General features: G+C 54.2%; 2 protein-coding genes across 3 annotated transcripts in view; one reads left to right on the top strand and one right to left on the bottom strand.

Moving 5' to 3' along the window:
• Positions 1-8,771, bottom strand: part of OAZ2 (ornithine decarboxylase antizyme 2) — a 12,744-nt gene extending 3,973 nt beyond the window's left edge. The window contains 4 exon segments of the mRNA XM_084213675.1: positions 419-594; positions 5,227-5,307; positions 5,309-5,381; positions 8,597-8,771. Of these exon segments, the coding sequence (XP_084069801.1) occupies positions 419-594; positions 5,227-5,307; positions 5,309-5,381; positions 8,597-8,616 (350 nt within the window). The 5' untranslated portion in view covers positions 8,617-8,771.
• A 25,370-nt stretch (positions 8,772-34,141) lies between these two features.
• Positions 34,142-59,107, top strand: RBPMS2 (RNA binding protein, mRNA processing factor 2). 2 transcript variants are annotated; one of them, XM_084213361.1, is made up of 9 exons: positions 34,142-34,559; positions 46,104-46,181; positions 46,798-46,836; positions 47,332-47,394; positions 48,200-48,350; positions 48,965-49,113; positions 51,757-51,919; positions 57,531-57,600; positions 57,831-59,107. In XM_084213361.1, the coding sequence occupies exons 1-7, from the start codon at positions 34,500-34,502 to the stop codon at positions 51,757-51,759; spliced, it is 543 nt and encodes a 180-aa protein (XP_084069487.1). In that variant the 5' UTR covers positions 34,142-34,499; the 3' UTR covers positions 51,760-51,919; positions 57,531-57,600; positions 57,831-59,107. The 2 variants fall into 2 exon arrangements, with proteins under 2 accessions (XP_084069487.1, XP_084069486.1); XM_084213360.1 differs by lacking the exon at positions 51,757-51,919 and having other exon boundaries at positions 34,146-34,559.
• The last annotated feature ends 10,154 nt before the right edge of the window (positions 59,108-69,261 follow it).

Consider the following 69,261-nt stretch of genomic DNA (forward strand, 5'->3'; position numbering starts at 1 on the left):
CTTTCTATACCAAAGTCTACAAAGATTCACTCTGCTCATTTATTGGTTGTTTTTCATTACTGATGGGACTCAGAAAACAGTAACTCATCTGGAATATCCCTGGGGGAAAATATTCCTATGGAGGACTCCACAGACAATGGAGCAGAATGTGCACAAACCACAATCAGAGCTGCTATTGCACAGCCCATCTTCCCCACGCACAGCATGGAATCCCAGGATGGTTTGGTTTGGAAGGGACCTTAAAACATCTCATTCCAACTCCTGCCATGGGCAGGGGCACTTTCCACTATCCCAGGTTGCTCCCATTCAGCCTGGCCTGGAACACTTCCAGGAATGGGTGTCCATCCACAAATCACTTATGTAAGCAAAGTCCTGCCCTCCAGGAGCCATGGCTGCACCTTTGGGATCCAGAACTCACCCTTCTTTGCTTCCATCAGCTAATAATCCATCAGGGATTTCCACAAAGAGGCTCTGGTTTGAGAGCACTGCATCCCAGGAGGAGGTCTTCACCTCTGTGACCTTGTACTGGAAGTGGACAATGTGAGGCTTCCCTTCATGCACTGGGACATCTTGGCTAACAGTGATCTTCTCATCCTGGGAAAATGAAAAATGTAAAGTCCTGAACAGCCAGAAAACGACTGGAGAAAGCAAATGCAAAGGAATGGTCTTAGGGTCTACTGAGAAGAGGATCATGCTTTTCCCTTCTCCTTTTGCTGGCTCAGGGACACATCACACACTTCTCAGCCCTCACAGTGATTTCTAGCCATGTTTTCCTGTTAAGGAATGTAGTTTTACATATTGACATGCTATTAAATTTCTGAGTAGAAGACTCCACTCCCTCACTGCAGGCTCCAGCCACATCTGGTGGTGCTTCATGAACTGCCCTTCCAAGAACACAACTGGACCCAACACAGAGCTCCTGCTACCACAGCCCAGCCAGGTTTGGTGCCTCCCCCACCCCCAACACAGCCTTTCTGTTCCAGGAGTGACCACAAATTGCTTTCCCAGATTTTATGGTTTGCCTCCTGGTGTAAGGGAGGAAAACACAGAGCATAGGGAAATTCCAGAGCAGATCTGAAGCCTGTGAGGAGGTGTTCTCCAGAGACCACAAATGCACATGTCCTTCCCCAGTCCTGCCCCATGAGGATGCCAAGCATGCAGATTACTTGGGATCAGCTCAGCAGTTCCTAGAAAACAATTCAGTGGTTAAAGCCCCATTCCTTCAGACAAATCCTGCAGGCACTTGGCTTGCCCAGTAATGATTTCCATGTTTCAGTGCAAAGAGCCTCAGTGAAAGAAGCAGAGCCCCGAGTTAACGCTGTTACTGCAGTGGAGCTGAACTGTCCCCTGTGCTTGGTGACAGCTCGTGTGTCCCTGTCCCTCACATTCACAGGCACCTGGGCAGCTTTGAAGGGCAGAAGCAAAGCAGATACCCAAAGTCATGGGAGCACCTGGACAGCCATGTGTCCCTCCCTCCTCAGCAGGTGGGTGGGCAGTGGTTCACTCCTCTGGGTCATTGGGTGAGTGCTGTCCAGCCTCCAGATATTTTATTTTAACAGGGTGATTAATTCAGCAGCTCCTTACAAGCCCTTACAGGCTCCTCAACCCACTGTCCCAGTGCTTTAATTCCTATTATCTCCTATCTTAAAACAGATGCCCCTTGGTTTGACTACTGTATGACAGAGAAGTCTCTGAGGACATTCACACTGGTGACAAAGTAATGCCATGGGCAAATTGGGAGCTGCTTGGCCTCTGAAAGCCAAGCAGAGGAAGTTGCCTTTCATTGAAAGCTCACAAAGCTGAGCTGAAAAACAAGTTTACACTTCACCAGAATAAATATCCTGTAGGAAACAAGTTTATTCATTGAGCATGAAGGAAGTCTGAGTGGCTGAGTGCACCTAGAAACACACTGAGAGCTGTTCCAGTGAGGTCAATCTGTGGCTGTGATGGAGCCAGCAGAGAGAAGCAGGGCTGAATACAGAGGTTCTTAAAGAAATCCAAGGGGCTTATGTGCATATCCTCCAGCAGTGACTTTACAGGATGCTTTACAGTTGTTGTTTCAGTGCAGAAAGTGTTTATATTCCAGAAAACATCCTTCTCTCCAGAAAAGCTCACAGATCATGCTTTTCCCATGCTCACAAAACTAAAACTGGGTGAAGAAGGTAAGGAAAGCAGGCTGGTATTGACACATGGGAGGTGTGCCTTTGAGTGGGAAGACTGGCACTGCCATAGGAAAGCAAAAGCATTCTGAGACATTTGGTTCAGAACTTCCTTGTCACCAGAAGTGGTGTCCAGTGCTCTAAACCCAGTGAGATTGTTCCACTGAACCCCCCTGTGACAGCCCAGGAGCCAAAAGCAGCCACGACCACAGGGATTAGCAGAACCAGTTTCCCCAGTTCAGTGGGAATTACATTTACACAGCCCGGCTGAGGCAGCTGACACTTTATTTCTAGGCATCCAAACAGAGATGCCAGGGAAGAGAAAGGCTCTGTGGGCTGCTCCTGTGAAGCAGCAACAGCAGCCCAAAATTCTTTGGAAGCTGCTCAAAGCAAATTCCTGTTTACACAACAAGCACTCGGTTTTAGTTCACCCTGGAAAAATCCCCTCACAAAATCCCCCTGCCATATTCCTGTGGACAAAACCCCCTGCCACCAGACTGGATTTTACCCAGCTGCCCAAACACTGGCTCCCCAGCCCTGCAGGTCCATTTCAGCAATGCAAAGCTGCAAGGGCCACTTCCACTTTGTTCCAATTCACGGAGCACAAGACTTCCCAGCCGTGCTCTGCTCCTCAGATGTCCCAGGAAGGATGGGGGGAGGCCCTGGTGTGTTGGCAGGCTCAGAAGGAAGGATGTTACAATCCACCCTGGCCAAGTGGCTGGAGAAAGCTGTGGAAGCACCCACTGCTGCCATGTGCTACACCTGCAGCCTCCTGCCAGCCAGGGCACATCTCAGCTGTGCAGCACCCACACCGGTCACTATGGCATTCCCAGCTCCAGCAAAGCTTCCTGGATGGAGGGCTGAACTTGAAGTATCTTAACACAAAAATTCCAACACTTAAAGGGATCCCCAGTTTATGGCAGTGGTGTATCTGAGTGCTGCATGCCCTGGCAGAGGCAGATGTGTTCAGAAAGATCATCCCTTGGACTGGAACAGCTGATACAGCTGGAAAAAAGACTTAAACTTTCAGATCCAGATGCCTTTGCAGGTCATGCTGGTGGCTGCTGGCTGAAAAGCTCAGCTGCTGTAACTACAGCACTGCCAGACTGAGCAGGTGACCCGAGAGGACAGACAGAACCCAGTGACCACTCCAAGGTCTGACACACCTCAAATCCTGCGGTCAGTTCTGGGCCCTTCATTCCAGGACAGACATTGAGGGGCTGGAGCGTGTCCAGAGAAGGGAACAGAGTTGGGAAGGGGCTGGAGCACAAATCTGATGAGGAGCAGCTGGGGGGCTCAGCCTGGAGAAAAGAAGGTTCATGGGGGTCCTTCTTGCTCTCTATAGCTCCTTGACAGGACAGTGCAGCCAGGTGGGAGTCGTGCTCTGCTCCCAGGGAACAAGGGATGGGATGAGAGGAAATTGGCTCAACCATTTCCAGGCCAGAGCAGGCTGGATATTAGGGAAAATGTCTTCACTGAAAGGACTGTCCAGCCCTGGCAGAGGCTGCTCAGAGAAACAGAATCACCATCACTGGAGGGGTTTAAAAGCCCTGTGGATTTGGCACCTGGGGACATGGATTAGTGGAACATGGGCAGTGCTGATGGAACAGTTGGACTCAATGACCTTAGGGGGTTTTTCCAACCCAAACTATTCTGTGATTCTTTGTTACAGAAGGGGCTGATTTCCTGACAGATTCTGCTGGTTTTGTCAAGCAATAAATCCAGGAGAAATTCCATCCATATTTCTGGGATGCAACTATCTGTATGACATCCCCCCTGCCTACACACCACTGCCAAAATCTGTGCAAGTTTGGGGCTGTACTGGAATCGAACACTCCCAAGTCTCCAAATCATGATTCCTTCCACCTTCCTCCTCCATGCTGAGCCCATTTTCTGCCTCTGGGCCTTGCCTGGTGCACACACAAGGCTTGGCAAAGCCGGCTGGCAGGAGTTCAGGCTGCAGGGTCCCATTTCCCACCCAGAGAGGATTCATTACTTGTCCTGAGCCCTCTTGAAGCTATTTTTCTATCTTTCTTCTGTGACAGGAAGCCCATTGTGCTGCTTCTCTGGAGTTTGTACCCCCCAAACATCTGTGACAATTCACCTCGAGCATTAAACTGATGGGATCTTATCACTGGAGGCTCAGAGGTTGACATTTTGCAAGGGAAACAGGTGAGGAAAGTGCTGAAAACTCACCAAAGGAAACTCTGAAAGCAACCACAAGGTCTGTGATTCTCTCAGGAACTCCAGGAGGAGTCTTTGGGAGCTGGGGCCCAAAAGGGTCTGTATCTTTTCATCAGGTGACGTCTGTGTGCCGCCCACGGGTTAATTAAAAATCAGGTCTAACACCTATGACAACACCCCTGGCTCAACAGCCAAATTTGCAAGGTCAGCATAAATTCAGTCTGCCTCATCTAAAAAGCAAAGCAGCTCTTGTCCCAGAAAGGAGACAGATGTGAGCCAAGTCACACAAATCACTCGACAGGAAGCAGCAGCCAGGTCTCCTCATTCGAAAGGAGAGGTCCCATGGAATGAAGAGGAACACAAAATGAGACAGCTGCAAGCCTGCAGACACAAACCCTTGCTGATCTTGCCCTGCCTGTGCTCATGTTCTACAAACAGCCCTGTCTGGGAGCTGCCTCTCCCATCTGCACCTTGGTTCAGGCAGCTCCCAGACCCTGAGAGCTTCACCTTGTGGACCAGGGTGCAGGAAGGAGCTTATCAACCCCTCCCTTGCTACATTTCACCTTTCTGCTTCTTGCTTCCTTTCTCTGCCAGGCATTTCAGAAGCCCTTTCATGTTTTGATAATGCAGGCTCCACGTACAATAGCAGCAGCAGGCCCCTGGGGACAGGCTAGTGAATGATCTGCTGCACAATGGTCTCTCATTTCTTAATAAACAGGTGATATTTAAGCGGCGGGTCTGCAGCTCAGTCCCTGAAAAATTACTTGTTCTCCCACTTATTATCTCAGAGTTCCTTGCATTTATTCCCACCAGACTGTGAAAGGAACTGAACAGAGCTGTAACAGAGGTACAGGTCAGGGTATGGATGTTAAATGTTTCTCACCTTATATATCAGAGCTGAAAGAGAAGGATCCCTGCCACCCCCTCGCCCACCGGGGATCTTCGACAGTGGGTGAGGGGCATCAGGAGCACCACAGAGGCCCTGGAACGATGTGCCTGCAGCACTGCAGCTGGGGACAGTTACTCAAAGGTAAAATACTACTGCAAGAAAAAGAGAGAGAACACCGTGTTACATTAGCAGGGATCATGTTTTGGAGGCTCCAGCTTCTCAAACCCCCACATCATTTGTATCCTTGCTTCTCCACAACAGCCAGAGGTCAACACAGAAACCACCCACTGCCCCAGTGGCACCAGAACCCAGCGTGTTTTGTTGGGAATGGAGGAGGGGCTAGAGCCAGGAACCCAGAGAGTGCTGAGCAACCTCATGCTAATAAGGGAGGCCTGGAAGGCTGCCAGGAGCAGATGGCTGGGAACACATGACCAGATGAGCACACATTTTCTAGAGGCAAATATCTACAAATAGATCAACAGGGCCCAGGAGGAGAAGGTTTAAGTTTCACATTTTCAAACCCAGGAGATGAGAAAGGGTTGGTTCTTCAGTACACTCCACAACATCCATGGCAATATCTTCACACACACATGAAGCACCATGCAAGCATCCTCCACCCCGACCCTAAAAATTACTAGTTCACCCCACAGAGCTACTATGAGCAGCAAGAAAACACATATCCCTTGCAGTTTCCAAGTTTGTTTGGAAGACCTACACATGGTCCTCCAGAATCGCTTTGGACACAGGCTCTGGTTTTTAGGAAGCTCATCAAAGCAAATTATTTTACTTCTGGAGCCTTGGTGCCTCTCTCAGCACCACAAAAGCTCTGTGCTGAGGCCCAGCAATGTTCCTCTAGCACAGCCTGCAAAGGCCATGCAGAGAAAACAGTTCTTCTCTGTGCTCCCATTCTGAAACACACCAGCACAAAGCTATGGAAGCACCACCAAAACAATGCTGTGAGGGAGGGTTTTCATGAGCAAGAGCCAGGAATGAGCCTGAGGTGGATAAATTCTGCAGCTGTTCTGACAGCCACTGTCTGCCCTGAAACTTCTCCCTTGAAGCGCTTCCCAATGCAGTGTTTTTCCACTCTAATCCCTGTCCACGAGGCAGACAGGCTTAAGTATCCAAACAGCAAGTACAGAGCTGCACTGTCAGAACCAGCTCAGATGCCTAGAAACAGGGAATCAGACTGGTTTGGGCTGGGAGGGACCTTAAAGCCCATCCAGTTCCACCCCCTGCCATAGGCAGGGACACCTTCCACTAGGCCAGGTTGCTCCAAGCCCCATCCAACCTGGCCTCATGACTTGCCCGTGCCAGATGCAAACAAACTACTACAAATTGTTATTTCTGAGTGCCAAAAACAACTCACAAATGCACAAGGCAAAATTCACCACAGATCTCTGCTTGCCACCTACCACCAAAACCATCTTTGTACAGGAAACACTAATATTCTTCCTCCACATATTGCCTCCCCCAGGTTTGCTAGACGGGGCACTGGGGCAGCATTCCCATGTGCTAGAGTAGGCACCTCTTGGAGAAAAGGCAGTTTCAATACACCAGGGGATGTCTGGGGGCAAAGCAGGGTGTTCTGTGCTCCCTGGTGTGCCTGGGGCTATCAATGGGCCAGTGTGTGTTCAGTAGTAGAGGATGTCGAGAGGATGACAAAGCACTTTGTGCCGTCCCCACCCCCGAAAGCTGTTGGCAGCTTTGTTATTCCATTCCCTCCTCCCTCTACCCTCCAGCCAACAATGTACTATTGATAGCTCCTTCCAACTTGCGGCCAAGGCATCAAGAAACTGGATAATGAAGTGGAGTTGTGGGAAAAAAAAAAAAATTAAAACAGAGAGGCAGCCAAAGACACTTCCCGGTTTCACTTCCTCTGGCACATGCAGAAGTCAAAACACCAGCCCCCTTCAGCTGCTGCCTGCACATCCCTGGCCCAAATCTGCACACCTCCACTGTCCTCTCTCCAAAATCAGGGTCCCTGCACACCACCACTACCACCCCCCCCGCAAGGATTGGGGTTCTGAAAGGAGCACCCTCAGGGAAGAGAGTGCGTGTGGGGCACAGATTAAAAGGGCTTTTGCTTTCTCCAGCTGTGCTTCAGCTCACTGGGAAGAAATTCATGCAAACACCCAACACCATCTGATCCCTTCATCCATCCTTGCACAAACGGCAACTCTCCCTGAGGTCTGTTTGTAGCTTAAAAGTTAGGTTTGTGCTTCCTTCTGACGTCTGCCCTCCTTGGAGAAGCTGCTTTCCTGCAGCACGGTTGAAATTAAGATGCATTTAGATCACCAAGGCCTTTCCGTGGAGGAGCTCCTCAGTGGAGCTGCTCGTCGGTGCCCTGCCCGAAAGGGGAGCTGGGAGTCGATGTTAAGCTCTCATCCCGCGGGTGTAATTTTAACTCGCTAAGCTCCCAGCGATCCCAACCCCGTGCCCTGTCCCTGGGAAGTGCAAAGGGCAGCTCAGCAACTTCAGAACCCCATCATCGCTGCTCCTTGGCAGCCCTGGCACACAGAGCCAGGCTGAGAGCACCACCAGCAACATCAGGGGCTGAAATCGACACATTTCCTTGTGTTTTGGGGGTTTTATTTGTTTTGAACACTTAGACCAGATTGGAAGGATCCAAAGAGCTCTCCTGACGTTGAAGAAATGACTGTTTTGTTTGTTTTCCCCTCTGCCCCTTCCCAAAACAGGCTCTGGAGATGCAGCTGCACCTGAATAATAATACTAAAAACAACAATAATAGTAAAATTTATTATTACTATTATTATTGCTGGACACATATCCAAGAGCCCGATTTGAGGAATAAATTGTAAATAAGCATCTGATGAACACAGCACAGCTCAAGCATCTCCCACACAGGCAAGGGGAAAGAACCGAGGCTGCTCCATTCGCATCCTCTGGGCTCTTATCGGCGACAGAGGCGCAGGAAATGACACACTGGGGACTCCAAACAAGGAACACACACACAAGATAAATCGGTCAGCTGAGAAAAATACACAGATCCTGCAAGTTCGTGCCTGCTGACACCCAACCTGCCTGGAAAAGCACCTTCCTCCAGGCAGAGAGAGGCGCGGGGGGCGCGGGGAGGGAGAGCTCGACCCCGCCGCGGCCAGGGCTGCTCAGCGAGAGGTGCTCAGGCCCTGGCGAGCCCAGACCCACCCCCGGGGGTATTCCTCCAGGGGGAAGCAACGCCTCGATGGGGATTTTAAACGGTGAAAGGCGGAGCGGCCTCCCCACGTCCCACGGCCTCCCCACGTCCCGCGGCCTCCCCGCCGCCTCAGCGCCCGCCCGCGCCCCAGGCCCGACCGCCGCCGGAGCACTGAGGAGCGAGTGGGGCGGGGAGCGCGCTGCACACCTGTCCTGGGTGTTTATCATCGTGCGCTCGCTCCGGTGCGGCTGCGGTGACTGTCGGCGCTGCTGGCGCTGGTGCCCGGCTATGCCCCGGCTGTCCCCTCCTCCTCCTCCGCTCCGCTCCGCTCCGCTCGGCGCCGCGCTCCGACTGACCCCGCGGGCCCGCGCGCGGACACGCCCCCCGCGCCGCGCGCCCCCGGCCCCGCCCCTGGCCCCGCCCCGCGGCGCGCGGGCAGCCTGGGAACCTGCCTCCCCAAACAAAGGCGCGCGCCCGGCCGCGCCCCCGCCGCGTACCGCCCCGCGCCCGTGACGTCACCGAGCCACGCGGGGGCGCGCGCATGCTGAGTCCCTGAAGGGTCTGAGGGGGAGCGCGCGCGAGAGCCCCGGCTCTGCCCTCCTCCTGGTCAGCCAGGTCCAGGCTCCTCCTGGTCAGCCACACTCCCGGCTCTGCCCGGGCTCCCCCTGGTCAGCCACACTCCCGGCTCTGCCCGGGCTCCCCCTGGTCAGCCACACTCCCGGCTCTGCCCGGGCTCCTCCTGGTCAGCCACACTCCTGGTCTCCCCTCAGGCTCCTCCTGGTCAGCCGCACGGTCCCGGCTCTCCCCTCAGACTCCTCCTGGTCAGCCGCACGGTCCCGGCTCTCCCCTCAGACTCCTCGATCTCCTCATGGTCTGGTTCTCCCCAGGGTCCCGGTTTCCCCCTCAGGCTCCCCGCTCTCCTCGGGCCCCCGTTTATCTCCTGGGTCGCGGTTCTCCCCACGGTTTCCTGGTCCTCCCCTCAGGCTCCCCGTTCTTCTCGGGCTCCCGGTTCTCCCCCAACACGCCTGTGGGGCTGGTCTCGGGTAGTGACAAGGCCCAGGCAGGAACGGGGCAGAGGTGTGGGACGAGAGGCTGGGGAACAGGGCAGAGGAATGGGTAGCGCAGCCACATAGAAGAAGCCACTGGTGCAGAGGTAAGATATTGGGAAGAGATCACTCCCTGTGAGGGTGGGGAGGCCCTGGCACACAGGTTACCCAGAGAAGCTGTGGCTACCCCATCTGTTGAAGTGTTCAGGGCCAGGTTGGACAGGGCTTAGAGCAACCTGGGCTAGTGGAACGTGTCCCAGCCCATGGCAGAGGGGTTGTAACTAGATGGGATTTAAGGTCCCTTCCAACCCAACCCATCTCCTGACATGATGATTCTATATCCTGCCTAAAGTATGTTGCTGGTGCATAAAATGTGGCCTGGAATACCACAGGTCATAAAGATTGAACACGTGGATAACAGAATGTGGAGCTCCCCATGACAGGGCTCTGCAGGGGCTTTTGGTGAGCAATTGTATCCATGAGAGAAAAGAAGTCACACAGCCAAAGATGAGACTCCTGGAGAACCAGGCAGATGGAAGAACTTGTGGGCTTCAGTCCTGCAAGAGAGCTTGGTGGGTGCTGAGCCTTCACATGGGGTCAGGGACTGAGCAGTCCTCTGGAAGAGAAGCTCTGGAGTGCCTGTGGATGCCAGCCCAGCCCCCAGGGTTGGAGTCCTGCAGAATCTCCCACTGACCCAGCAGGTCTCACACATGGCAGAGGCAGCTCCTGAGTGACACATGCAGCAGCCTGAGGTGCCATGCCTCAGTAGGCTCAGGGGCCCTGGGTTCTGACAAGCATCCCTGGGCTGGCACTTCCCGCTTCCCAGTGCAGCGGCGCTGCCCCTTGCTCGGCAGGAAAGGACCAGATGTTCTGCAGAAAGCTGGACATCAGCCAGGGCCCAAGTTCAAACAGAGCCCATTAAATGGCCTTTTCCCCCTTCATTCGCATTTCCAGCCCTGCTTGAAGCCCTGATTCTATTTATAATGCCCAGGAAAAGGGAACTGAGACTTTCCCACAGTGCCGGCTTCTCAGGCGATTGTTGTTTGGGAAGCTGGAATGTACATAGTATTATTTTTGCATCTCCCTGGGAAGGGTTTTTATTTTTTATTGCGTGTCACTCCATGTCCCCATCTGTGCTGAGGAGGAGAGTGTGTGAAGCACAAGGTGTCTGGTGCTGCTCACAGCTCTCCAATGCTTTGCCACTGCTGGCTGAGGGGTCTGTGCCCAGGACTCCACCCAGGGAGGGTGGTGGGTGCACTGAGAGGTGTCCTGACAAGCCATGAAGATAGAGGCCAAAGAGGGGCATTGCCCTCAAGAAATCTCCCCTGTCTCAGTGCCAAACCCTGGGGGCACCCATCATGTTGCTGGCTCTGTGCCTTAGTGTCCCCTGAGTGCGGAGGAGAGAACACCAAGATTCCTGCTGGGAGCAATGGGCTTATTCCTGCTCTGCCTGGGGTTTGGCATTGAGACATGCCCTTGTGCCCCAGTTTTGGGGTGGCAGAGCTGCCACATGAGGCTGGGCCTGACAGCCAGGCTGCGGGGTCACTGTTTGTGCAGTGCTGGTGCCAGCATAGGCCAGCAGGTTCTTTATTTGCCATTCTTGGCCATGTGAAGCTGTTCCCTGCACAGAGCTGCTGTGGGATGTTCTGGGCTGCCCCTGAGCTCCCATGCCCCCAGGCAGGCAGGTATTTCACAGAGCAAAAACCACCTTGCTTGGTCTCAGGTCCTGCCTGTCCTGTCCCTTGTCACTGTCACCTGGCCACACTGCCTGCAGTGCTCCTGGCTCTCTCTTTCCCTACTCTGCAAGGTCCTGCACCACTCCATTCCCTCTGTGCCTCGGGGCCTTCCTGCTCCCCTGGGTTTATCGCCCTGCCCAAGATTTTTGCAGTGAGAAAAGCTGTTGCACTGTATTTTTGACAGTTTCTTTTTGCCACAGCCAGTCTGATGAAGGACAGACACCTCCAAATAGCTTTACTGTGTCACACTGGCTTCTGGGGTTGACTGTCCCAAACTCTAGGTGCAAAACAGACGTAATCTGCAGCCTCTCTGTTTTAGAAGCTTGCAAACACTAATTGAGCATCTCCTTAATTATTGTGCTTAAATGTGGACCGTGTAGCTCCTAAAATTACTTCCCATGAGGACAAACTATGGAGAGAAGTGATCCACTTTTCCCCAGCTAGGAGAATGGAGACTCAGAGCCCCTCTGTGCCTGGAGCTGGTGACACTGGGGGCTGGGCGGGTGGCTGTAGCCTCAGAGCTGCTGCCACCGGGACAGAAGCTCCTAGATGGCAGAGAGGCGAGGCCAAGGCGAAATGGATCACTCAGTCACAGCCTTGAGCACAGGGCTGACAGCAGAGACACTGCCCACATGTTCGGGGCCATGGAGGCGAGTGGGGCTCCTGCAGGACAGGCTGTGCCTCTGACATTTGCTCCAGGTTCTTCCTTGGCCTCAGCCCTGATGCTGCCTGTGTGTGAGAAAGTGCCAGTTCACCAGCTCAGTGGCCATGCAGTCCCAGTGGTTCTTGTGGCCATCCAGATAAGGGAGAGAGCACTGCTGCAGAGGGGATTGCACCAGGGAAGCGCTGGGATCTTTGCAGCCTTTCCCCGTGCGTGTTCCCCAGGCAGTACTGCATGTGTGCCTCCCTGCAGCAGAGCACAGGCAGCGCTGGGGTGTGTAACGGGCATCACATCACACAGACAGTTCCTTGGTACCTGCAGGAGTGCTGCACAGCTGGCTCTGCTTAAAAGTGTTGCCTAATGGAAAACACTTCCACAGGTTTCCAGACAAAGAGGGAAAAGGGTTGGTAGATTTAGTGTAATTAATACCCTGTAGTTATTTAAAAACATTGTTAGAAATGTGTCATTCAGAACTTTCTAGGGCTGGACATGTATCTGGGGATGTAATTAAGTTTTCAACAGTGCCTTTTCATCCCCCTTCTATGACTGATCCTCCTTTTAATATGAGGATCTTGTTTTCCTAAGGAAAAAACAAAAATGAACCCTGCCAGAGAATTTTGTTTTCATACCTCAGTCCCAGCCCTTCTGCCAGCTCGGCCTTCCTGTGCTGACATGTCTGTGTCTGTTACAACCAAAACAGCACCAGGAGCATTCCTGGGATTTTGGTTCCCTGTGTTTTGAGGTGAGCTGTGCATAAATTCCCTAAAGCTGGCCCATCAGTGTGTCTGAAATGGTTTTCAGAGCCATGTGTAAATCTGTAAGGTGGGTTTTAATTGTTTGAACAGTCAAATTGGTTGGTGTCACTCACCTGTGTCTTCGATCTGCTTCACATCTGTAACAACAAATGAGGTTCCTTCCAAACCGTGCTGATCGTTTTCTGCTCTCCCTTTTTATTTCCAGCAGGATGACTTGATTTCCTGGCAGACCTGCCTGGAGCTGAGGGTCAGATTTAAGGCATGTTGCTGACATCAGTGGCTTTCTTTTTTAATGAGCTTTGTCAGAATTCGTTCTTTAGCCATTAAGTGGTGCCAGCGTGGAGTTCATGCATGAGCTGAGCTGAAACCTGCTCGGTGTGAATTAGTGATGAGGGAAAAGGAGGTCAGGGAACGACTTGTTTCAGGGAATGGCGATGACTGATGTGTCCAAGGCTTGGAACCAGGGAATGGGCAGAAGAAAACTTACAAATCATGACAAGGGATGAATTCCCACTGCTGTGCCCTGAGGAGGCCTTGTCCCTCCTCATGCCAGTGGGATGTGCATCAGCACCAAGCAAATGTGTTCCTGTGCAGCCTGAATTTGGGTCTGTCACAAACTTGTGTCATTGATGAGCCCTGTGCTCCAGAAGGATGCTGTGGGCCAGTGTCAATGCCTTTGGAAAGGGCTCTGCTAGTATGATGGGATGGCCATGGGGAAGACATGCCAGAGCAAGTCCCTGACTGTCCCTCCAAGCAGTGAGTGTTGTAATGTGTTGCCCTGAAGAGGCAGAGGGGTTTCACTGGCAAACACTGAAAAACAAGACAGTTCCTCCACCTGTGGTGATCTGGCGCAACAGAACCTGGGAGTGGGGTGTGATGGAGAAAGTGCAGAGCCCCCAGCGAGCCAGGAACGTGTGCATGGGAGGTTCAGGCACGCAGCTCCTGGCTCTGAGCTGGCAGTGAGGAATATCTGTGGGAGCTGGGGTTTGCTCTGGAGGTCACTTCTTCTTTGGCCAAAATAAATACTTGATTCCCAGTCCCTCTTTCCACTGCCTGTAGCTTTTCTGCATCATCCCTGCTGCTCTGTGCCTGAAACTCTTTTCCTTGGCTGCTGGTGGAGTACGACATACTCCAGGATACTCAGTGCAAGGTCTGGTAGGTGGCACAAAGAGACAAAAAAGGGATAAAATCAAGGACAAATTGATAAAAAGGAGTATACAAGAAAGGCCTTGGGTGGTGGGGAGGTGCCTTGCTGCTGGTATTTGCACATCTGAATCCAGGGCTTTGTATTGATTCCTTTAAAAGCTCATTCAATTATTTTTACAATGAGCTCATCTTTCCTGGCACATCCTTGCTCCCTGTGCATTCCATACTGGCATGGCAGGTGTTGTTCACCTCTCTTTAGTCATCCACATATAAGCTGGGAACAGCAGCTCTGCTGCTTGTCCCTGGAGAAGAAGAGGACTTGTCTTGGCTGCTTGTAGGCACTGTGTGAAGGTGAGATGGATGGAGCTGGAGGTGTTTCTGATGGAGCTGCCTGAACTTAGCCTAAACAGGGCCTGTGCGCTGCCTCTGAGCAGTGGGACTTGCACAAAAGCTGGTTTTTTGTGGTCAATACTTTAGGAAAAGTTCCCATGAACAGAGGTAGAGTTGTGGAACAGACTGGGTGGTGTGTTGGTACATGGTGATGAGCCACTGCTACTCCGGCCAAAAATCCAAAAGGCCTCTTGGAGTTGTGTTTTTAAGGCCACAAGCTGACTGCACACTGCAAGGACAATGAAAAAAATTAGTCTTGTGTCTGCCCATGGCATTCACAGTACCTGAATGAGGCTTCTTAGAAATTTCACTGTCAAGAAGTCAGAACTGTGTCTTGGGGGAGCTTCTTTTGTATTATTCCTCTTAACCTATGGCTGTATCATAAAATAAGAAATCTTGGGAACTCCAAATCTGGAAATCTGGAGTCCCTGCAGATCCGAAATCCCTTAAGTGCTGCCTCAAAGCTCCCTGAGCAGAGGGTGCTCCCTGGTGAGGTGACACCAGCAGCACCCAAAGCCTCACTCTCCCTTCATGTTTAAGGAGTCAACCAAGGAGTGGGGCCCATGGATCCAACACAGGAGCTTGGTTCCATCCTCCGGAGAGGGACTTGTGTCAAGTCTTGGGGATGCTGCAAGCCAGCACCAGTGGTTCAGGGCTGAGGATTCACCCCTGGCTGCAGAGCTCCTGTCTGCTGACACCTCCTGTGCTGGTGCTGAAGCCGTTGGAAACAAAGAGCCAAGAAGCTCAAGGACCTGTCCAGGCAAAACACCTCCTTTTGCTTTAATAATTTTGTTTTTCTCAATTCTACACCCCCATAATAATGTGTTCAGGCCTGTTTCACTGTACTGCTTCACTCAGAGGATTCCTTCTGAGATCCAGATATTTCTAGAACATGATCATGCCTCTGTCCCATGTTGTTTCTCTCTTTCCATGTCACACATGCAAATGTGGATTTTGCCAGCTGGGTTTGGGGATGCACTCTCTGCAGAACACCCAAATCTGTTTGGATTCTTCCTTTCCGTGCCTCAGTGTGTGTGAGATGTCTGCTGGCACATTTCTGTTCCAGTGCAGTTGGATTCATAAAGCTCCTGTTTTTGCAGCCCCACAGGAATTTGCAGGCTCAGTGAAATTGCTGGGGGCTCCCTGCAGAGGCTGGCTGGGTGGTAGCCCTCTACATCATTTGCAAGCAGAGGCAAAGGGCTGATGGAAGAAAATTTTTCTGCAAAGCTGCATTCCCTGCTCCAGCTTCTGGCTCCTGTCAGCAGCTGCAGTGTGTTAACCACAAGCCAACCTGCTCCTCAGGTTGCTCATTTTATGGAAATGAGCTCCTTTATAATACCCAAATACTGTTAATATTGTCCTCTGGATAGTTTTATTATGAATGTCTGTGTATGTAGGTGCTTGTCTCCTTGCATTTTGTGCTTTTTGGTCTAATGGATATTTTTCCAAGTAATGCAGCTCGCTTATTTATTCACAATATACTAAATCTCTTAATCTAATATAAACTATAAAATATAAAATCTAGGATCCTTTTGTGTTCCAAACCCACCAAATATGCCTTTCCCTGTGATTCAAAGTTACTGTGGTTTTGGATTTTTTAGGATTCAATTAATTTACTCTTGTAAAATTACATTCTTTGTTTGAATCTCTCCAAGAAACCGCTGCTTGGGCACGCAGAGGGAGAGAAAAAGCTTGGATTCTGAAGGAACTGAAAGTTTAATTTAGGAGGGGCAGTTTGGGAAAAGAATGAGCAAAATGCCATGAGCTCTTTTACAGACAAAGGTCTACACTACCATCATAGAAGACTCAAAAGCTCAAAACTCCCATCACCTGGAACTCTGGGGGCAAACTAACACAAAGAAAGTAAAATCTGGGTTCCTCATGCAGTTTCCTGTTACAATAGAGGATGAATGGCTTGGTTTTTACCTTGCAAAGATGACTGCAAATCTTTTAGGGGTTGTTGGCACATATCCACAACAAGCTGAGAGAATGTGTGTGTGTTTGCCTGGGAGCAGGGAACACAGCTGGGAGGGTTCTGTGCCTCCATGAAGTAGGAGAGGAGGATCTTTCATTCTCAGAGCTCCTGTGAGTGTTTGTGGGTGCCTGCAGCGATATTCTGTGCTCCTCTGCCCGTTGGGCCTGGGGCTTGTGGCAGGGGTGTGTTCTGAGTGCAGCTTTCCAGTATTGTTGTAACTGCCCTGGGAGACAGGGTGAGGGTTTGTCAGCTCAGAAGGTGGCCAGATGCCAAACCTTTTCATCCCAATTACCTTGCAGTTCTCCTTGTCCCACGGAAGTGTTATTCCAACACAGCTTTGCTCAAAGAATTGAGAGGAAAGAAACAAGAGAGAGACAGGAAAAGGGCCTCCCAGGCTCTGCATGGCTTTGCCTGTGATTTGGGACAGGAATATCTTTGAGTTGCAGGTGACTCCAGCTGGATTCATCCTGGTGAGTTGACCATCAGGAGGAGTCCCTGAGAAATCAAATGTTTGTCTTCAAGAGCCCACAGCTAAACAGATTTCCAGAGACCTCCCTCCTTCAGGAGAGCCAAACAAGGTGCAGACTCAGCTGTAATTGTTGTCACCACATGCAGGGGCAGCCTGCTGTCCTGGAGCTCCAGTTCTAACCTCCAAGTGATCCTAAGCTCCAGAAAATCCTAATGTTTTGCAAGAAAAAACTTGAGAACATGCCCATCAAACAGCTGAGTCAGGGATTCATCAGCGGCCATCTGTAGTGCTCTGGAACACTGATAAAAAGCTTCCCAAGACACGTACATGGAGGGCATTCCCAAATTCAGTTTCTGGATAGCTTTGCCCTGCCATTTGTGTGATGGGTCGGTGTGGAACGTACCTAAGATAGATTCCTCTATGAGCTCTGGTGCCCAATCTGAGCAGGGAAGCACTGCTCTTCCCTGCACATTTGCCTTCTCCTGCATATCTCTCAGAGAAGGGATGGGAACCACTGCAAGGCTGGGAGCACCTGCCTCTTGGAGTGCCCCCTTTCAGCCGGCCCGTCTGGTGCAAGGGGAAGTGGTTTTGGGCTGGAGCATTTTACAAACGCATGTAATGGCTCTGCTTGGGTCATTGTCCACAGCCTTGTGGACAAGGAGCAGAAATCACTCGGGACCAAGTTTCCCAAGACCCGCTCTCCCAGGGCATCCACTAACCTGCTGGAGGCAAGCAGAGCGGCTCCTGGCCGGCAGCGGATCCCACCCCGGGTGTCACGGCCGTGGGGAACATCACATGGAGGCCGTTCCCAGGCTGTTCCCGGCTCTCGGCCTCTCCTTCCACCCAAATCGCAGGGCTTCCGCCACCACGTCCCAGAGCCGTGCAGCAGCCGCCAGCCGCAGGAAGTGCAGCAGGTCGTGGGAACTGGCCGGGGGAGCAGCGGCTGAGCCGCCGCGGGAGCCAGGAGCAGCGCCCGGCGCACTGCCTCCATCCCCGGGCGAGGAGTCGTGCAGCGCCGTGGGGGGCTGGGGTGAATGGGGTACACACACCTCCAGCTCGGGCACACGGCCTCTCACTGCCCATCCTCGTGTTCCCGTCATCGTACCCCGTGTGCTCCTCGCCAGAGTGGGAGTGCCCAGCACACCCCGTTCCCTCCTCAGCCATCACTACCCCACCATACCCCTGTCTGAGCGGGCACCGGGTGCTGTGTGAAGCTGGGCAGGTTGTTATGGACCAGCTGAAATGCCTCACATGTCTTTTAGTGTTTTCCTTCTTTTTATTAAGAGAGGAGCTGCCTCTGAACATTAAAACTTCTGAGTGCTGGCTTAATGCATCACTTTTAACCCTGACAGCATATTTGTCATAGTATTTTTAAAATGATAAAATGATTTGCCAAGTTTTCCTTTCAATTGCTGAAAAAGGGCTGTGTTTTGGAGGTCCTTGTCCTCCAGATCTCTCCCAGGACTTGCTGGGGCCATTATCCTGCAGGAAAAGCCCCAGAAACATGAGTGCAGCTGTGCCCTGTCCCAAGGTCAGGCTTGCCAGGCCTGCTTCCACCAACGGCCCCGTGGGGCTTTTATGGGACATTCAGCTCAGCCACCATCTTCCAGCTATTTTCTCCATACATTTCCAGGTCATTCTCTTGCAGCAGAGCTGGATGCACGAGAAGTTGTTGCTTTATTTGGGACAGGAATGTGGAATTGCTTGTAAGCCAAAGCGAACAACAGAGCAGGGAAGCAGTGGCAAGATGCAGAGCTTTTCCTGTAGAATTTTCTATTTGTGGCAGTGAAAAAATTCCAGCCCAAAGCTGTAGTTGCCCTCTTCATTGGTTCTTGGGACACAGGACATTCATCACAGCCTCTGGGAGGTGTGGGATGGATTTTCAGGTAGCTGGTGAGTTATATTCTGCAGCATTCCCAGGCTAGTCCATATTTCCCTGGCTTGTGTCAGTTGCTGAGGGTGTCCCAGGCTGTGATGGAGTGATTCCAGGTGTGAGAGTGATGCTGAGGGGGCTGTTCCCCATTCTCCCCTGCAGCCAGAGGGGAGCACTGTGGGGTGAGGGGTCCTTGGGACCAAACCCAGGCTTCATCTTCACCCCGCAGCCACCCTGTTCTTACTGCACCACATCTCCAGGCAGCCCCTGTCAGTGTCACTTGTCACCTCATCCATTACTGGTCTTTTGTCCCTCCCTTGGTCCTTGTCCCCTACATTCCCACTAGTGACTGTATTTTCCTTTTTCATGTCAACTCCCGTGGCTCTGTAAGGGCACGGGTGGCTGGTGTGGGCCAGGAGGGTTCTCGGTCCCAGGAGGTGACACCAGGAACAGTGCTGTGTCTCAGTGTTGCTGGCAGTGAAAATGGAGAGCTCAGTGCATTCAAATCCCAGCTGAATTTTTGGGACTCAAATATATTTCTCCATGTTTTAATGCCAAACCATCCTGCTTTACTGTCCCTGCAGCTGGAGAAGGACAGGGAGCCAGTCCCCTGTGAGACTCTGTAATTTCTGCTCCTGTCTTGCATCTCCCCGTGGTGGTTTCACGCTTTGCCCCAGAGATTTCATCTCTCTCTGGCGTCACACAGCTGAGCAGCAGCCGAAGTTCCCAGCTGAGCTTTCCAGCAGCGGTTTCCTTCCATCACGACAGCTGGGGTCACTCTTTCACAACAAGCGTTTTCCTCCCGAGCTCCGGTCGCGCTTTCCAATAGGACGAGCTCTGAGCATTGCATCCTGGGCTGGCTGGAATTTCAAGCTCCCATGACTCTTCACTGGACAAACACGGAGTCAGCAATATCTTTGATTTTAATACTGCAGCCATATAGAAATGTGGTTTTTCTGTTGGCTTGGAAGCTCGATAAATTAGTGTTCAAGCTCCCTGGGCTCCTCGGGGCGTGGATCCAGCAAGGGAGCTGGAGTCTGCTCTTTGGCCATTCCTGGCTGTCATCAGTGGGGAGGGAGTGATGTGGCTTAAGCTCACGGTGTCATCCCCAGGTCTGGTATGTGAACACGTGCCACGGCTTTCATTGCAGCCTCTTAAGCACCCCAAACCCTCCATGGTTCCGTGAGGGGGAGTGTGAGGTGATGTCAGGACTCTGCTGGGCTTCCTGTGAGGAGGTCTTATCCCATGTTTGCTTTTCCCCTCTTCTCGGTGTGAGCAGGGCACTGACCCACAGAAGCCATGCCTGGTCTGCCAGCACACACCCTGCAGCCCCCTGCCCAGCCAGGGAGAGGAGCTGATGCCATGGTGGTGCTTGGGGCTGGGTTGTGGGGGGCACAGCAAAATCCCCTCTGGTGCCTGTCCCGTGTGAATGTGGCTGCTCCCAGCCCAGCCACGTGGGAACGTCCAGCGCTGGGGGAGGCGGTGGGGGGAACTGCGGGGGTGGGAGTGAAGCATCACTCGGTGATGGGAACTGATTGTACCATGGAGGGGGTCTTCAGGGATAAATTCAGTGGTGGTGAAAGAGCCCAGCTGGCTCTGCCTGATCTGTGATGAGCCAAGTGTGCCAGGAGTGTCTGTGGTTCCTGCTGTCACTGGGTGGCAAAGTCCTGGACACCCGATGGGGACAGGAAGATGGGGTGGGAAGGGGGTGGCAGTGACCCAAAGCACAACTCCAGACAGCTGCTTTGCTGATCCTCCTTGGTGGCTTCACTGTCACTTAAGGAAGAGGAGCTTGGAGAAGACATGCCAGGGCTGATTTGAGAAGCGCAGGGTACTTTGCAATTCCAGGATAGTGGCTTTGTGGTGTCACACCAGGGCCTGGCCACGCTGATCCTTGAAGGATGTACCCAGTGCTGGGAGCCAGCCCCAGCCTGGCACACCAAGGGGGCTGAGGAGATCATTTGCTGTGTTAACAGTGAGGGTGGGGGTCCCTTTTGCTAAGAATAGAGACCTGCCAGTCCTGGTGACACCCTGCTGCCACCTCACAGGGGACATGTGACAGCAATGTCCCAGGCCCAACTGAGTGGCCAATTTGTCATGTGGCAGGGAGGTGTAAAGGGCCGTATTTGGATGGGCAAAAATATTTCCTTCTCTGGGCTTGATCCAAGGTCAGGCTGGAAGGAGTTTAGAGTGACCTAGTGTAATGTAAAGTGTCCCAGCCAATGGCAGGGGGTGGAACAAGAGGGTCTTGAAGGTCCCTTCAAAGCCAAACTGTGATTCTATGGTCCTGATAAACAGGACCAGCCCTGCATGGTGCTCCCTTGGGAAATGGTGCTGGCAGGGAGCCTTTCTAGCTGCTTTTATGTTTCCCTGTGCTCCCTCTTGTGTCAATCCTGGAAATCCCATCCCCTGGCTTTTCCTTTGGCACTTACCTCCCTGGCCCACATTAGGTGATGTCTCACATGCTGTTGCAGTGTTTATTCCATCTTCTTTCCTGTCATCCTGTCCTTACATCTTGCTTCTTTTGAAGATGTTCACAAGGACACCCAAATATCTTCCAGAGAGGCAGCCAGGCTCAGATGTCAAGCCATGCCACCCTCTCACACCCATCCCTGTAAGTGTTCAAGGCCAGGTTGGACAGGGATCTGAGCAACCTGTCAAGTGGAAGGTGTCCCTGCCTGTGGCAGGGCATTGAAAGGAGGTGGGCTTTAAGGTCCCTCCCAACCCAAACCAGTCTATGATTCTCCTTGCATCCAGCATGTTGGATTGGCTGTGGCAAATCAGCCTCTTCCAACAGAGCTGGACATCTCTCCTTCCCACTACCTGGGGTTTCCACAGGTGACTTTCCACCAGCCCCTTTGTACAAAGCAGAATTATTTTGTGCTTCTTTCCTGTGTCAGGCCACAGTTGCCATGTTATTAATTAACCCAGTTACTCACATAACCATAGTGCTGGACTCACTGTTGTTTAAACCAGTGAACCTGAGCCTCAATTCGCTCCTTCCCTCTGCTCCGAGGTACTGCAGCTCCAAGGAGGGGGAAGTTTGCACTGTCAGCTGCCCTGGGGAGAGCTGAAATAGAGGGCAGAGAGGCATTTGCAGGAGGGGAGGGAACCCTTTGCCTGGTGCAACCCAGGGCTGCAGGGCTCTGGGTGTTGCCAGAGCCTGGGTTTGGTTTGGGTCTGCACGTGGTTGGCTGTGGGGCCGTGCCTTTGCCGCTGCATGTGCCAGCAGTGCCACTGTTCCTTCCACCTCACTAAACAGCAGCCAGCCCAAGCAGGGCCTGTTTAATTCAGCAAGTCATAAATTCATAATGCTTATTTACCACACAGCACCATCAATATTTGATAGCGGCCACTGGCCTGCTGCAGCGTGGCCTGCAGTGGAAGGGGATGGGGCTGGTACGAGGCTGTGGGGGGGCTGGCATGCAGTGGGGCTGCCCAGGTCAGTGTGGTGGTGCTGAGATGGGGCTGGAGAGATGTGGGCTCCTCCTCCACCCCTGCAAACCTGCCAGTAGTGGGATGTGGCTGCAAAGGCTCTGCAGAGGGATGTGTGGGGGCCAGGCCGGCAGCTGGAGGCTGTCAGGTTGAGGGAGGAATGAAGCAGGGAGCTGGGTGCAGGGGGGGACCCAGAGCTGGTGGTTAGGAGGGCAATTTGCAGACCTCGGGACACACACACTCAATTTGGTTGTACCCAGAGTGTCCCAGGACAACCATGGGGACTGCCCTGCACGTGCCACTCGGTGCTGGCGTCGCTCGGCAGCGGTTCAAAGAGAGGCGCCATGAACTCGGGAAGCCCCTTGACCCCCGACCCCAGCGCACTAATTGACTGTGAGGAGGAGCCCTGCCCTTCGAGGAGGGTGAGCAGGAAGGAACCTTCTCCCCGAGAGCTGCTGAGGCCTCAAGGAGAAGGCACAAGCGGGGGAGTTTAGCCGTGCAAAGACAATATTTTGCAGTTCACTCCAAAAGAGCCTCTTCCTGCTTATGGATTTTGAGTGTTTTGCTCGTCGTAAGCAAAAGTTGCTGCAGCTGGTGGCTTCTCCCCCAGCTCCTGCTGGATATGCTCTGCACTGGGAGAGCTGAGGGTCTCATTTCTTACTCCTTTGGAGGGGGCTGCTCTCTCCTGCCTTCTCTTTGTCTGAGCTCCCTCTCCCTTGTGTGCATGGGGTATGGCTGTATCCCTGGAAACCCTGGGCTCACCCAGGAGCCATCCCAACTTCCCACTGAAGGGCTGCAGTGGCACGGGGATGGTGTGTGGAGCAGGTGGCCAGTGGAGCTGGATGGGATGTGATGGTTCCAGCTGGGCATAAGGCTCAGGTTGCTGTCACAGAGGGGGCAGAGCTGAGGCTGCTCAGAGGTGCCTGCTGAATTGGTGCCTTCCCTGGCACCACTCAGCAATCCCTGAGCACCGGCTGTGACATGCAGCTGATAAGGTGGCCCTCAGCCCCTGGAGCTGTGGTGGCACCCGCTTGCTGAGTGGTGCTCCACTCTCCCCGCTGTGCTGAGACAAGCCAGGCCAGCCTGAGTGACAGCTCTCCCCTTTTATGGCTGCTTTTATCTCTCCCCGGGGAATGTGGCCCCAGTGCTGGTTGAGTCTGTGGTAGCAGTGCAGACAGCCATGCTGCCTTGCCTCCTACTACCCCAAAGTTTCCCATCAGCCAGTCACATCCGTGCTCTGCTGGCTCCTGGACCTGCTGCTGCCATTCCTGGGGGATGTAGCAGGAGTTAAAATCCCTTCCCAGTACGCTGGAGTCCTGTCCTGCACTGACTCTGTGAGAGCAAAGAGGGCATGTGTCCATTGGTGCCTTACAGTTCTGTGCCAGGTAGGGACAGCGAGGTGCCAGCACATCCTTTGGCAGTGCATTCCAAATCCCACAGCCTTTACTCTACCCCAGAAGCTCTTCTGGCTTGGACCTGAACTTTTCACCCAGGACGTGACTCCCCACACTCCCCTGGTCATTGCAAAACCGGCGCCGGTGGGGCTGCGATCGGGGCTGTGGCTTAGGGGATTTGGGAGAGTGGCAGATATGGGCAGGTCTGCTTTAATTTACAGTGACAAGTGTTTATGGGCCTTATGTACAGCCCACACTTCACTGTCCATGTAGTCAGATCCCTCCTTGTACAGCCTGGAAAGGACCAGACTGAGTGGACTGGGGTGAGGAGAGGGATTAGCCATGATGGGATGAATGTCACCTTCCCCCAGCAGTGATCCCAGCATGTGGGGTGACAGTGTGGGAGCACAGTGACCACACTGCTTGCAGGGGATGAGTGAGATGGGGGGAGCTGGGAGGAGCTGGGAAGAGGGGGTCTGCCTTGGTGCTTGCCAGGAAGCCCCTCTGCAGTGACTGGGATACCTAATGGATGGATGTGTGCCTGGGAACAAACCCTCACTGCTGTAGCATCCCTGGGAGCAGAGCAGGAAGACATGGTACACCTCCAGAAGAAGTGTCCTCCTTGGCCAATGCTCCAGTAGGCAGCGCTGATCCCCAGCAGGATCCCTGCCAGACCACACCATGGCCACTGTGGTGAGCAGGTGGCTGTTTGCTGCAAAGCTCAGTTGGATCCTAGCCCTCTTCAGGGTGCCCATTCCTCTGAAATATTCATCCTTTCTCCATGGGAGACACTGAATTGCTTTAACCTCTCTGAATATTTCATCCCCCACCCTGCAAATGGTTTTGCTGGGGTTGGTGATGTCCTGGCCTCAGTTCTGTCTGAGACAAGTTCCAAGTTCCCACAAGCCTGCCTGTTAACTGGGGCCATGACACCAGCCTGCCCCACCATGTAGCTCCTTGTCCTCCTCATCACCATCTCCGTAACACCTCCCAAACACAATGTTTTTCACCCATGCTGGTCCCACAAGCCGCTGTTGGTGTTCAGGGATCTGGAAGGTGGATCCAATGGGTAAGCTGGGAGCAGACATCATGGCTCCTTGGGGTGCAGGGATCAGAGAGGTTCAGGGATGGGCAAGGTTGCCAGGGTTAGGGATTAGCAGATGATGCATGTGCTAATAGTGGGTGCAGAACTTCAGGGTGCAGGATGGGCGGGAGGATCAGGAATTGTGTGGGATACAGGCATTAGCAATGATGCAGGGAAAGGCTTAGCAAGGGGTGCCAGCCTTGGTACAGCAGTTCAGCCTTTGAGGAGTCGATCCTTGCTGCTAAGTGCGTTGAGGCACCCGAGTTACTCATTATTCTGATTAATCCCTCAGCAGTTTTGACCAAATAAGTCAAGAAAGTTGAAAAATATCTGAAGAGCTTCTTGCCCCTTGCTGTCCTGCCTGAGGTGGGGCTGGGAGCTCTCTCTGTGGTGCCAGTGTGGTTCCTGGCCCCTCAGCTGGTTTTACTGGTCTTGAGGATGGAGGGAAACTGAGGTGACTCACCCTGGGGACACAGTGAAACATGTCTGGCCCCATCCCACTGCCTCACCCCACTCCTTGTGGGGCTCTTTCTCCACCTCCCTGCTCTAGGAGTTAAAACCCTCCCTCCGGCCTGGCGTTGCTCATGGAAAGTTTATATATAGCCTTTTGTTTTTGCCAGCGTCCCCCTTGAGTTTAAATAGCTCTTCCCCGTCCCTGGTGTTGACCCCGGATGTATTTATAGAGAGCAATCAGATCTGTGCTCAGCACCGAGCAAACCAGGCTCAAGTGGGTCCCCCAAGGGAGGCCCTTCCAGCAGTGTGGCCTCCCCCTGAGCCTTGCCCTGAGGAGGAGGAGGAGGAGGCCTGGAGGGCTGGCAGGGGCTGCCCAGCGGGCTCAGAGCTTGTGCCAGTCTGTGCATGGCCTCCTTTGGGATGACTGTGCCAATTCTGGCTGTGGAACAGCTTTTTGGATTGCCATCACTAGGGTTCAGAGTGTTGTGAGACCAGTGCTGTTTCTCCTCTGAAGCTATTTCATGAGGTGACCCGTGTAGCCAGTGCCACAGGCCACTCAAAGCCGGGGTGGTGAGGATGGTTTGACTCCCTGGGGTTAAAAGTGAGGCTCCTGCCACCTCTCCCGCAGCCAGCCAGCTCCCCCCGCGGGTGCCAGCTCCGCTCCCATCCCGGAGGTCCATGCTGCTGGGCGGCTTCCCCTCCAACCTCAGCTCTTGACTATTTAAGGCAAATCTCCTTGCTGGACTTTTAAACAAAACCCGGGCTCCTCTCACTCTCCTCGTTTTAAATAACTCGCCTGGCGTAAACAGAACGAAGCATAACACTATAAATCAGGCATTCCCGGGATCTGCCTGGCAGGCTGCATGCAGGGGCTCACCAGGCCCCTGAGCTTCCCTGCAAGCTCTTTTTGAGGCCTGGGGGGAGTGATAAGAGGGCAAGAGGGGCTCTGGTGGGGCAGGCTTTCTCAAGGAGACTAATGTGATTACAGGCTGCCAGCCTTTGGGGTAAAATAATTAAGGTTGCAAAATAGTTTCCATCACAGCCCCTTGCTTGTTGCTCCCCACTGAGGCTGGAATTTTCCAAGCTGTATTCCTTGCATGAAAATGAATTTTTCCAGGGAAGTTTGCACTGGTGATGGTCAGTAATGCAATGGGTGTTTCATAGGGATTTTGGGGGGAAATGCCTAGATGCAGATGGGAACTCAGCATGTTCCTTGCAGGGACACGAGGACTTTGCACCACAGTTTGTCCCATCAGCCAAAGGGATCAGCTCTGGAAAATCGGCCCTTGTGCCGTCAGTCCTCGGTGTTTATGCACTGTGGTCGAAGCAGGACAGAAATAATTACAGCTCATCTCAGGGATCAGTGCTTCCCATGATAAAATTCTTTGTTTTCCCTGGTTTTAGGGCTTTGCCAAATGTTCATCATGAGCTGAGCCTTTCAGGCTGGGTGTCCAACATACACCAAGTCATCTAAACAACACACTTTAAACAAGTCTGACCTTGTTGGGATCCAAAACTGGGAAGATATGTTGGTTTGCTGCCAAGGCTGGAAACTCCAAGGGGTGAGACTTGGGGTGCCCTGGGGATGGAGACGGGCCACTACCTGTGCCTGTGGGTAGCTCTGGGCTGTGGCCAAGCTGTGAAAACCCCGCAGGTGGTGCAGGGGCCTTGGCTGCGGTGCATCCCCCATGTGGGAACAGCACTGGGAAGAGTGTTGCTGTGGCACATTGTCTTTCAGCATACCCCCAGCTCCAGGAAGAACAGTGGAGCCCTGCTGCCATCCCTGGCCTGCCCCAATGCTGCCCTCCACCTTCCCTTCTCTTCCCAAAGACAAGCAGGATGGATGGAGCAGCCCCTTGCAAGGCGATGCTTCATTTAGCTCTCATCCTCCCAACTCGTGAATACCTCTCCTTATTCACATGACTGAGGAACAGCCCTCAGAGTTCTGGCAGCAGCTTTTACACAGCAGGTTGCACCCTTGGATGGGCAGTGTCATCTCCAGGAGGGGAGCATGGGTCCTGCTTGGCCAGAGGAGATGGGAAGCTGGAGCCAGCAGGAAGTCTCCCCCGTGCCACACTCATGCTGGGATCTCCCCCGTGCTGGGCAGTATCACACAGGGTGCCTAACAATGGAGATGTCCCTGACTGTCCTCCACAGTGCTCAGCACCAGGAGAACAGCAGAGGAGGAAGTCACAAGGAGATTTCTTTCCTACCCTTGAGGGCACCCATGGACACATCCCCAGGGTGGATGTGCAGAGGGCTGCCTGAGGGGCACCCATGGGAGCTGCGAGTGTCCTGGGGAAGGACATGATAAGTGAGCCGATAAAGAGCTTTTCCAAGCTTGCAGCTGCCACAGAGAAAGTGCCACATCCAGGCTGGAGTGATGTTCATCCCACACGTCCCCTCTTGCTCTCTGGCATGCTCCAGCAGGCTCTGGGACTCGTGGTGCATCCCAGGCTGGCGCCAGTGGCTGGGGAGCTGAGCCATGCCACGTGTGGCGGGAGCGCTCACTTGGGTTTTTGACAATCTGTTTTCCAAGTCGGGAGGTCATGTGTATGTTGGTCGTGTTGCCAAGGATTCCTCCACAACAAGTCTTTTTGTTTTGTTTGACAAGGTCTCCAGTGTGCAGAGGGGCTGGACATTAATAACCTTGGTGAAAATGGGACTCCTTCCTCTCGGGGAGTTCGGGTTGGTGTCTTCTGCTGTGACCAGGGAACATTGGCCCTCTTTGGCTGCCCAGATACTTAATGGAAAACTCTGGGAGTAGTTCTCCCTTCCATATGATCCATAATGTTAATTAGTGTTGAAGATGATGTAGCAGAGGATGAGGCCTGCAGAGTCCTGTTGATGGTCAGAGGTGGCTCTGGAGAGCATGGGACATGGTACTCTACTGGGTGGCACCTGGATGAGAAATCCAAAGCTGGATCTCCTGACACCCTGAGGGGCCTGGGCCAGGTCCTGGGGGTAGGACCGCACATGAGGCTCAGAACACCAATAACACTGATTGTCTCAATGCTCTGGGTTGAGCCACGTCCCATCCCTCTGCTCTGCATCCCTGCTGGCACTGAAGCTGAGTTCTCACTGAGCACCTGGTCAAACCCTCACTCAAACAACTGCAGAGCAGGGAAGGGGCAGGATCTGACCCAGCAGGACTTGCCAGAGGTGCTGTGCCTCCTCCCTGCTGCTGTGACAGATCTGGTGACCATTGGTGCCACTTTGTTAATGCAGAATGCCAGGCTCTGGAGTAGAGCTGTGTCTGCTGACAGGGGCAGTGATAGGGGGGCTGGGGAGCCTTGAGCCAGTCCCTCTGCCAGTGGGGCAGCTCCTGCCACAGCTCCAGTGAGGAAGGACAGATTCAACTGCAAAAATCCCTCCAATACATCTGACACACGACCACAGCAACCTGGGCAGCTCCCAGCTCCTCTGTGGATGAGGCGATGGAATGATCCTGTCCTTGGTGAGGTCCAGCTGCACTATGAGAATTTTAACCCACAAGAGCACCATGGTGGTGGCATCAGCTGCTCTCATGGCTGAAGGACGGTGGAAGGAGCTGCAGGGGATGGACACAGAGGGAGCGCCCCGATGCTCCAACCTGTCCACCAGGTCTGGACCTGGAGCTGAGAGAGCCTGCACCCCACACTTCAAAAATCAGCCATGGATGCCCCTTGGGCAGCAGCTCAGTGCAGGAGTGGTAGAGCCAGGTGTGTGGCACAGGGCTGAATTGGCTTTGGGGTCTTTAGTTAAACAAACCTCTACAAAGGATTCACCCTGGTTAATTTCCTCATAATTAATATGCCTGGCAGTGCAAATGACACATTAATTATGAAAGTAAAGAGATAAGAGTGCATTGTTTCAGTGCTGTACAAGCAAGGAGGAGCATTGCCTTCTTTCTTCTCTGTATTTCATCTTCTAGGCAAAAAAAGTATGAGTCTTGGGGCAGACTAAAGTCCTGTCTTCATTTTCTAGGTGACTAAGTAACAAATCCCTCCACGAAGCCGTGCTTTTTCCACCAGATCGCCAGCAATGCTGCATCTGCAACCCATCAGAGAAAGCGTTTGGGTTTATTGTTCCCGCTCCTGTCTCCTAAAAGGCTTTTCTGTTTGGCACTATCTTTTTATTCAAATTGTGTAAACACAAGCTCTCCTCACCCGTTTTTGGTCGGAAGCCCACTTGGTGGTTCACGTCATGGGGCACTGCAGCATCCCTGGAGCTGGGCTCGGGCGGCGCTGCCAGGAGCTGCTCCGAAATGCCCATAAAAGCAGCTTTGCAGCGCTGCGATGCGTCTGAGCAAACATTTGCGCACACCTCCGAGCCCTTGTCTCTCTCAGTTAGCTTCAGCTGGTCCTCCTGGGGGAAGGCGGAGCTGGAGAAGAGCAGCGGTGACGTCCGGAAAGGAATTAAAGTTTGAAAGCACTCAGTGCCGTCCTCAAAGCAGCTACTCCAGGCATGTGATGCTGGATGAGCTCTGCAATTCCACTGCTGCTGCTCATCTCTGCCCTGCACCCACTGGGCCACACAAAGTCCTGCACAGCTCCCAGGATGGGGCTAACTGCATCCTGTGATTTGGTACCCAAATATCAGTGGTTTCTGGTACTAATTTTTCTGCCACACCTTTTATTCTCTTCCCTTTGTGGTGCTTAGGGCTGTTGTAGCCACACAGCATTTGGTCCAATGGAAGGAACGAATCCATGGAAGAGGTTGGGAGCTTCTCTTCAGCTTGGCCTTGGCCAAGTGCTAACTCTGCTGTTTGGAGACAGATAGACCAAAAGAGGCTGCAGGGTGGGAGGAATGGCTGAGTAGGCTCTGTGTCAGGCAGAGATGCAGACTGGGAGGGGGGAAGGCATGGTAGGTGCTGGTGAGGGGTCAGCAAGGAACTGGGCTGGGTTAGTCTGGCCAAAAGAGGTTGAAAAGGGGTCTGTTTGGAGCTTACAGCTCCCTAGAGGGGAAGTTACAAAGATGGTGGAGTTACACTTTCCTTGATAGAGGCAGCAGATGATGTAACGTGGGGCAGCAGCCACACATGGTGGCTAGAGAGAGTCAGGATAGATGTTAGGGAAGACTTTTTCCCTGCTGGATGGTGCAGCTTTGGCATGGACACCTGGAGAGGTGGGGCTGGTCCATCCTTAGGGGTTTTCAAGGCAGGACCAACCTGACTCAGTGCTAGTGACAGTCCTGCAGGATGTTGGATGGGTGAGTTCTGAGGTCCCTTCCCACCTTTGCTATAACAAGTCTCCAGATGTTTGGATGCTGATCCATACCAAAAGCAGCCCCAAAGCCTTTGCCTGCCTGTGGCCAGTAAATTCTCTGAGAACTTCTGTGAGGCCCTGTAAAAAGTCTTTGGTGGCACCAGCACTCAGCCTGCATGTGCCCATCACTGGTCTGAGCAGTGACACTCACTGCTTGCTTGGAAATCAGTGTTCCTCCATGTCCCATGGTTGGTGGCCTCTTTCCAGCCAGCATAGCAAATTCCAGTCCAGAATAACTAACCAGAAAGACTAAGAGCATGAGGCAAGAGCAGCTGGAATGGGCAGAGGATGGAGGAAAGCAGCAGAGCAGTCTGGGGAGATGTGGGATCTCCTGGACAAGGACAGGAGGAGGAGAAATTGGTGCCAGTGGCAAGCAGAGGAAATCCTCCCTTCTCCATACCTCAGAAATGTTGGACGCGGCATGGGAGCATCCTCTCTGCCCTGGGACAAGTGCCAAGGCTCAGTTGTTGTCCCAGATAAGCAGTGAGGAACAGCAAAAACAGTCCAGCAACTCAGCCAAAGTGTGGTGCTGCCTGTGATGGGCTCAGCAGGAACAGGGGCCTAAAGTGCCCCCTATGACAACCACCATGATGCCCAAAATAAAATCCATTGCCTTTCTACAGGTGAGCAGGATGCAGGAGCCCAGCTGGAGAGAGACATTCCTCTTTGTCACCTGAGCTGGTCACCTGCTTGTTTAAGAATGAGAAAGAGCCCTTGGACAATGCAAAGCTGAGAAACTGTGTGAAAACACAAGATTGTCCACAACTGGCTGTCACTTCAAGTCTCACCTTGATTTGTCAGCTGATTTCCACCTGTTTCTGTCTCAGGTACTTTGTTAACCCACTTTCCAGGCCTGCTAGACCAACCTTGTTGGTTGTGTTGACCTCACAGCTTTTACTCCTTTTCCCTGGTGAGGCTGTGCCATTCTCATTGTTTGCAGTCAGGCCAGCATGGTTGGAGCTGCTTGTGTGGGACATCATCACAGGGTTCACTGTCTACGTGTCCACCCTGATGAGGAATTGATGTGGGAGAGGTAAGTGGATGCTGAAGGGGTCACAGCATCACATCTGCTCTTCTGACCATCCCATCTTAGTGGAGATGGTATCACAAGGACAATGCTCTGGTGCAGCCCTTGGCCAGACTGCAGAGCTAGATGCTGTTGAGTGATACTTTTGGAGGAAAGGTGTTGGTGTTAAAATACATTGCTGTAAGGCATGGATGAGCAAAATCCAAACCCAAGTGTCTCCTGCTCCTGCACTGTTTCAGCTGGTGTAACTTTGGATCACATACTTAAAGCTGAGCATCTCCAGGTGGAAGTGAAATCCTCAGCCAAAATCTCTGCAGGGATATCACCATTTTCTGGTGGACTGGCTCACCTGCACAAGCTGGTAGCAGTGGCAGCTTCATTTGTCCCACCTTCTGTCCATCCCTTTAAGTTCCTGGGGGGAGAAAACATCCCCTCTATGTGCAGCTGGTTGGACCATCAAGGGCTCCATGTGTTGAAGCACATGCTGCAGTGCTTTGGGAGGGGAGAGGCTGCCCGGCTGTGATGTTTATGAAGCTATCAAAGGGACTGACAGCCACAAGATACTGGGATGTAGGGATGCTGCCACCACATACAGCTCTGAGGAGTGGGTGTGCAAGGAGGATGCTTATCTCCAGCCCAATGCCATGGATTTGCCTACAAAATAAACCAGAGGTTGTGGCCATCAGTATGATAGTGATGTGGTGGACCCACTGTTCTTGCCCCAGCATGATGGATACGTAAACTCTTCTGTTGTGGCCAGGGCTTTCCTGCTCTGCAAGAGGCAGAATGTTTCCTCTGCATGTGTGTGCAGCACTGGGGTCCTTGGGGGTCTGATGAAAACCCACTGCTGCTCCTGACTTCCATCTTTTTGTGCCTTCCTCCACTTGCCTCAGGCTCTGCACTCAAAGTCTGTAGAAAGTGAAACATCAAACCCAAACACAGAGAAAGCACTGTGAGGTTACACTGGGTTTTGCTCAATTAGCACAGGAAGCAAATATTCCTGGTCTTTGTGAGGGTGGGCTCTCTTAGAGTCTTTGAGCAATGGTAGGCAACACTCTTCCTGTGAGTTATTCCTGCACAGCCTTATGGGACTGTCCCCCAATCTTGGGGACAAAGTTATGGTGAAGGGCAGCATCCCTGAAGAGAGGAGAAAGTGCTGGCTCTGATCTGGATCGGTCTGTGCTGAACTCCATGGGTGGCTTGGGGGAGCTCTTGCTGTGGTGCTCACAGCTGGTATGTGAAGTCTGTCCAAAACCCTTCTGTAGGACAGCATTTTAAATAAATAAATTGGGGATTTTTAGTCGAAAACTGGGAGTTTTCTCCCCTCTTGCAGAACCTGGCAGGGATCAGGGTCTCTGGCTTAGCAGCTCATTACAAAGCCTTGAAAAAAGAAGTGGTCACTTTGCTACTGTGCAAGGGCTCCATACACAAACCCTCTGTGCTGCATGCAAACAGCTGCTGCTGCTAAAAGCCAGAACCTAGAAAGCAGGGGAACATGAAGCTGATGCTCCCAGGAGGATGTTTCATCCCCTCCAATACACCTCCTAATTCCTGTGATGGAATTACTTGGCCCCACGTGCAGTTGGCTGTGGGCACCATCTCAGTGATGGCGTTTTCTGTATTGCCTTTCTGGTGCCAGACTGTGCTGTGGGTTGTTCTGGACTTTGCTTGTGCATGGGGATGGCTCAGTTTGGGGTTACATTTTCACAGGGTGCCTCTCTGTAGCCAGGTGGCAAATGGAGTCAGAGGCTGGAGCTTGGACAGGGCAGTGGACCCAGGTGTGGTTACCCCAGCTAGGGAACTCGGGGAACTCAGCTGTGGTCACCCCCAGGTAGGCTCGCACCTCTTCACAACATTCACATGAGCAAAATGATATATCCCTGAGCTCCTGCAGGAATGAAGCAGTCACTCAGAGCCAGGTGTGGACTCAGTTTGACTTTGAAGTGACAATCAGTGCCATGGGGACAGCACAGGTGTCTCCAGTCAGGCCAGTGGAAGGCAGGGAGCACACTTGGCTTTTGCAGTTCCAGGGGGCTGTGGGACCCCCAGGGCAGGGCAGGGCTGATATTTCCCCTCTTTCACCAGGCCTCAGTGCTGGGGAAGCAGCAGGGGCTGGGTGCAAGAAATGCTGGTTAAGATAGCAGGGCTCAGATATCTGGACATCTCTCACTCGGCAGGGTGACCCAAGCTCTTGGGGTTTTACACTTATACCTCACAGAGAGACCAAGCTGGGGGCTGCAGTATGGAGGAACGTTTATGTATTCAATTTTCTGCTCATGTTATCCAACTGCAGGCTGTGCTTTAGGATGTGGCCAATTGGGCACCCATGTGGGCAGGGAGAAAGGAAAGAAGATGGATCATGAAGGTGGTGAGGCCCTGGCTCAGGTTGCCCAAAGAAGCTGTGGCTGCCCCATCCCTGGAAATGTCCAAGGCCAGGTTGGATGGGGCTTGGAGCATCCTGATCTAGTGGAAAGTGTTCCTGCCCATGGCAGGAGGGTTGAATGAGGTGAAACTTAAGGTCCCTTCCCACCCACCCCACACATGGATTCCATGATTCTGTGCCTCAACCCTGCTCCTCCTCCCAGGCCCAAGAACAGGGCTTTGCACACGTCGATGTCCGATGTCCGTGAGGATGGTTTTGGGGCTGCCCTGGCAGGAGGAACCAGGCTGTTGTCCCCAGGGGACCGGGGATGCTGTCGGGGCAGATTTGGGGCTGCTCTCCGGAGGCTCAGGGCGGCTGTCCCGGAGTTGCAGGATCCCCGTGCTGAGCTCCCAGGGCTGCTGTTCTTGGGGCTCGGGGCTCCCGTCGGGGGTCACAAGGGTGCCGTCCCGGGGCTCTCGGACCCCCGCGGGGCTGAGCCACGTCTCCCCGCCCCGGAGAGATCAGAGCGGAGAGAACGGCACAGCCCCGCCGCGAGATCAGAGCCCCGCGGGCCCTTTAAGAAAGTCGAAACCCGAAAGTTCATCAAAGTTGACAAAGTTTTTCGTGGAAAGGAGGGGAAAAAATAATTAAAATAACTCGAGCCCAACAACAAAAAAAAACCTCCGCGCGGTCCCGGGGGGCCGGGCCGGGCCGGGATTGGCGGCGGCGGCGGCCGGGGGCGGCCCCGGGCGGGGCAGACGGGCGGGTCCCGGCCCCGCTGCTCGGTGCGCGGTGGCGGCACCGGGAGCGGCGGCTGGGGCTGGGGCGCGTCGGCCCCGCAGCTGCGGCTCGTTGCGCTCCGCTCGGCCCCGCTCCGCCCGGCCCGGCCCTTAACAGCGGCGCCGTCCCGGGACGCCGTATGTGAGCCGGGAGGGCAGCGCCGCACCGCCCCGCACCGCCCCGCACCGCCCCCGCGCACCAGCACCGCACCGGCACCCCGGCTCGGCCCCGCGGAGCTCCGGAGCAGCCGGCACCACTCCCCGCCCCGGCACCCCACCATGAGCAACCTCAACAAGGACACCGAGCACACCAACGGCGGCGGCACCGTCGAGGAGGAGGTGGGCGCCGGGCTGGGCTTGGGAGATGGGGCGGCGGGGAGCTGCGAGTGGCGCCGGCACCGGGACACCGGAGTGGCTGGGGATCGGGGCTGGGGCTGGGTCGCGACGGCGGCGGAGAACTGGGGGCGGCGGCGGGACAAGGGACGGGGCGGCGGGGACGGAACGCCGGGGTGTCGGGGGCCGGCGGGTGGAGCGCAGCGTCGTCGGGGAACCGGGGCTGGGGTACTGGGGATGGAGCAGGGCGGTATCGGAGACGGCGGAAGCGGCACCGGGACGTCGGGGAAGCCGGGAAGGAGCGTAGTGCCTCTTTAGGGGAATAGAGGACCCGGTGTCAGGGCTGGACCCTGTCGGGGCACCGGAGCCCAGATGCCCGGGCTGCTGCGGGATGGGAAGCTGGGGCCGGGCTGTGGGAGCCAGAGTACGGAGGTGTTGGCGAGCTGGTGCTGGAGTCCCCGGGCCGCCCCGAGGAGGGGCTGGGGCCGGGCAGGGCGAGTCCCGTGCTCAGCCCTGTGTCCCTGTAGCCCTGTGGGGCAGAGGGCTGGCAGGTCCCCCCGCTCCATCCAGCGCAGCCGGTGCCCGTGGGCATGGTGTCCTGTTGCCACGTCCCTGTGGCTGGAGGGCTCCTGGATCCAGCACCGTTCTACCCGTGTGGGCAGCAAGGGAGACACTTGGACAATAGTGGAGGAGCCCCTGCTCTGCTCCGTGTGTGCTGGCAGCCTGACTGGGGCTGGAGGACTGAGCTTACCTGCCGGCAGCCCCTTCCCCCAGATACCACTACAAGCCAGAGCCTGGATGCTGCTGGATTCAGGGCTGGGAGGGCTAGTAAGGGTCGGTTGTCCGTAGCCACATGCCAGAGCTTCCAGCCCTCCACATTTGCGCTTTGGCTCTTGGAGCCATTGGCTGATGTCATCGCTGCACCCCTGGAGCAGGTATTGCCATAGTGGGTTACTAGCTGCCCTCCATCTTGGAGAGGGCTCTGGAAAACGCCTGGCCTTGGAAGCGTTTTGCTGCAGTCCTCCGCGCCTGGCCCTCAGGACCGGGGAGGTGCTCAGTCCCCTCCCCTCGCTGTCCTCCGTGCGCTCTCGCCGCCGCAACATGGCGCCTGGCTTGCTCCACCACCCACCGGGCAGCCGGGCCCTGCACGCCAGCTGACTTGGGGCCATCACGTCCCCTGGGCTTCAGCCCCGGCCAGGGGGACCCGAGTAATGGCCTGGAATGGATCGGCAGGTGGTGGCCGGAGCGATTCTGTCCGCAGTGCGGGGCAGGGCATAGGTGATGCACTGATGCAATGGGATGTGGATGCACGGGTGGCGTGTCCCAGGGTGGCACTGGTGTGGGTGGGCTGAGAGCCAGAGCACCTGGGGCCCTGTGCCTCTCCTGGTGGAGGGAGGTTTGGTACCTGGGGGTTTCACGGGCTGTGCATGTGTGCACAGAAATTCTATGCCGCTCCTCGATCCAGTTATTCACTGGCCCGCAGAGGTCCCCGAGGTTGGTGCCACTTGGTGCATCCCATCCCCACAGGTGGGGGTCGGGTGAGCTCCTGGTGCTGAGCAAGAGCCAATCTGTTCCTCACTGCTGGGTGGTTGTTTGGCAAAGCAGGTGCTGGAGCATTTCAGGAAATCCTCACCCTCTGGAGAGGCTGGTCCTCCCAAGAGTGCAGGAGCGGAGCTTGATGGCTGGAAAACTGAGTTAAAGATGGCATCCCTGGGGAGCGTGCAGGGGTTGGGCAGAAGGGGCTCCTGCTCTCCGCTGTGCAGCCTCCAGGAGCGTGCGGGGAGGGGCACGGTCTGACGGCCCTGTTGGATGGTCCGTGGCCTCGCTGGGTGTGTCTGTCACGCTGCACCCAGGGCTGCAGCAAAAGACCTAACACCTGGGTTAGGCTGGGACTGGTGGGGGGTTAATGTCCCCGTCCCTGGTGGCATTGCTGTTGGAAAGTCCTTTCTCCACCAGACTCCAACAGAAATAACGCCGTGGGTGGTGAGCACAGTTTGGGCTCCATGGTGGCTACCCTGAGCCTACTCTGAGTGCTTGTTTTTCCAGTACCTCCTGGCTGACCAGGAGCTGTTCCTCACTGCAGAGGCTAGTGGAGGCATAAGGAATGACCTTGTGTTCAGGATCCCAGCACGGTCTGGGGGCCCAAATTCTTGCCCAGAAGCTCCCCTTGATACAGAGCGATAAATACATTTGGTGCAAAGTGGAATCCTTCAGCCCCAACATATGCAGGAGGGTGTGCTGGAATATTTTCCCACACTGCATGGATAACACTGCCAGATCCTGGCGCTGTGGACACTCCTCCACCCCCCTCCACTCCCCCCCACCACGCACCTCCTTCACTGCCTCCCCAGGCGCTCACAGAAGGGCGCCGTGTGCCCCAGATACAGCAGGGCGAAGCTCCCAAATTCAGCCTTTCCCTTTATCTTATCTGTGAGCCCCTGGATCTCGCAGCCGCTTCCTGGCTGGTGACATGCGGAGGACAGGAATGCCTCTCGCTCCTCTCGAGGTCGTTAACGGGAATGTTAAACAAACAGGGCCTAATGTCAGTCCCTGCTGTTCCTCACCAGACACCTCCCCAAACGCGATCCCTCCCCACTTGCTGCTATCTTCTGTTTAATTTTCCAGGCAGCCACCAATCTGCGTGGCTGCATCTCTCCTGGCAGCCCCGAAGGGTAGTGTGGGACAGGCAGCTGCCTAGGTGCTGCACTCCCACCCCTGTGGCAGGCAGAGCTTTTTCCAGCAGCTGGAGGAGCTCTCATGCTTCCCGTGGACGCTGGGTGTTGTGTCCATGGCTGCATAGCAATAAAACCTGTTGTGTTCACCCTGCTCTGTGGAGTGCCTGATGCAGACATGTTGGTTCTACTCTAGAAATTAGTTCTTACTCTCCTGGGAAGTCACTGGGAAGTTGTAGGTCTACCAGGAGTGGGAGGAATCTGGAGCTGGCTGAGTAGATGCTCAAACTGGCAGCTGAAGTCTGTGGTTATCCTGTATGTCCTCCTGGCCAGTCTGAAGGGCTTGTCTGCAGCTCCATGGCTGGTGGCCGTGCTCTTGAGTAGAGCTTGGGGATCCTGGACTGCTGAAGGTGGGAAGCATTGAATGTGAAGTTGTGCTGGGAGAGCCCAGGTGAGGACCTGGCTAAACTCTGCCAGAGAGGGTCATCTTAGGAAGAAATACTTCCATGTGGTAGGGTGAAGCCCTGGCACAGGCTGTCCAGAGAAGTTGCCCCATCCCTGGAAGTGTTCAAAGCCAGGGGGGATGGGGCTTGCAGCAACCTGGTCTAGTGGAAGGTGTCCCTGCCCATGGCAAGGGGTAGAATGAGATGGTCTTTAAGGTCCCTTTTAAACCAAATCATTATGTAATTCTGTGATCTTCCCTGTTGGTCCATGGAAGGCTGTGGGTTAGAAAACTCTTGTGTTGCAGAGGCAGAAGACTCTTGGCTTCCAGACAACCTCCTCAGTAGCAAGTCCTACATCCCTTTTTCCTTAGCTGCTGCACTCCAGGGCTGCTGGAACTGCCTGGGAATGCTGCTGGTGAGTGGGCTGTGTTATGTGCTGGATGTCTGTAGCACTTCATGGACTGGTGCCAGGCATCTCTTGACTTCTGTAATCTCTGCTTGAGTGGACCTAGATACCTCGTGCATGTGTGGATTCCAGCTCTGCAGCTGCAAACAAATAAGGTTAGTGTGAGTTCTGGAGTCAAATGTCTCCTCTGATGCTGCTCTTCACTGTGAGGAACATGAAGCTGTAGTAGTTACAGTCACCGCTCGCTAATCCTCTTGCACTTGGCCTGGCTGAAGCAGGACGGTGCCTCAGAGCTGTTTTCATGCATCCTAAAAGCCCCCTAAGTGTTAGATCAGCTTTCTGTCAGTGACAGATTGTTGGCTGAGCAGACACCCTGGAGTCACCATGCACACAGGGGTTCTGGGAACTGATGTGTTCCCAGACATCCTCTTGGTCTTGGGTTGAGCACTGAGTTGCTCTGACAGGAGGAGGGATGTGGGAATCTGCCCATTATCTCCTTGTATCCTGTGAATACCCTCTGAAGGAGCTTCCTTCTCCTTTCTCACTCTTTCAAATCTAAATTTCTTAGATGTGAGTCTGAGCATCGACATCCCAACTCAACTAGTCCCTGTCATGGGGCAACTTCTTTCTTCTGCCAGCTGGGCTATTAAATGAGACCCAGCTTCAGAAATTATCTTCCTCCTTGGCTAATCTGAGGAGCTGCTGTGCAGGACTTTCCCTCCTTAGCCTCAGAATTAATGGATTTTTGGTGGTGCCTGTGGAAGTTAGGAAGGGCCAAACTCAATGGTTCCCTTTCTAGGTCTCTGCTTTGCCCTCACCCAAGTAGGAAGGATGCCCTTTGAGATGTCTGGGAGGTTGCTAAGAGTAGTTCAGGCTTTGTTGCCCTTCCTCATAGCTCTGCTTGAAGATCTGGCACTGTAGGATTTCAAGACTCTTGCTGGAACAAATGTGGAAGGTTGTGGAGTGAAAGATCCTGGAGACTTTGCTGGTCTTGGCCGTGCCAAATCCTGGAGACTTTGCTGGTCTTGGCCGTGCCAAATCCTGGAGACTTTGCTGGTCTTGGCCATGCCAAATCCTGGAGACTTTGCTGCTTGGGTCACAGGGCAACATTGCTGCCTGTTATGGAGCTCTGCCTGAAAGTGAAGCTTGAAGCTTCACTGTGGCATGACTGCAGAAGTGAGGTGGTTAGACCTTGCTACAAGACTCAGCATCTTCCTGCACCTTGTGGGATAGTGGAAACCAGGTTCACCCTGTGTGCCTGGCCCTGATGAGGGGCAGGGCAGTGGGGGACAGCTCCAACACTGGAGCTGCTGAGCCTGGCCCATACTGGGTGTGATCCTGAGCCAGCCCAGCACATCTGATGAAGTGGGAGTAATGGCACCAGGTGACCCTGCCCTTGGCATGGCAGAAGTGGGTGCTACAGGCTTGGCAAGGATGCTCTGGGGTGCTGGGTTGGCTGGAAGCCTGAGGGCCCAGTGGGTGGCCTTACCCTTGTGGAGGTTCTCCAGCCCTGCTGCACAGCCCTGGAGAAGCTGTGGAAATGTTTGGAGTGGGGCCTTCCCTCCTGTGCTGCAGGTTCTTGCATTGCTGTGGGGTCAGTCATGGTGTGTGTCTGTGGGTCAGAAGCTGTTGGCCTGGGGATGTGTGTCCTTCCCATCTACTCCAAGGACAGAAGTCCTGTGTCTCCCTCAATGTGCAGCTGCCCTGAGTCACCTGTAGCCATGGCCTGGAGTGCAGCATGGGCCATGGACTGGGAGAGAGCCACCAGAGAGCTTGTTGTGGGTTTGGGATGGCACTTCTGGTCCTCGTTTTGGTAGCACAGCCCTCCCCTGCTGTCTAGTGGCACTGTCTTGCTGACAGCTGGGCTGATGCAGTGTTGGCTTGGTCCTGTGGGTGGTTGTCATCCTCCTGGTGTCCCCAAAGGTCTCTCAGTGTTGGAGTGACACTCAAATAGCTGCTGTCCACAGTGAAGAGCTGCTGTGAACTTTCAGCTCTCCATCACCTGGGTTTCATGGAGTACTTGCTTGTTGGGCTGTGGAGGTACCTGCCATGCTGCATGGGGCATGGCCATCAGTGTGCTGCCCCAAATTGGGTTGGTTTGAGGAGAGATTCCTCTGTCTCTGGATGTGTCCCGGGAGGCACGGGACTGAAGAGTGCCCAGGAATCATCGTGTGGTGGGCTGAGGCAGATACTGATGTACTCAATGAAGGATCTGAGGTGAGAATGTTTCTGGTGAGGGTCCTGCTTCCAGACCCGCTTCCATGTCTCCTGCCAGTCTCTACCCTGGGGAAGAACTCGTTTCACCACTGTCTCCTGCCTGGAGAGCAGGTGCCTGGTTGTGGGCAGGAAAAGCTGGTCCCTAGCAGGTGAAGTCCATGGCTCCAGCTGATGGTGGCAGGTGTCTGTGGGTTCCCAACACCAGAGAGTGGCAGGTGAGAGTGTCTGGAGCCCAGGGCTCAGTGTGGTAGCTGGGTAGGGATGTGAGTGTCCTTCAGCACGTTGGCTGTGGCACTGGTGCCTGTCCCCTCTGGCTTAGTGGACCTCTTCACAGGGTGGAAGGTGATGAAGGCAACCTGAGGGTGCTCAGCCAGCCCCTCCCTGTGCTGGGGAGCTGCCCTGTTGGACAGCAATGTCTTGGGGATTGTGGGGCTGACCTTTCCAAATGTTCCATCAGCTTTGAGCCCCTATTGAGGCCCAAATCCATCTGGGTGCTGCTCTTTTTGTGAGAGGCTACAGAGACAGAGGTGACGGGACTTGATAGCAGGAGCAGGCATCCATGGCAAAGCCACCCCAGCAGAGCTTCCTCTGCCAGGCCCAAGGTCTATTCTTGGGTGCTGTCCTGTTGTGCCTGGACTTATCACTTCCCATGTGCTTCCTGCTCTCCCAGGGTGAGGCCGGTGCCTCTCCCTGCTTCCCCCTTGTCAGTGTCTTCCTCCCCTGACCACAGGGGTGGCTGAGCCTCGCTGACATCCCCTGCCTGATGTGGGGGGAGAGGCTGCTCTGGCTATGAGCAGTGTGGAACACCACAGCCTTGGGCTGCTTTGTGGTCAGCCTTCTTCCCTCTGGGCCAGGGGGACGTTGGTCCTCGTGTGCCTTTTGTGCTGTTTTCGGAGGGAAATGCCTGAAGCCGCCTTGCTTCAAGCGCTGGGGGAGGTTCAAGGCCCTTTTTCCCCTCTGGGGATGGGTGAACATCTTTCCGGTGGGTGGGAGGCTCTGGGTTTCCGGGCTGGAGCGGCTCCTGGATCCTTTGCCGAGGCTCGGTGCGATCGTGCCCCAAGACACCGGAGCTCTGCTGGGGCTGCCAGGGCAGCAGCCCCCGGCTCTTGCCGCCTCTCTTCTGACTGGTGGAGGGGAAACTGAGGCACGGAGCAGTGAAGCAGCCAGTTGCGAGCCCCTTCTCTCGGGATTCCTGCCCCGTGCTCTGGAGGCTGTCCCTCGTACAGACCCCACATCCCTCTCTCCCGCTTTTCTCCTCCCTTGCGGCTCCTGGGACTTCAGCTGAGGACCAAAGCAGCGCCGGGTTGCAGTGGCAGGACTCTGCAGCCCCGCGGCCCGTGTGAGACACCGAGGGGAGGATCCTGTCCCATTTTTCAGCCCCGCCGCTGCGCTCCGTGTGTTCCCCTCCCCGCAGCCCTGTTGTGCAAGCTCGCCGCCCCATTCCGCTCCCGTGCCTTATAAGTCCCGGCTCCGGGGGCAGCCGCAGCCTCGCCGCATTCCAGCGCTCTCGCGTCAAGTGGCCCTGGCTGCATGGCGGTGACCAGGACCGGGGCTCTGTGTCCCCCTCTGGCCTCGCTGGTGACCCCCGATAGCAGGCAGGCACCCCACTGGGTGCTCTCCAATGGGAAAAGCTGTGGTCCGTATCCCTGAGCTTTCCAGGAGTGGAAAGTGCCTTCGGGATGCTGTGGCAGAGCTTGTCCCTGTCCTCAGCAGGATGGCATGGGGCTGGTGGCAGTGGAAGAAGGCTCCGTGGGCATATTGGTGTGAGCTGGTGGGAAATGGCTCGTTTCTAGGAAAAACTGGCGTGAGGCTGGGGTGGGTTCCTGGAGAGGGGAATGTCCAATGGCACAATATGGGGGAGGCATTGGAGCACATCCCTGCTGTACCTGTGCTCAGGTGTCTCTGAGCCACTGCTGGTAAAGGCTTGTGTCCTGCAGGTGCTGGAAGTATGGATCCAGGACCAGGCCAGTTTTGGGGGGCTGGAGTAGCCCAAGCTGTGCTGTGGGTGATGTAGTTAAAGGGCTGATCTCTCCAAAGGGGAGGGTTGGCCTTGCTGGCTCCAGGAGGGGGATTAGGAGCAGTGTTCTAACAAAAAAAACCCAATCACTGCACCCTTGGGGTACCTGTGCCCTTGCATCAGGCACTTCTGACATAACTCAACCCTTTTTGGGCTGCAGGGCAGCTCAGAACTCTCTTTTGAGAGCTCTTACTCCAAAGCAGCTGTGGCCAGGAGCTCTGCTGGTCTCCTGGCAGCGCTGGGGCTGTGGCAGCACAAGGCAGGTGCTGCTGCTCGCCTCCTTTACAGCCTTGGTGTGAAGCTCCTGGCTGTGCTGGCCCAAGGTGTGTGTCTCTCTGGGGAGATGCAGCTGTGCAAGGACTGGCACTGAGAACTCGAGGGCTGAATGGTTTGTCCTGTCCCTCCTCCCCCTGCGTGGGAAGCTGTGCTGGGATCCTCCCTCTCTGAGATGGTCTAGATGGTCTTGTCCCTCCTGGCATGAATCCTGTTTTCCATGGCTCTCCTCCATCTCTATCAGGTGTTTGGACTGGGGACATCCCTGGAGGGGCAGGGATAGGGAAGGGAGAATGTTTTCTGCGGGGCCTGCAGCAGTGTGGCCCTACTGGGCTATCCCAGGTGAGAGCTGTTCCCTGTCCTGCTTCCCCCCATGTCCGTGTGTCCAGTTCAGATCAGTCCTGGGTGGGATGTGACTGCTCTCTCCTGGCATCAGAGCCTGAGAATGAGCAGAAGAACATGGTATTCCTGGAGATCTGCACACGTAGTTTGGCCCAGGCAGTTCCTGATCCAGCCCTGGATGGATATTTTTGATGTTTTGGTTTGGTGGTTTTTGTCCTGTGCCTTTTCCAGATGCACTGTGGGGAGGCTGGATTTGGTGTTGGGTGGCAGGGACTTGAAGTAGGGCATGTTTTAGCAGAAGTTTTCCTGTTGTGGCATGTTGAGTGTGAGGGCTGGATGCCTGGATTTGTCAGCCCTGGGTGGTACTACTGGGCTCTCAAAGCCTGCAGGACTTGGGCTGACTGGAGAGTCCCACTTTGGTTAATCCACTGGAAGATGCTTGTCTAGACCCTGTTGCCCTCATCTACAGCTTCCTCCCTTTTGGGAGCAGGGGAAGAGGCTGGACCAGGTTGTCCACAGTGCACAAGAGGCTCAGACTGGTGAGCTGCCTCCTGCTTTTCTCCTGCAGGGTGACCTATATCTCCTTTGCTTTATGCCTGGTGTTAGAAATGAGCTCCCTCTGGCTTAGCTCACTCTGTCCCTCAAAAATATTGCTAAGGTCTCTCACCAGCCTCACCCTCCCTTCCCTGAATAACTTGGTCTCCCTCTTTCCTTACCCTTCTCTAGATCACTTATGGATGTGCTGAATTGCAGAGATAAATCCAACTGCTTGGTCTTGTTGCTTCCAGCAAGCCATTCTGAGCAGGGCCTTCCTTAGATTGTCTTGAGACCCTCTTTGGAGAGGTTAGCTGGTGGCATTTGGAATTGCCCAGGCTTTGGAGCAATGGTAGCCCTGGCTGGGTGCTGTGGCTTGGCTTTCCAGTGCCTTTTCAATGCTGTGGATGGTGACAGACAGGACTTAGAGGCCAAGGGAAACTTCTGGCCAGCGAGAGCAGATTTCTTGCTCCTGTCCTTAGCAGCACCTTATGGGGTGGCACTGGGAGCCTGTTACCTCTGACCAGGAGCTTTCCTGGGCACCTGCCTTGCTGTGTTCAGGCTGATGTGAGGGCTCCAGCTCTGGCTCCCCCTTCCCTGAGCCACCAGGCATCTTCCATCCTGTCACGCCTGTCGCAAGGACTTACCCAGTGACGCGTCACGGGGCCATTTAGAGACCCAACAGGGATGTGGATTTCTGTCTGCTCGGAAGAAAAATCCATTCTGGGGGCTGAGCGTGCTTGGATCCTGAAATATTGAAAAGGGACAATGCTTTCACATGGCTGAGGCACATGTGTGCCACCACACTCTGCAGTCCTCCCCTGCAAGAGATGGCTGTGGGTCTTTTGGGAACACTCTCTGTGGAGCTGATGCTGAAGTGCAAGCGCTGAGGTCTTTGAGGCTGGCAGCAAGCTAAGGAACAGTGGCATTGTTCCCTCTGCCCAGGCATGGGGTGGCCTTGGAGTGGTGCCTTAAAGCATCAGATGTGGGGTGTGATAGTTGGGGAGCCTGTCAGACTGAGCCTGGGCTTGGAAAGTGTTCCTGAATGCTCCACATGGCATCCTGCTTCCCAAGGCAGGGCAGAGCAAGGGTGTGTGGTAGAGGCATCCATATTGAAGGGTGAGGGGATGGGCAGGATGCTCTGGTTCTGCTCCTGAGCTCTGCTGGGCCAGAGAAGGGCTCCTCACACTAGTCTGGTGGGGGACAGTGGCAGCCCTTAGTCTCAGCATGCACAGGGGAGCAGGAGCACCCCAAGCCTTTCACAATCACTGTTCATTCTGTGGGGTTTTACACTGGGAATGGCATTTTTCTGCCTTGGCAGGACTGTCCTGGGCACAGGAGCTCAAGGAGGTGAGTTTTCATCTGTAAGTACGAGAAGGTTCCCTGTGTGGTGGAGTCTCTATCTGGCTGACCCCAAAGAATTACAGAGGCAGGGGCTCCTGTGTTTCCAGGTCTGCCTCCAGCCCAGGAGCAGGGCAAGCATGTGCTTGGTAAAAGTGGTTTTGGATACAGCCCACTCTGCCTGGAGAAGGAGAAATGACTGAGCAAAACAAAAAAGGGAGCAGAGCCCTTCTGCCCTTCAAACATCATGGGTCACTCTGTGCTGGAAGCAGGCCAGGAGATGAGCTCTAGCCTGGGTCTCCTGCTCCTTGTTAATAATGACAAGTGTCTTCATGACTTTGGTTGTGCATAACTTCCCTTTCCAGCTCTGTGCTGATTTACAAAAAGCCTCTGCAGCTTCATCTTGCTGCTTCCTATGGAAATAGTCTGCCAGCCAGTGTGCAGGGAGAAGGTGCTCATGATGAGTCTGACTGTTGGGCAGAGTTCTCCCAGGCCATGAGCCTTCAGCACTTTCTCTTCCTGGTTATTCAAGTGAACTATTATCTATAATTTTAATGGATTATCTATTGAAATCCTCCCCTGGCACAGTGGTTTTTTTTGCTTTGACATGAGTGTGTTTGGACTTGGTCCATGACTTGAAGAGCCTGGGAAGAGCAGATGGCTACAGGGGTTTGGCCCAGCACAGCTGCTCTTGGCTGGGCACAGCAGAATAACTGCTCTGAGAGTGGGTATGGGAGCAACTTCTGGAGGGTCTGAGGTGTGCAGAGGAAGGAGCTGGGGTGGACCCAAAAGTCTTCCTGAAGTGATGTTCTGGGGCTGTTGCAGAAGTCAAAAGCTACAAGTGGGGCAGTGAGGAGTTTCTCAAAACTGAGGGCTGTCTTTGAATTGGTGATGGAATTGAAGTGCCAGGGCAGGTTGAGGAGAGGAGATCCAGTATATGATCTGTAGAAAGATCTGGAGAGAACTGGGGTTTGTACTGGTCCCTTTGGACCTTTGGGATGCGTCAAACTTAGTTCTTGTGGCAGTGTGTGGTCTTTGCCAGTTCAGACATCAAGGTCCTGTCAGGCTGTGGGGCTGGTGTCCATGCCCTCATCAGCCCAGGGACTGAATTTTTGTAAAGACATCAATCCTTCGAGGTGGAGGTCAAAGGGCTGGGTGTGTTTTATCCTGGCCAACACTCCCCTAATGCAGGGAAGGGTTAGTGGACCTTTAATGCAAGGTGTCCTGCTCTTAGTGCTGTGCTCTGTGCTGCTGCTGGGGCACCAGACATCTCCTGCCAGTACAGCTGCTTGGCCTCTCCCCTAGGTACGGACGCTGTTTGTCAGTGGCCTTCCTGTGGATATCAAACCCAGAGAGCTCTACCTTCTCTTCCGGCCATTCAAGGTAAGAAGGTCTTCAGATCTGGTTTTTGGAGGGAAAGGTCCTGTTTTGTGGATGAGCTGGCACCAGAGGTCTGTCAGGGGAAGCAGGGATGATGTGGGAACCTGAAGCCAGCACAGGATCCAGGACTTGTGCTCAACTGGGAACCTCCAGCTGGAGCCTGCCATTGGAATTGTGCTGTCTCTAAGCTTGATGACACCTGCTTGGTCAGCCCTTCCCTGAGGCTGTGTCCTCATGCCCCAGACTCTCCATCCTTCTCTAACAACCACCCAGGCTGTCTCAGGGCAAGTGGGGTTCCCTTGTCTGCACTCCTCTAGCACAGGGAGGGTGCTCTGCTTTCCCTAGGCACTGGGCAGGGTGCTCATCTTTGTAGCTGGATGAAGAGCTAGAAGATGGGATTCCTTCCCAAAGGGCCAGCATGGAAGAGCTAAAATAGCTGCTCTGCCTCCAATCTTCTCTAATGGTGGAAAAGAAGTGTTATTGTCCCTGTTTCTACTGTGGCCCCTGCCCTGTGGAGGGCCTGGTGCTGCAGGAGCTCCTGGAGCTGTTGTGCTATGTCTTGGTTGTAGCACAGCCTCCTCAGGAGCCTGACACTGACTTGCTTTCTTCTCTCCTGCAGGGTTATGAGGGGTCACTGATCAAGCTGACTTCAAAGCAGGTACCTCCTTCCAGCCTGTGTATTTTTGGCTTTTGCTATCAAACTGGACATGCCAGGAGGGGAGAGGGGAAAGATCCCATTTCACTGTGGGATGCACTGTCTGGGCCAGCACCAGCTGCACAGAGGGGTTCTACTGACCCAGCATGTTCTGAATGTCTCCATGTCTTCTCCTGCTGCCCTGGGTGAGCCCTGAGGCTTCAGCCTCAAACCTTGTGCTGCCACCAGCCTTCCCCACTGCCATGCTGATCGAGGCTGGGGTAGCCATGCTGGGGGTTTCTCAGGGTGAGCTGTGTCCCCACATGTAAGAACACCAAAACGTTTGTGGTGGGAGCAGATCAGAGCAGGAATCTCGAGCCAGTGACCCAAACTCTGCTTGAGGCCCCTGTGCAGCTGTGGATGGTCTCTTCTGCTGGCTGTCTGGGGCAGAGGGGGTGGCAAGGCAGCCTGAGGAGCTGGAGGAATCTTCCAAACTGAAATGGGTGTTGTTTCTTTTAGCCAGTGGGTTTTGTGACCTTCGACAGCCGGGCTGGCGCCGAAGCAGCCAAGAACGCCTTGAATGTGAGTACCCAAAGTGCTGGGGGCTGAAGGGGCTGGGGCCACCTGCCTTGCTGGAGCCAGAGCTGAGGGCAGAGATGGGCAGGGTCCTCTGCCAGCTGTGCCCTGCGCTGTGGGGGTGAAATGGTCCTGCAGCATCCCACCAGGAGGCAGGAGAGCTGTCCAAGGCTGACATCAGCCTGGGCAAATGGATGCAAGCTGTCTCTATGTAGATTTTGACCACTGGAAGACAGCTCTGAGGGCCTGTGAGGCTGTGGGGACCTGCTGTGACTCAAGAAAATATCTTGAGGATGGTCAGCACGGAAAGGACACACAAAATTATCCCCAACCTGCAAGAGTGTTGGTGGGATCTGGTCAGCAAGACGTGGTTCTGCTGTGCTGTAGACCTTGCCTTGGGCTTTGTGACACCTGCTGGTGCCTCTGCTCAGGCTGGCAGTGGGTGTGGATGGGAGCTCCACACAGATGGGGTTATTCCAACTCCAATATAGACAGTTACCCCAGCTTCAGCAGACAGACCTTTCCTGACCCATGTTGATATCCATCCCCGCTGTAGCGGTTGGTGGACTGCACATAAGGAACAGAACTGTGTCCCTGTGGTCCAGGGTCTAACATTAGTCAGGACAGCTAAAAGTAAAAATAAAAGCACGTGGGAACTTGAGTGTTGCAGTGAGGTGACAAAAATCTGGGCATGTGACTGCAGTGGGGTGGCCTTGGTTCCTCAGTTGGGCTTTGCTCCATGAATAACCACAGCCTGTGCTTGGGCTGGAGCTTCCCCTCTGAGAAGCCCCTGTGCTCTCTCCTGTGACAGGGCATCCGCTTCGACCCCGAGAACCCCCAGACCTTGCGGTTAGAGTTCGCTAAAGCCAACACAAAGATGGCCAAGAGCAAGCTGATGGCCACACCGAACCCCACCAACATCCACCCTGCCCTGGGTGCACATTTCATTGCACGGGACCCCTGTGAGTATGCTGGGAGGGGCTTGCAGGTCATGGCTCCAACCTGAGAGAGGCCCAACTCTGTGAATGCTGCCGCAGTGGAGAGGAGCCCAGAGCCACCTCTGCTCTGCCTGAAATCTGCCAGGAGCAGGGAGGCCAGCAGGATGTTGGAGCCACAGGAGAATAACAGGCATCTGGGCAACACAGAACTGTTGAGACATGAAAGTTGGATTTGGTAGCTTAAATGATGCTATAAATCTTTTAAAGCATCCCTAAATGTGAAGCATAAAGGATGAGTCCTGTGCTATCACCCTCTGTGCAGCCTGGTGGGCTGAGTAGCCCCGCTGAGGCTTATGGGGTGACCTGTAATGTGGCTCTGAGCCCCCTGTCCTGCATCCTGTGGCACCACCTCTCTGCTGCCTGTGTGGACCAGTGTCCAAAACCCACGTGGAGCTGTAATGGAACACATTCCTGGGCTTTCCTATTGAGGCTGGGAGGCTGGAGGAGCAGCTGTGCGCACAGATTTTACACCTGATCAGGATGGCAGCGCAAAGCTGTAGCCTGGGTTGGGGAATCCGGAGCCCGGCTGTTGGGGCCAGCACTGGGACGCTGTCCCCTTGTCTCCCCCTCCTGTCTAGATGACCTGACTGGAGCGGCTCTCATCCCAGCGTCCCCGGAGGCGTGGGCTCCCTACCCCCTGTACACCACGGAGCTGACCCCTGCCATCCCCCACGCCGCCTTCACGTACCCGGCGGCGGCAGCCGCGGCCGCCGCTCTTCACGCTCAGGTGAGTCGCTCCCCACCTCCCGAGCCGGGGCCGCGCCCTCCGCTCTCCCCGCCGCGGTGCTCGGTTCCCGCGGGCTCCGCTTGGCCGCCTCGACCCTGCCCTCTGCCCCTTGGCTCCGGGCAGAGCCCGCTCCCGCTGCAGGGCAGCCCCAGGAGGGCTCTGTGCAGCCGGGAGCAGGCAGGGCTGGCTGATGATTCCCGAGCCTGCGGGTCCAGCCTGCTTTCCCGCACGGGGCAGGCGGGTGGGAGGGAGTCAGGGCTCCATTTCTGGCTGGTCTTGTTGCTCCCCATGGCCAGAGAACCACACTGAGGGACTGCTGGGAGGAAACACTTCCTGCACGTAACAGAGCTATGAAATGTCATCCCGAGTCCCAGCAAAAGCAACATAGCTCAATTGAGGGGCTCAGCCTAATGACTCAAACACTTCCAAAGCTGGAGGAAGGTGTCCTGCAGGAGATAAGTGACTACAGCCTTGCCAGAGTGAGGAGTTGTGTTGGAGCACAACACAACTGGGTACAGGCTAGTGAGGAGAGTCATTCCATGCATGAGGCTCTGGAAGTGCTGATGGTGGTGCAGCCAGCTGCCTGGTGCACCCAGGTTTGCTTGCTGACAGCTGAGGATGTAGGGATGCCTGTGCTGGTCTGACATGGATGCTTTAATGTACAGAGACCACACAAACCTTGAAACCATGAACATGCACAGGGAAAGTCAAAACAGAGTAGCAGTGTCCTAATTCCGAGTTAAGGTGCTTGGTTTGAAGCGCTTGTTCAGGAGAAGCTGGAACCCCCTGTCCCTGCCCCGCTCAGTGTGACCAGCTGTGCTCTGCCTGCTTGTGTCTGCTCCCAGAGTGGTGCCATGGGAGACTGGGGCAGCAGCACTGAGCATTGGGGCTTAACCTCTGCTCTCTGCCCTGCCAGGCAGGCTGTTGGCTCCTACTCTTCCCTGCTTAAGTGGAGAGCAGGAGGAGCTGTGTCCTCTCACCTTGCTGTCCTGGCTGGCAGTGAGCTGTGTTGGCCCTTGGGCATCCTGTTGCTTCCTGCAAGCTTTGTGATGGTAACTGTCCAGCTTCAAGCCAAGCTTGCTTCCCAAATGCCATGTGGGGTGGATGCCAACTCCTGTCCTCTGTCCTGCCCCTCTCACACCTGCAGATCTCTCCTGCTTCTGCCCTTCTACAGGTCAGCTGTTGTTGGGCTGAAGCTCCAGGGGGTTTGGGAGAAGTACATTGGGGTTCAGGACAGGGCCAGGAAGAGCACTGGAATGTTCTTCCAAGGACCTCCAAAGCCAGGCTGCTTCTTCACTGGGAAGGTTGTGCTTGCTGGTGTTTTCCAAAATTGGTGGTGGTGCCCACAACTACAGGGCTGTGCTGTGCTCCTCAGTGGCCCAGGAGAGAAGTATCTTCCTGCCCCTTGTGTGTGTTGGGTGGTGCTCAAGGTTGAATTGTCCCTGGAAGGGAGGACCAGGAAAAATCAACCCCTCTGGCCTGTCTGAGGTGCTGAGGGAGATGAAGCCTTTACTGCAGTTTCTTCCAGGGTGGCCACTGGTGACTGTAGAGGGACCCTAAGTGTGAGGGTTAGACACCCAAACTTCATGGTGCAAAGTGGGGGAGAAAAGTCTGCTTTTCTGGAGGGTATTAAGGAGGCCTCCAGCTACATCTCTTCCCTCTGGGTCTGAGTTCCTGCCCTCCAGCTGGTGAGCTACTGGTTTCTTAAGAGATTGTCTGGCCTCATCATGAGACCTGATGTAGGTAGAGCTCCCTGCCCAAGGGGGTCTATGGGTGGTGATGGGCTCCAAGCCTTAGGGAGCCAGTGCAGCCCCTCCAGGCTGTGCCTGGACCCAGCTCCTTTCCACAGAGGCTGCTGGGCAGTCCCAGCTGCTCCTGGCTGTGCTGAGCCAGTGCTGACCCTGCAGGGGCATGTCCTGGCACAGGATATGTTACCAATAAAATTTAGTGGGGTTAAACATTACTCGTGCTGGCAGCTCTGGACTGGAGCCCTGTCCCTTGCAGAGCTGAGGGTGGAGCACAACAGGGAGATGACTTTTGTTCACAAACTGGGCTAAAAGCTGTGCCCTTAGTCCCCATGAGCTGAGCCCTCACTGGGAGGGGCTGGCTCACTCATGTGGTGGGCTTATGGGTTATTCCCCACAACAGTCACAGTTCTTCCTCCTGGTGGACTGGTGTTGGCTGGAGGGCATCCATGGGGATGGCCAGAGCTGTAGCAGCTCCACAGTGATCAGCTTTGAGGCAGGCAAGAAGTTGGAGGATGTAGCTAAACCAAGATCTTGTCACAAGAGATTTAAACCTGAAGGGCTCATCTTCTTGCAGAGCTGAGTTCAGCAGCGGGGAGAGAAGGTGGCCTGGCCTGGCCTCCTGAAGAGCTGCCCAGAGGGCTGGCAGGAGGGATGAGGGGCAGGAGGTGGTGAGAGGCTGGCCTGGCCTCGGGAACCCTTGGTAAGCCACTCCCAGCCGATGGCTGCTGCTCCTGGCACGTCCGTGCCTTGGCGACGCTCCGGGCAGGCACCAGGCTGCTGCAGCTGTGACTGTAGCCCGACCCTGCCCCAGTGGGGACTCTGCTGACTTTAAGATTGTCCCATCTGCCTTCCCTCCCTCCCACCCTCTCTCAAATCCCTCCTTTGATGTCCCTAGTGAACTCCAGCCATGATGCCAGCGCAGGCTAGCCCCGAAGCTCAGAGCTGTCCCTGGAGATGGGACGCCCTAGTGATGCCTTATTGCAGCTAGTGGAGTGGCTGTACCACAGCTCCATTCCTAGAAGTGTTAAGCATGATGGCAGCCACGTCTGGAAAGACTGGTAAGGTAACCATCTCTCCTCCAAGGTGCACTGTGGGATTTGCAAGCTTCTGCCCATCTCTGTAGCCCGTATCTCCTTGGCAACCCAGTGCATGGGCCTCACGCTACCCACCCACCAGAGCCTGGGGAATGAGATGCCAGGCCTTCTTTCTAACCCACATCTCCAACTTGGCAGCACATGACATGGCGCACACAGCATGGCACCGTCTTACATCAGCTCCTCCCGGCTGAGCCAGGCTCGGCCAGGCCCTGCCCCGGGAGGGGAGCAGCCCGGCTGAGCCGGGGCAGAGACCACCCTGCCACTCGGCCTGAAAGAAACCTGGTTTCTCCCCAGCCTTGACCCTTAGAGGGCAACCAGAAATACACCTTGACCTCACTCCTGGCACACGGTGGGGGAGGTGAGTGACGTGGTAGTTGATAGCACACGACTAAATTTTAGTGGGCACCTTAGACAACAGCACTTGCCGGTCACTTTGTTCCAGAATCGCATACCGGGACAGACCCTGCCCTCATCGTGGGGCTCCTCTCACTGCTTTCCTCTCTGGTAATGGAAATGGAGCCAGTTCCTACCTGGAGCTTGACTTCTCTCTTGCAACCTGAAATCACAGGCAGGACACAGGTGGTGTGAGCTGCAATGGAGGGAATGGAATCGGCAGCCTTGGGACAGAGGGGTGTGTGGTGTAGGAGGCTGGGGAGAGGGAAGGGCCTGGGTCTGGTTGGCAGGGGGATGGATGATGTTTGACTGAAGGAAATGAGCCTTGGTTCAGTTCTCCCTGCTGTGGTTCTGAGCTGACCTTTTCCTCTCTCTGTGGAAGTGATGATAAGAAAAGAAGCCGCCCAAGATGAGGGTCCGGGTCAGCCTTTGTCCTTAGAAAACTGTGAGGTGCAAAGATGTGCAGAGTTAGAATTTCTCCCCCTGGGAAGATGGGAAGAGCTTGACACAGGCATGGAGACAATGATCCAGCTTGTCTTGTTCTGCTTGGCCCTGGCAGACAGATCTGTCCCTTGCTGGTAGGATGGAGTTGGGCTGCATTGTGTCTCTGAGGTGGAGCCACTGGTTTGGGGTGCCTCTAAACCAGCAGGGGATGCCAGGGCTATCCGTGCTTCTGGAACTCTTTTGCAGAGATGCTTCCAGCTGTGACAGCACCCATGAGGGCAGGACTCTGCTCTGGGCAGGACTTGCTGTGGGAAGCAGGGGTTGGATGCAGGATTGGCCCATAAAAACGTGGCCACGTGGTGTTGCTGGGGACACAGCTGATGTGTTGGGTACCTGGAGGTGTTTCCAAGGCAGTCAGCCAGGTTAAGGCCTCAGGGCATAGAGATGCCAGTCTTTTTGGGAGGGGGCTGCCCAAGATTCCCTTGAAGCATCCACTGGAGACCTCGAGGAGATGGCAGAGGTGGGTCTCTGGTTCTGGGACCTGTCCCAGTGAGTGGTGGGTGGAGGGAGCAGTCCTGGATCATGGCTGTGTGGTTGAGCAAGAGCCTGGAAGGACCTTGGGACTTCCTGGTGCTGGGCTGAGGCTGATCCCATTGATGAAAGCATAGATGGGTCCCAATCCCCATTCCCTTGCAGGGGAAAAGCTGGCAGACCCACCCTAGACTGGAGACAGGATGAATTTTCTGTCCTTAATAACTTGTTGCCTGTTGGTGCTGTCATGTAGGGACTTCCCAGGATCATTTCTCTCTGGGTGAGCTCCATGCTTCCCAGAGATGTGAAGCCTCTTGTTCAAGATGTTCATGGTGGTGGCAACTTTTTAAACTCCAGTGACTTAGTGGTGGCATGGCTGACCAAGCAGCCCCCAGCCAGCCCCAGTTCCCTCCTAGCCAGGGAAAAGCAGGCAGGAGATGCTCTGAGCATCATCCAAGCAGAGGATGCTCCTGAGCAGCTGTCCTTACAAGTGGTGGGGAAAGGGACTGCAGTGCCAGCAGAAGAGACTTGTGGCCAGCAGTGGCTCTCCCTGGCTGGCCCAATCCAAAAGAAAGCAGCACAGCTTGCTGTAAAAAGGGAAATGCTTCTTTGCTGCAGTCTCAGAGAGGGGTGTGCCTCCCTGAGCCATAGGGTGCCAGGTATTGGACTGATGGATGGACGGATGGATGCACGCCTGTTAAAATGTTCCTGAGAGGATGGATCAGTGCCTGCCTTGTCCCAGATGCTCCTTGCCCTGCTGTGGGATGATGTGCTGATCCTCCAGCTCTCCCTCACCAGAGCTGCTGGGGGAGACACAGAGGCTCTATCCCACTGCATCTGGTGTTCCTGGTGGTGGGCTGAGCCGCTCTGGTCCCACACCTCCTTGTGCCCCCACACCAGCCCCTGAGGGGCCAGGGTGCAGTGCCCACTGCTGGGGTGGGTGTGTGTCCAGCACACACCAGTGGGTGAGGTGCTGCCTGTCCTTGCCTGCCTGGCTCACATTCCATGGGCTGTGTGTCCAGCTGGAGCAGAGCAGCTCTCCCTGCTCAGCAGGGCTGCCCAGGGCTCACCCTGCTGACCTGCAGTGCTGCCTGCAGGTGCTCCTGGCTTGCTGGGCATCTCAGCAGCACCAGTGAAGAGGCTGCTCTGCACTTCAGCAGCTTGGCAGCAAGATGCAGCTCTTGGATGTGTTGGTTGGATCCTCCCAGGAGCACAGGGAGTGATCCCTGGAGACTGTTCCGGCTGTAGAGATAGGTCAGGGCTATCAGGGGCTGGCTGCAGACCTAGAGGTAACTAAGGAGGAAAGGCAGGTCCTCCAAGCCAAAGGTGCCCTGAGGAGGGACCTGTGTGTTTGGTCCTTGCTTCCCCTCTTCTGAAGGATTTGCTCTCCCTGAGGATGGTGGACAATTGGATACTTAAATTCTGAGGGCAACTGGGACGGACAAATGAGTTGTCGACAAGGAGAGTGAAGCTCTGATAAGCTGTTTCTCTGCCCCATTTATAATTTCATTGTGACTTTTAGGCAGCTGCTGAAAGGGAGAGGTTCCTGCCTCTGGGAGGTGGCAGGCAGAGGCACACATTTCTCCTCTCCAGCTGTTTCTGGGACAGATGTTGAAGGCAGCAGCATGAGGCTGCTGCAGTTGGCCAGCAGTGGCTGCCTCATCCCTGTGAGCAGGAGATGTGTTGGTGGTGTGACCAGACTCCTTTCCAATTGTGAGCTAATGCCTCTCCAGAAACACCAGTGTCTCTTCCAGTAAAAGCCTCCCTTGCTCTGCTTTCCTCACCCAGTGCTGAACATCTCCATCAGTTCTCAGCCTCCTCCTTAACAGATGTAGTATTTTGAGGGGTGTGAGGAGAAAACTGCCTTGGCAGGTGCCTAGAGAGTGTCCTTTTGGCTATATCTGCTCCTTCTGATCCACAGCTTCCAGTGTTTTCTGCTGGCTTTGGGAACCTCCCTCCTACCGAGTTCCTGCCTCATCCCATCAAGCCCTTAATCTTTCTGTAGGCTGAAAGGCCTGGCAGGTCATTCCCTCACCCTGCCAGCATGTCAGAGCCTTGGACTGTGCCCAGGATTGTCACATCTGTATCAGCTCCTGCAGGGCTCCAGGCTGAGCCCTCTGAAGGCAGGGCTGGGCTGGTGGGGCCAGGTGGGTCAGGCTGGCTGGGTTTGGTGTGTGAGCGTTGCAGACCTGCAGGAGGAAGGCGAGGAGGGCTGGTCCATTGCACTGATGGTTTATGAGCACCAGAGCTACAAGCAGTGCCTGCTTTAAGAAAAAAACAGGACTTCTGTTCACAGTGGGGGTGCTGAGGCTCTGCAGGGCGGGCAGAAGGTGGCTCTGAGGCAGGATGGAGGGCACCAGGCTGGGCTGTAGTGCTGTGTATGGCCTGGCTGTGCTGCTTCCCCAGCCTGCCTGGGCAGAGGCAGCTCTCAGGGTTAAGCTCTTACAGCCTTGTGAAGGAAGGGGGAGTTTCCTGTTGGGCAGGAGGAAACTGCTTCCAGCTGTCGAGGGGAGGGTGTGGAGTGGGAGACACTGGCCAGGGAGGAGGAGGCTGCAGAGGAGATGTGGCTCAGCTGAGCAAGCACCTCCTGGTGACAGGGGACAAGAAACCTCTTGTCTTTGCTCTGGCAGCTGCTGTGGTGGCCCTGTCAGTTGTCAGTGATGCTGCTGCCCACGCCAAGCCTTCCTGGGTGCTGTCTGTGCAGTGTGGTGGCCCTGACTGGGCAGCAAAGGTCCCTCTCCCAGGCTAAAGGAGAAGTGAAAGGACACTCTGTGTGGCACTTTGGTGCTGGCACTAGGTGGGACCCTCACTGGGGAGGAGGGTCTTGGTAAGATCCATGTCCTTGATTGCCATGGCTGGACTGACTGGGCTGCTGTGCCACAAAGTGAGGTATGGGGCCAGCTGAGAGCTGATTTAGTGGCACCCACTTGCCTTGTGGAGGTGTCTGGCAAGAGTCCAGCAGATTATGGAACCATGGAATGGTTTGAGTTGGAAGGGACCCTAAACCAATGCCATTCCACCCCCATGCCATGTGCAGGGACATCTTCCACTAGACCAGCTTGCTCAAGTCCTGTCCAGACTGGCCTTGTTCTGAGCTGATGAGGGGCTCCAGTGAGGACAGAGCTTCTGCTGACTGGCAGGGCTCAGTTAGGAGCCCTCACCTGGAGAGGGACTCGAGGCCATAGCTGGTGTGGCTGCAGTTCCTGGCCCTGCAGCCCCAATGCCTGTGGGGGGGAGCTTGGCTGCTGCAGGCAGCAGTGCTGAGGTTGTGGCAGACTGCTGCACATCCTGGGAGAGGAGCATCTAGCCAGGCTTGTTTGGGTGAGGGGACATCTGTGCCAGGATGAATGGGACAAGGGGAGTGGCTCACAGGGGGCTCCAGGGGGTTTTCTGCCGCTTTTCTCCCATCTTAGAACCAAGTCCATCACTGTGTGGTTCCCGGCCCTGAACGTGCTGGGGCTGTGCTTCTCTCCTGGCAGCTGGGGAGGGAGGAGTGGGGGGTGGCTGCTGTGCTCCAGTAGCAGGACCAAGTTCCAAGTTCCAGTTGCTGCTCCTGCTGCTGGATCTGTGCTCAGTGGAGTGGCATGGGCTTGCTGTCAGGCATGCTGCTGATGCAGCCCAGCTGGACACAGTGTCCCTGCTGACCAGATGGGATCATCTGGATGTCCCAGGCTGTGGGGCTGGGTGTTGCCAGCTCGCTGTGTTGCCTGAGGGGCTGGAAAGTGTCTGTTCAGCTACTGTCCTGTGTTTGTTTGTTAGGTCCCCATCCAGCCATTTCCTTGGCAAGGAGCAGGTCTGACAAAAAGATGTGGCAGCAAGCACCTGCCTCCAGGGCTTCCAAGGGAAGCCTCCAAGTCTTGCTGGTTTGCAGCTCTTCCAAGTTCTTCCCGTGGTGTGGTTTGCCTGGAGCCACTTCTGGTAGCAGAGTTGAGGCTTGGAAAACTCCTTGGGTGTCTGTGGTAGTGGATGAGCCACTTCTTCCCCCATACTTGTCCTGTAGAGGTTGTCTGGTTTTAATGCGTGGTCTGGAGATGCTGGCTGAGGGTGGAGCTATTCAGGTTGTATTTGGAGCTCACCCTGGAGCCTCCTTTCCCGTGCTGGAGGCATCTTTGCTCCACGGACTTTGCACATGGCTTGAAGGAGCTGAAGGTTTGTGCTGAGGTAATCCTGGATCATGGACCTCTGCCGTGGCTTTCTTTTCCAGATGCGCTGGTACCCTCCCTCTGAAGCTACCCAGCAAGGATGGAAGTCTCGTCAGTTTTGTTAGTTCATTAGTAAGTAATTAATTACTCTTGGAGTCAGGTCTTTGTTTAGCTCTTCCTTGGGCTCTTGTGGGGAGGAGGGGTGGAAGCTCGGGCTCGGCCCCACACACCCCCCAGGGATGTGGTTGGATTTCCTGGACGGGAGCAGGGACACCCCCAAGCCCTGGGCTGGGGCAGAGGCTGCGGGGGACGCTCGGGACACGGGTCCAGCTGGCCCTGCTCACCGTGCTCCTCTCCCACAGTGTCTCTCCTGGGCTTGTGTTCCTCCTCCCTGCCTCTCCACAGAGGGATGTGCCAGGGACGATCGCTCCCCCTCCTCTGGATTTGGTACGTGGCCAGAGGACAACGCGCCGGCCCCGCCGCGCTGCCCCCGGGGCTGCCAGCACCCCTTTCCCCGGACTGTGAAGCCGTCGTGGCCCCGGCCGCGGGCTGTGTGCTGCCTCCACCCCTCTCTCCATCCATCCATCCCTCCCTCCGGCCGTCCCCAGGAACTCCTCCCTGCCTGAGCTTTGCCATCCGGCTGCACTGAAACCCAGCCGGGGGCCAGGTCCTGGGCTTCCCCAGGCTCTCCCTGCCCCGGGGGCAGCTCGGCTGAAGGAATCGAAAGGCAAAATGGGTTTTGCATGTTTTCTGGCATGAATTAAAACACTTAACTTGTGTCTGTGTGAGTGTAAGTTTGTTTGTTCTAGCGTTTGTGTAACCGTTAGCAACAGGTCTTGGCCCAACAGATTGATCCATCAAGGTTTTCCTCTTGCTTCGGTGAAGACTTGGCTTTGAGAAATACTAACTGTCCTTGTCTCACCCCTTCTCCCACCTCCACCCTCCCCTCCCCAGGACGACCAGAAAAATTTGAAAAATGCCTTTTTTTTTTCTTTTTTCTTTTTTTTTTTTTTTTAAAGTATGATGCACTGGGTTTTTGTTCTCATCCATTCTGCTTGTTTTAAAGTCAGGGTTATTATATTATTTTTTTCCTTCTTCAAACTTCTATATATAGAACAGCTGTAAAATATCTAACCTCTTTTATTTTTTTCCCCACATTCTTCTGATTGGAGAGCATCCAGTCTTGCCAAATAATCAGCCATCCTTATGGGAATACCGAACAAAAAAAAAAAAAAAAAAGTACGAGTATTTTTGTACCATGTGTAATAAGGAAATATTTATGCATCATAAAGAATTTCTTGTGTGTTTGTGTGCAATTAATTATTATTATTATTAAAGAGAAATTGTAATCCTGTAAGATAAGTTAATGTTTAGTTAAAAGCTTGAAAAAGAAGGGTTGTCTTCTGTACCAATGATTCAGTCAGGCATAGTAAACAAGAAATTGTGCAATTTTTGTTTTAGCATCTTATTGCTTGGTATTGAAGTGCTTTAAGTATTATCTGACCATGGCTGTCTCGCTTGTATTAAAAGATTTGAGAATAAGTTGCTCTATAATTGCTGATCCTATGAGAATGTGAAACTGGATAATATATGAAATGCAACCAAAAAAAAAAATATATATACCCGGAGGCTGCTGTGACTTTTTCTGTGGTCTTGGGTGTTTTCTTGTGGGAATGGTGTGGGCTGCTGCAGGCCTGGCCTGGCCCCGTTTCCCAGGCTGGAAGGATGCGGGCTGCTTTGGGATGCAGCTGAGGACCAGGAGCTGTGCTCTTCCCTACCCCCCGGGAGCAGGGCAAGCCCTCGCCTGGACGGGCATGTGCTCTGGGGGGTTGGTGGTGTGAAGCTCTGCCGGAGGCCTCTGCGAGGGCAGCCCTGAGCTTTTTTGGATGTTTTTGTTCCCCCTTCCCAGCGTCTGTGGAGGCTGAGGCCTCTCCTCCGTGCCAGCAGTGCAGAAGGAGATCTCCATAGAAGGCAAACGTTCTCCATGGCTGGAGCGTTCCCCCTGCGCCCGCCCAGCTCCCGCTCTGCTGCCTGCGCTGCCCAACCTTCCCCTGGCCTTATCTGTGCCTGCTGGAGCGGCGCTGGGAATGGCAGCCCTGGGCCCGGGGCCGCTGGTCCCGGTGGGAATCTCCGTGCGGGGGCCCGGGGCCGCTGGTCCCGGTGGGAATCTCCGTGCGGGGGCCCGGGGCCGCTGGTCCCGGTGGGAATCTCCGTGCGGGGGCCCGGGGCTCTCCCTGCGGTGCCTCAGCAGTCCCCATGGCCCGGCTGGCTGACCCCTGCGCTGGGGCACTCCGGAGCCCTCCCACGCAGCTTCCCGCCCCAGGGATCAGTGTTTTCCTCCCTCCCCAGGCCTTCGACGGCAGCGCTGAACGAAAGCAAGGGGGAAAAAAATTAGCAAAAGAAAAAAAAAGGCAGGTCTAAAAATAGCCGCCCTGGCCCCCGTGCCTGGGAATGGACTGGAGCGAGCGCTGCTGCTCCGGGAAGTGACTCGCTGTGGGGCTGCGGGCTGCCCGCACACAGCAGGGCTGCCAGCCCCTTCCCACGGGATTCCCCCCGCCCGGGCTCTTGCCTTCATCCCGGCTCCCGCCCCCATCCCAGCTCCAGCGGGCCGGCCCTTCCCTGCTGCCTCCGTCCGCATCTCGCAGCTCTGCTCACCTGAGCGGAAACACTCCGAGAGCAGCGGGGCATGGTGACGGGAGCGTGCAAGGCTTTAAATTATGGAGCAGACTTTATCCTGTTCGGGTTGTGGGTTTTTTTTTTTTAAAGCCTTTAGCACATGCATTAACATGGCCAGGCCATGAATAATTTACGCCCGGCTCTACGAAGCTTTTACACTGGGGCTCGCTCGCCTCGGAGCTAAAGTAGGTCACGTCTGCTCCGAGGGTCCCCGGGCGCCCCTTGCCCGGCGTGCGGACACACGTGTGCCCTGCCCCGGCCCCGCCCGCCTGCTCCCGATGGGGTCCCGCTCCGAGAGACGCTCTGCGAGGTGATCTGGGGACGCGGGGTGTCCCCAAAGTATCCACATCACCAGGCAGGATGAAGCTCAAGGTGCAGGGAAGTTCTGTTGGCATCACCAGGGAAAGGGTGCAGGTCTGTGGCACCTTTGGTCCTTGTGCTGCCTGGGCGTGTCAGCCCATAGCCAAAGGACAAACCTGCCAGGGAATAGAGAAGATGACACTGAGGCTGGAAAAATATAGGGGGAAAGGCTGCTTTTGTCGTGCTTTTGTTTTAGACTTTACTGGAAACTCCTCTTTTCCTTGTTTTGATGGTGGGACAAAAGATAAATCTTGGAGCTTTTGGACTCTCTTCTCCTGAGCATGCTGTGCTCTGCCACAGTGTGTGGTCTGGGCACTGAGGCAAGGAACACTTTGGGAATAGAAAATCCAGCTGTTGTGATGCAAAAGGGCCTCTCAGCAGGCTGTGCTGGATAAGCTGCTCCCGTTGGAGGTGATCACAGCCAGCCAGGGGGGCCAGATCCAAAACTCTGTCCCTGCTGCACCCACAGAGGTAGGAAGGGGTTCAGGTCATCTCCCACCAGCACTCATCCAGGGATGTGCTGCTCACAGGAGCTCCTGTCTCTGGGGCAGGGGCATCCCACAGCACTGCTCCCCTCATGCCCCACACACCTGTGCTGAGGGTTGAGGGTCCCCAGATGGAGCTCAGTCATGTCAGTGCTTTTCACCCATTTCTCTGGAAAATGCCATGAAGATCAACTCAAAGGATTTTGTAACGGATCAAACGCCAGCTATTCCCATCTGCTGGTCTGTGCCAGCCCTGCTGCCACTGTCCCCTTCCCTGTCCTCTCTCAGGCCAGAGCCTGTCATGGCTAGAGATCATTCTGGACATCACTGGTGACCTGCCTGTTTGTCCATCAGACAGAGAACAACGGCCACAGCTGTGGGGAAGTGTCTCAGAGAGCCCCAGCTCCAGCCTGCAGCAGGATTTAGCAGCTACTGCTCCCTGCTGATTTCCATGGATCACAGAATCACAGAATTTTTAAGGCTGGAAAAGCTCTCTAAGATCATTGAGTACATCCATTCCCCAGCACTGCCATCACTAAACCAACATTCCCAATCCCCACATCTTTGAACGGTTCCAGGGATGGTGACTCCACTGCTCCCTGGGCAGCTCCTTACAAAGCCTGATCACCCCTTCAGGGAACACAGATCCTGTGAGGAGCCACTGAGGGAGCTGGGGGTGCTCAGCCTGGAGAAGAGGAGGCTCAGAGGTGCCCTCATCGCTCCCTACAGCCCCCTGAAGGGAGGCTGCAGACAGCTGGGCTCGGTCTCTCCCACAGGGCAGCACTGACAGAACCAGAGGACACAGTCTCCAGCTAGGTCAGGGAAGGGACAGGTTGGGTATTAGGAAGAAATTTTTTACTGAAAGAATAATAAAGTACTGGAATGCTCTTCCCAGGGAGGTGGTGGAATCACCATCCCAGGATGTATTTAAAAAAGGATTGGACATGGCACTTGGTGCTATGGTCTGGTTGAGGTGTTAGGGCACAGGTTGGACTCGATGATCTTAGAGGTCTCTCCCAAGCTCATTATTCTGTGATTCTGTGATTCTGGGAAATATAACCAGCAGGGCAGGAAGAGGCAGGGAATGATGGACACCAAGCTGGGAGGAGACAGCGTTCTGGCTGCCTCACGATTCCTTGTGGCACAGTGCCCCCTCTCAGGAGTTCTGCTTGCATATCACCACGCTCCAAAAATCCCTCTGCTCTCCCCCTGCCAAACACCTACTTGTTGAATTATCCCCCAACCCAGCAACAAGTCTGTAGAGACTTGGAATTGGCATCCCAACACCCGTGGAAAGACACGGGTGATAAACAAGGGACGCCACAGGGATCATGTAACAAAACACACCCCAAAAATAACTGTCAGGGAAAGGTGAGGGGGGACAGATCCCAGCCCTAAAGGGATGGGGAACATCCCAGAAAGGCCTTGGGACTCAAGGTGTTGCTGCGATGGGATCCTGAGCGTCAATAATTACAGGAGGTAACTCCATGGCGTTTAAAGAACGCATGGCATCGGGGCAGGTCCACAAAGAACGAAAGGTGCTCTGAGCCAGGAAGGCTTTGACGGCGTTGTTATTTGGGATGGCGTGATGAGAAATGCGCTCCCGGTCGGCGCTGTCACGACATGGACAGTTTAGCAGCAAAGCCAGGAGGTGGCATCCGAGACCTGAGCACAGCAAAGAGCGACAGCAGGAGCCCGACAGCGATGGCAGCTCGGACAGCGGAGGAAACACAGGTGCGTTCTGTCATGCACCTCCTCCTCCTCCTCGGGATGGGAGAGAGGACAGACCCAGCCTGAGAAGAGGAGGCTCAGAGGTGCCCTCATCGCTCCCTACAGCTCCCTGAAGGGAGGCTGCAGACAGCTGGGCTCGGTCTCTCCCACAGGGCAGCACTGACAGAACCAGAGGACACAGTCTCCAGCTAGGTCAGGGAAAGGACAGGTTGGGTATTAGGAAGAAATTTTTCACAGAAAGAATGATAAAGTACTGGAATGCTCTTCCCAGGGAGGTGGTGGAATCACCATCTCAGGATGTATTTAAAAAAGGACTGGACATGGCACTTGGTGCTATGGTGTAGTTGAGGTGTCAGGGCACAGGTTGGAGTCGATGATCTTAGAGGTCTCTTCCAAGCTCGTGATTCTGTGATTCTGTGATACTTTAGGCAAAGAAGCTCTATATTAAGTTCATAAAGATTTTTTTTTTTCTGTTCAGCTACAGCGTTGTTATCAAAAATGCACAGAATTTGAGCTGGGACGGGACGGGATGGGGGTGCTCCTTCCCAGTCCAGCCGGGCTGAGGTGGGACTGTCACCACTCAGGCCGGTCCTGGCTTGCTCCAGCTGAGCCTGGGAACCCCCCGAGGCTGGAGCTGTCGCTCTCCTGGGCGCCTCTCCTATGCATAGCTGCCGGTATTACTCATTGAACTCCAAAAGAAGAAGTGTGATGCCTTCTGGGATGACACAGCCGTGACACACTCCATCCATGGGGCAGTGGGAGGCACCCCGCGGGGCACGGGGCAACCTGAGCCGCTCCTTTGGCGAGTGAGCCGGGATGGGCGGGAGCGGCACGGCCAGCCCTCGGTGCGCCCGGACAGACGGCAGATGGCACCGGAGACCGGCACGGGACAAGCCTGGAGGCAGAAGAGGCCACTCGGTGCCTTCTTGCATCTTGCTGTTTAATGCTAAATTCAGTATGTCTCTCGTTCTTTAGAGCTCATAAGCTGCCGTCGCACACGTTCACATATCCAAAGTGGCTCTAGTCCTCGTGGCTGAGACATCAGGGTAATTTATGGAAAAGTTGAACTAGGGTCAAAAGCAAATTCAAAGCATAGTTATTTATCTAATAGACATTTCAGGGCATCTCCAACAGGTATTCACATCATCTTTAAAGTGTCACCATTTCTTTTTTAAAATTTGTCAGGAGAATGAGAAAGTGACGACATCAAAACCAGAAGAAGTTGTTTCAAACGTTTTCTGAAGGGGTTCAGAGTCCTCTCCTCCACTCTGCCAGAATTTTAACATTCAATCTGTTCTTGGTGGAATCTCTCTCTGTCCCTTTTTCTGATTTAAAGAAATGTTATTGTATCAAAATTCAGGTCAGGCTGTGGGTCCCAGCCCAGCACAGGCAGGAGCCCAGGAACCAGCTGCAGCAACCTCTGGGACAGGGAACACCAGCTCCTGATAAAATCCCTGAAGGATCTCCAAATAGATCCAAAATGTCCTGCTCTCTTGTTCTGGGGTGCTCAGCCCAGGATAAATCCCAGCTTTTCCCTGGGGTGCAGATGGGTTGGAGTCTCTAGAGTGTTTGTGCTGCTGTGGGGGCCCAGAGCTCTCCCATTCCCTGCATTTCCCACTCTCACTGGGCATGGCAGAGCCTGCCTCACCTCCTGCCCTTCATCCTGAGCTTCTTCAGGTGGGATTCACCTGCTGGGCTTCATCCATGGGGCATCATCCCCAGGCTTTTCCCATTTGGCTTCACCTGCTGGGCTCATTGTGGCTGACCCATTCCTTCCTGCTCCTCTGGGTGCCAGGAGTGATCCTGACCTCCTGGATCTCCCCTGGGTTCCCAGGGTCCGTGCTGCTGACCCAGGACAGCAGCTCCAGCAGCAAAGGGAGAGGGGCAGCTTGTGTGACAGCCAGGGGAGCGAGGGGTTAAAGCCAATTTCTGGCAGTGGCAGCAATTCCCGACAGTCAGGGCAGGCTGGTCCCACCCCTGATGTGTTCCCAACACTTCCCTTGTCCTCTGGCTGTCCTTGGCATCAGCGCTGGTGGTTGCTCAGGGCTCTGTGTGTGACAGCAGAGTCCCCTCAGGGGACAGCTACAAGCTCTCCTCTCTCTGGTGGCAAAGACAGCACGACCTGCCACCCCCAGCTGCAGTCAGAATGTGCAGGAGTTTCCCAGGGATCTGCCACCCTCGAGGATCATGAGCAAGGTTTTGGCAGAGGAGCCTGATCCTTGCAAATGTCTGGGAAAGGTTGGAGGAGGTGAAATTCTGTGGTGGAGCACAGGAACTGCTCCCTGTCCGCAGTGTCCCTGCTGTCAGCCTGAGCTGGATCATTCTTCCCCCAGCAAGGAGAGTTAATTGCCAGCTCCAAATACCTGCCAGGGGTTGGTTGATGTCTCTCAGTGCCCCCAGGAGGTCCCTGCCCTGGTGGGTGACCCTGGGTGGCATTTCCAGAGGCGCCTGCTGGTGCAGGTGGATGCCAGCTGACTGATCCCAGCAGGTTTCCTTGGGAACAAGTTCTCCCAGGGCAGACAGAGTGAGCCTCCAGTGCCACAGCAGGGCCCCTGATGGGGGAGACACACCTGGAAACACCTCCCACCTCACAAAAACCTCCTCTAGCCTCTCCAGCCAGACTGCAGCTCTATCTCTGCTTCCCAAATCCCACCTGGAGGTAATGAGGAAATATGGGGAGGGCTTTGGAGCACCAGGAGCAGCTGAGGGAGCTGGGGGGGCTCAGCCTGAAGAAAAGGAGGCTCAGGAGGGACCTTCTGGCTCTGCACAACTCCCTGACAGGAGGGGACAGCCAGGTGGAGGACAGGCTCTGCTCCCAGGGGACAGGGACAGGAGGAGAGGAGATGTCCTCAAATCACACCAGGGGAGGCTTGGAGAGGATATCAGGGAAAGTTTATTGATTGGAAAGGTGGGGAAGCACAGGAAGAGGGTGCCCAGGGCAGCAGTGGGGTCACCATCCCTGGAAATGTTCAAGAATTGTGTGGATGTGGCACTTGGGGATATGGTTTAACACAGCTGGGGAACAGTTGGGCTGGATCATCCCAGCCTCAATGACTCCGGAATTCTGTGATCCTGTTCCAGCCTTGCCTTTGTGCCCCAAGCCCAGTAAAATGCTGATGAGGACCAAATAGGGTCAAGTTTGATTAATTAAATACCCTCATTTTAGCTTGCCCCTCTAGTGTAGAACTTGAATGTGGGCTGGGAATCAGCAAGGAAATATTGACTTTCCATGGAAGTTGGCACTTGTAGGTAATTGCCTCTTTAGGGGCAATTTTTGGGAGTTGGAGAGAAATTTTTCTCCTGTGGATCAGCCTGGCTGTGCCAGTATCCTCCTGAAAGGAGTAACTGGATTTGAACAGAGCATTTTGACATGGACCTACTTCCTTAATATTTATCAAGGAAAAGTTTATCTAGAAATCCAAAGGACCACTGTGCTTGTTTTCTTGGTTTCTTTTCTTAAAAAAAAAAAAAAAAAAAAAAAAAAAAAAGGGAAAAACTTATTTAAAAAGAAAATTCAGAAAAATTTGTCGATGCAATAGATACAAAAATTCTTGGGATGATATGCTGAGTTCCTGTGATGGATTTGGCTTTATTAAACAGACATGGAATGATTATATCCAATATATGTTAAAAAAAATGTGGTGGTGGAACCTTAAAAACTATGTGAGCATTTATTGAAGGCTAAAAATCCTCTCTTTGCATTTCACAGTATAAAATTATTATTTTTAATTTCTGATGGAGAGGGCCTGTGTCTGGGGCACAACTTCTCTGGGAAATGGGAGGAATTCCAGTTGGATACAAGGGAAAAATTTACATTAAGAGTGGCAGAGTGACTGGACAGGGGATGGAGCAGTGGTGAGGAGTCTCTTCACCCTTGGAGATCTCCAGAATTGCCTCCAACTCAAAACTTTCCCTGTTTCTTGCAATTAAGGGGACATTGCATGGGAGAGGGGTAACTCTGGCTAAACTTGATTTGCAGAAATATCCAATTGTCTGTCTCACAGTCAGTAGTCAATTATCACTCAATAAATGAGGATGAACAGATTTTTTTTCCTTAAAAAGAAAAGTTTTTAGCTAGAACAAAAAATATCTATTGTTTTAGGTGTTAAATATACGACACAGAATGCAGACAATGTTTTCCAGAAGGTTTAAACCTTTCCAGAGTGTTCAAGCCCTTCTTGGTGTTCTCTTCTCTTGGTGCCCGCCCTTAAAAAAAGCATTATATAAAACGAAACAGGAAGATAATTTCTTTTTAATCTGTTTGTATTCTTAAAAAAGATTATTACAAACAGACACACAAATCCCAAGCCAGTAAGTACACCTTGGGTTTCTAAAGAAAACATGCTGTGGTGAAGGAAAAGGTGATCTCCAGCAGTGTGTGTTTGTGTATGGGATCAGAGCAGAGCTGCCATGCACGGCAGGGCCTTGGGATGGAAAATGAAAGCAAACGCTGGTGACACTCACAGAAGGTGCTTTGGGGTGAGCAATGAAAAAACAAATTGTTTTCTCATGTTTTTCTCAGTGGAAATACTCAGAACTATGGGCTTTTCCTTTCTGGGCAAAGTTTTGGGCATGAATGTCAGAGATTGCAGCTCCAAGGATGGAGAGGGAGGGATCAAAGCCAACACCAGGATGAGAAAGGGGAGAGTTGGGTGGAGCTGCTCAGGGTGAAATCCCCCCTGAGCCACCCCATGGAATGCTCTGTGCAGTGGACTGTGGAAAATAGCATTTTTGCAACTACTTCCATTTCATTTCGTGTCTCTTCCTGCAAGCATAGCCCTGCATGGATGAGGCAGGGTGCAAGGCAGCACTTTGGGACAGTCCCAGAAGAAAAGCATGTGGTGGTGTTCACAGGGGTCCCAGGACGAGGGAAGAGATGAGAATCTGGACTCCAGGTTTCAGAAAGCTGATTTATTATTTTATGATATATATTATATTAAAAGAAAATGATATATTAAAACTAGACTAAAAGAGTAGAAGAAAGGATTTCATCAGAAGGCTTGAAAGGAAAAAGAATGGAATGAAAATAAAATCTTGTGACTGACCAGAGAGTCTGAGACAGCTGGGCTGGGATTGGCCATTAATTAAAAGCAACCACAGGAGACCAATCAAAGATGCACCTGTTGCATTCCACAGCAGCAGACAATCATTGTTTTACTTTTCCTCTGAGGCTTCTCAGCTTCTCAGGAGATAAAAATCCTAGCAAAGGATTTTTCAGGAAATATGTCTGTGACAAAAGCCAAACGGTGGAGCGCTGCTAGGAGCAGTGAGGAACAGCATCTCCAGAGGCTGTGATGGAGGAGAGATGCAAGGAGAGGAGACATCTCCTCCCTGAGATGAAGGAGCAGGCATGGACACCTTCCCTTGGACAAGCTGCTCCACAAAACCCCCCCAGGAAGGAGAGAGGGCTTGGCTGGGGTGAGCCAGCTCCATTCAGCCCAGCAAACCCTGCGGTGGCCAGAGCAGATCTCAGGGGTTGGCACTGCCCAGAAATGGCAGTGGGTGTCAGGAAAGCATCCAACACTCTTTGTTCTGAACTCAGAGGGATGTGCCTTGAGGTGCCCTGACTTGCCCACAGAAATCCCACAGCTGCTCAAGGCAGAGCCTTTGGGTAAACACGGGCAAACCCAACCTGTTCAGTGAAGTTCTGGGGCTAGAGAGACACACATGGTCACCAGAGAGTGCTCCTAGGTGCACATTCCTTGCCTCCCACTCCATGGATCTTGGACTGATTTATGTATTTCTTCTCTCTGTCGCTTGCATCCCACTCTTTTATTCCTTCTCTAGGATCTCCTGCTACAGTGATGTTTGTGGTCACCATTAAAAGATGTGTAAACTCTTTGTGGGGGAAACAGGCCAGCTGGTTTAGATAATTTTGAAAGTATTTCTCTAGGGAAAAGCAAATACAGGCTTTGCACCAGCACTGATGCTGATGTGACTGAGGCCTTTAGGAGCAAAGCTTGGGCTGGATGCCTTGTTCTGCTGGTTTGAACCAACAAGCAGATCATTGAATCACGAAATCATGGAATATCCTGAGTTAGAAGGGATCCAGTCCCACTCCTTGCCCTGCACAGGACAACCCAAGAATCCTCCCATGCAACTGAGAGCGTTGTCCAAATGCTCCTGGTGACAATCCACAACGTGCAGCCCGTGAGCCTGGGGAACTGGGACAGGGCTTGGCTCCCATGGAGGCTGGAGATGAAGTTGCCAGAGGAATTCTGGCAGCCTCTTGAATGAAAAGTGGCTGTAACAGTGATAAAATTGTATTTCAGAGAGAAGGGGATCAGAGCAGGCAGGTAGGGGCACAGCAACACCGCTCAGAGAACGATGCTGGTGCGTGGACATGGAAAGGTGGGATGTGTCTGCTCTTGGGGTGTCTGCTCCTTGGTCAGAGCAAGGAAGGAGGCAGCAAGGGAGGCTTCAAAATAGGTTATCAAGAAAATCTTGCTGATTGTAAAGCAGTTGTAAACCCACAGATACCTGGGAGAAGAGAGAAGGGCTGATTGTGGCACACAGAGCAGGAGTTTGTCACAAATCAAAG

The sequence above is a fragment of the Fringilla coelebs genome (genome assembly GCF_963513975.1).
Source record: "Fringilla coelebs genome assembly, chromosome: 12".
NCBI classification, from domain to species: Eukaryota; Metazoa; Chordata; class Aves; order Passeriformes; family Fringillidae; genus Fringilla; species Fringilla coelebs.

Bases quoted from the DNA above. Each gene is read 5' to 3' on its own strand.
- RBPMS2 (XM_084213360.1), top strand. From the start codon at position 34,500: ATGAGCAACCTCAACAAGGACACCGAGCACACCAACGGCGGCGGCACC. The intron at 46,837-47,331 runs GTACCTCCTTCC...TGTTTCTTTTAG, and splicing joins TCAAGCTGACTTCAAAGCAG to CCAGTGGGTTTTGTGACCTT. The intron at 49,114-57,530 runs GTGAGTCGCTCC...TTTCTTTTCCAG, and splicing joins CCGCCGCTCTTCACGCTCAG to ATGCGCTGGTACCCTCCCTC.